Source organism: Cynocephalus volans, chromosome 6, assembly GCF_027409185.1.
Source record: "Cynocephalus volans isolate mCynVol1 chromosome 6, mCynVol1.pri, whole genome shotgun sequence".
NCBI lineage: Eukaryota > Metazoa > Chordata > Mammalia > Dermoptera > Cynocephalidae > Cynocephalus > Cynocephalus volans.
This window is the reverse complement of record NC_084465.1, coordinates 103,172,777-103,244,865: the sequence shown is the minus strand read 5'-3', so window position 1 is coordinate 103,244,865 and position 72,089 is coordinate 103,172,777. Positions and strand designations below refer to the sequence as shown.

The following is a 72,089-nucleotide window of genomic DNA, read 5'->3' as shown; positions in this document are numbered from 1 at the left end:
AGCCGCCGGATATCAGCTCCCCGCTCGGGAGGGTGCTCTGGACTTCCAGGCAATCCCCAGAACATGGGCTCAGGTACAGGAGAGAGTAACGGGCCCCTCAGAGGCAAAGCAGGTTTGGGGAAAGGATGTTCTCAGCAGGTACCCAGCAAGTGCGTGAGGAAGAGGGATGCAGAGAAGGCAACAGAGGAGGGAGGAGAGGGCGCGAGAGACTGAAAGATGGATTCAGAAAAGAGGGGTTTTCAGACAGAAACAGAAAGAAAAGATTAGCACAGAAACAAAGAGAAACAGGGACAGAAAAAAAAAGAAAGAAAGAGGAAAAATAGAACATAGATTTTTAAAAAAAGATGATTTAAGCCCAGCTCGGATTAAGTCAGAAAGATGCGCCACATCATCTTGGACCCTCTGAAGTAGGCTATTTCCCTCCCTTTCCCCTTCCGGGGTCCTCTTCCTAGATTTTTCTTTTAACAGGCTCAGGAGCCCCTGAAGGGACAAGGCAGAGATCCAAGGCTTCGGATTCCTCAGTGGCTTCCCCAGGGCTCTGCTCCTGCAGCAGATCCGGCCACAGCAATGAAGGGGAATCCGAGGGCACCAAGTCATCTCCAAGACCTCTGGGGACAGAGGAGGGACCTGGGGGGATCAATTACTCTAGCCCCTCCCATTATAGCCCAAGCTGGAGTCAATGCCCATCCACCGGGGGTTCCAGAAGAGGAAGTGGGGATGATCACAAGATGGGGAGGAGGAGTGGGGGACACAGAGCTTTTGGTCATGTGCTGCTCATCAGTTGCCATGACGATGGCAAGGGGGTGGGGGCACGGACCGGAGGCTGCAAGAGAGACGTGTCGGTTCTAAATCACCAAGACAGCTCTTCAGTTGAGCTATTACTCTGTTGCCAGGGCAACGAATGGGATCAAATCGCAGAGGAAATCTATAATTATTACAAGCCAGATACCGGCGTACTCAGTGCAGTAATCAGCACATTAGGGCAATTCAACATGAACTCTGGGAGGAAGAAATGTCAGCCCCCAGCCCACAGCCCCCAAATCTGGGGAGAATAAGGCCAGAGCAGACTCTGAGAGGCAGATTTGTTGATACTACAGATTGGAAATGTGGAAGAATCTTTTGGCCAAATGAGAAATAAATATTAGGAGAAACCACCTGAAATTGTCAATATTTACCACTGAAAAACATTACCCATAAATTTATTGTGGAAATTTCCATTGTACAGCAAAGTTGAAAGAATGTTACAGTGAACACCTCTGTACCCACCCCCTAGCTTCCACCATTAAGTTATGGCACTTGCTTTATCACATATCTACCCTTTATCTATCCATCCATACTTTCTATATTTTGATGCATTTCAGAGTAAATTGCATATATCAGTATGCTTCCCCCTAAAATGCTCAGCCTGCATAAAATTAAGTATTTAATCATTTTAAAACAACACAAAAAGGAATTTCATATAGCTCAATCTAAATGGAATGAGATCTAGGTTTTTGTCTTTCTGTCAATCCATCCATCCATCCATTCCTCCCTTCCTCCATCCCTCCACTCATCTACCCATTATCCATCCATCCATCCATCCATCCACCCATCTCTGTGAGATCTCATGCATGCTCATTGTTTCCACAAATGATTCATCATCCCTGAATCTTTCTCCTGGCCCAGTAGTTACCTCTAACAGGATGTCCTGCATCTCAAGCTCAACATGTTTTCAGCTCAAGCCTTTGTCTTCCCTTTACTACACCTGTTCTATTTCCAGTGCTCAGCATCTCAGTAAACAGAACAAACATCTATCCATTTGTTCAAGCCAGAAACTTGGGGAATCCTAAATTCCTCTCACCCATTACCTTCACTCACCACCGCACCTTGGGATCTGACTTCTGCTCTAGCTCTGGCTTCCATCCTCTCCTCTCTTAGGTCAGGTACCCATCATTTCTTTCTTTCTTTCTTTCTTTTTTTTTTTTAAGATGACCAGTAAGGGGATCTTAGCCCGTGACTTGGTGTTGTCAGCACCACACTCTCCCAAGTGAGCCATGGGCCGGCCCTCCTATCATTTCTTAGCTGGACAGCTGCTGTCTCTCTACCTCCTTCTGTTTTCTCCACACTTACTAATATCATGAAGTATCTGGTCACGTTAATGGGGTGGGGGAATTGGCACTTCATACTTCACTGATGGAAGGGTAAATTTATGCAAATGTCTTAGACAGCAATTTATCAAAATCTATAAAATTTTAAACGCACAATCCATTTTCCCCCCCACATAATTCTACCTGAAGAAATTTTTCTCATTGATGTAAATTGAAAATAACCTAAATGTCTATCAGCAGGAACTGGTTAAATAAACGCTGGTATAAGAATAATACAGAATAACATGCATCCAATAAAAAGAATGAGGTAGCGCCTTGTGTACTGATATGGGAAAGTATTTTAATACATTAAGTTAAAACAAGCTGTGAGTATATTGGTGTATGGTCTCCCATGTCCTCAGCAGCTCCTCAAACTTAGGTATCATATTGGTTGAAGTAGGTACCAATGTGTCCAGGGAACCTGGCATTCTAAGCTACCTCTTCCTTGTCCCGTGTGTCAACACTAGCTCTCCAGCAGGTTGGGAGACAAGAGTTGAAGCTCAGGGATATCTTCCCTGCCCTGTGGGTCTCCCTAAATAATACACTGCACTCTGCCTGTAACATAAGGAAGCTTGGCCCTGAAGGCTGAAGGCTGCTGGATTTTTGTAAATGTTGGTCTTCCCTCCTGTTCTGGGACCGCTGTGGAAGCTAGCTAACCAGAGGGTGAAGTCAACACAGAAACACACCTCGGAGGTTAGGAAAGGTTTGAAGGAGTCCAGCAGGATTGAATGAAATTCTGCCATTTGCAGCAACATGAAGGAACTTGGAGAATACTATGTGAAGTGAAATAAGCCAGTCACAGAAAGAGAAATATCGCATGTCCTCACTCATAAGTGGGAGCTAAAGAAAAATAAATAAAAAAGAAAGATACAACAGTCACAATAATATGTTGAACTCTCAAAAGGAGAGAACAGAACTGTGGTTCCAAGAGGTGGGAAAGGGGGAGCGGGAGGGGGCAAATGAGGAATTGGTAAAGGGTCACAAAGAATAATTATATTTTGTAATGATGAATATACTACTTATCTTAATTTGATCATCACATATTGTACATAGGTATTGATCTTTGACTCTGTATCCCACAAATATGTATAATCAATTATGTTTCAATAATAAAAAAGAAAAACAGTGTGCAAAAGTCTGTCTTGCTAAACAAATGAGGGTTTTTGTCATTCATTTATCTTCAGGATTTACTTAGCCCACTTCTGAATACTGAACACTCCTCGCTATAAACTTTGTTGGTGTTTGAACACCTACTTGCCTAGGACTGAGCTAAGCCCTTTACATATACGATCTCTTTTAAGCCTCAAAACAATGTTTTTGTGGTAGGGATTTTATCTCCCATTTTACAGATGTTAGTGGAGGCACACAGTGGTTAAATGACTCCTCTAATAGCATACAGAAAGTCGTGCTACCCAGATAAGCCCCTGCAAAGTCCACGCTTTTCCCATTTCTTAATCATTCCTACTTTGTAAATCATAACTTTAGAACAGTATTATTGAGAGAAATATAAATACAAGTCACACATGCCATTTAAAATTTTCTAGTGGCCACATTAAAAAAGACAGATGAAGTTAATGTTCACTGTATATTCTATTTAACCTGATGTATCCAAAATCTCATCATTTCAACATGTTAATCAATATAAAACTAATTAATGAAATTTTTATGTTCATTTTGTCTTGCTAAGTCTTTGAAATAAGGTGTGTATTTTATGCTTACAGTATACTATTGCTTGAATTTGTCACCCAAAGTTCCTGTGTTGGAAACGTAATCCCCAATGGAATAGTGTTGAGAGGTGGGACCTTTAAGAGGTGATTAGATCATGAGGGCTCTGAGCTCAGGAAATGGATAGATGTCCATTATTACGAGGTGAGTTTGTTACAAAAGCTTGCTCAGTCCTCTCTTGCTCTCTTTTGCCCTGTGATGCCATAGCAGCAAGAAGACCCTCACCAGATGCAGCCCCTCTAACTTGGACTTCCCAGCCTCCAGAACCATAAGCCAAATAAGCTTCTATTGTTAATAATTTATCCAGTCTGTGGCATTTTGTCACAGCAGCACAAAAGGGACTAAGACACAGCATATCTTAATTCAGACTAGCCACATTTCAGCTGCTCAGTAGCTACGTGTCTCAGTAGAGAAAGCAGCTCAGATGGTACTGATATATACCTGGAATGAGTCTAAATCTTAAGTAATGATATTGGCCACTATCTGTTGAGCACCTGCTATTTATTCTGATAACTGTGTGAGGTGCTCTTATGAGCTACAAAGGAGAAAAATGCAGCTCTGGTAGTTTAGGGACATGCCCAAGAACATGGAGCTAATAACCTAAGGACCTGGAGTTTGAATCAAAGTTCATCCCAAAACCTGGCCTCTCGAGTTGTTCCCAACCAGTGCTGAAGATTCTATTAGAGACATAATAGAATGAGTGTGACAAACCCCCAAGAAAAGGATTTGACTACTTGCACTTAATTCTTTAAAAATTATTTTTAGGGCTGGCCCGGGGCTCACTTGGGAGAGCATGGTGCTGACAACACCAAGTCAAGGGTTAAGATCCCCTTACCGGTCATCTTTAAAAAAAAAAAAATTTTATTTTTAATTCGGCACAATACTTGTACATATTTATGGGTTGTATGTGATATTTTGATATTTGTACACAATGCGTAATCATCAAATCAGGGTAATTAGTGTATCCATCTACCTCAAACAACGATCATTTCTTTGTGTTGGGGACATTCAGAATCCTCTCTTCTAGCTATTTGGTAATATGTAATAAATTGTTAACTATAGTCCCCCCACAGTGCTACAGAACACTAGAACTTATTCCTCCTCTCTAGCTGAAATTTTGTATCCCTTAACCAATCTCTCTCTATTCTTCCATCCCCTACCCTCCCCAGCTTCTAGTTACCAATATCCTACTCTCTACTTCTATGAGATCAACTTATTTGTGGCACTTAATTTTAAACAATCTGAGTAATCAATCAATGCAACTAACTCTGAACTTCTTATCAGTGTGAGACCTTAAGAAGTGATATCATGGTTGGTTGTTTAGCTCAGTTGGTAAGAGCACGATGTTATAACACCAAGGCCCAGGGTTCAGATCCCCATACTGACCAGTTGCTAAAACAACAAAAAAACCTTGATAATAAACCAGACAATTAATTCCTCCACTAGTGAGCCTTCTTTTGTCTCAAAGGGACATGAATTAGGGAAAATGATCAAGTTTGGGATTCCACTCCGTCAGAGCAGCTCCCTGCTGGAACACACTGCTGGCTTCATTCTTTCATGGGATCACATTGTGGGAAGGCCAACGGGCTCCGGCTCCAGCTCTCTCCTCCTACTCAGGCCACGTGTGACCACTGATTTCAGTTATAACATACGAGTACTGGCTATATTCTCTTGTGGATGGGGATGGTAGTGATGATTTTATGACTGGTTCTGAGGATGATCTTGGACCAGTTCAAAGCCTGGGTGATACACAACCTGGGGCCGCCAATGTCCCTACCTTCTGGCTAAGATGCATGGGAGATAAGTCCAGCCAGCTTTGGGTTCCACAGCACAGCTGCTGCCTCAGGACTGTAGGCTTCTCTCTTGCCTCTTGCAAACTGGCATAAAAGCAAACCATGCTTTAGCCCTTCATTCTGAACATGAACAGAATTACCTGGTCATCAGCTTGAGGGTGAAACCAGGGAAAGAAGGAAGAAAGGGCACTCTAATTTGCCTCTAAAATGTCTAATTCATCTGCTTCTTTCCCTCATTTCCATTACCTCTTCCAGACCACTCAGCAGCACTACTGCAGGGACAGAGTCATCTTCCTGCTTCCATGCCCTCAGCTTGTCACTCCTTAACTCAAAGTTGGCTCCCAGTCTTTCATGAGGCTTCTGAGAACCTGCCTAAGCCACTCCTGCCTGCCTATCTCTCCTAACTCCTGTCATGCCCCTTTGCCCATTCTGGCCTCTTGATTCCTGGAAAGCAGAGCTCTGTGGCCTCAGGGCCTTTGCACTGGCCATTCTTGCTGCTGGACTGGCCTTCTCACTCCTCTCTGGCTAACTGCTATGCATCCCACAGGTCTCAAACATCCCATGTTGTTGCCTCAGAGAAGCCTCCTTTAACCTCATGGAAATATAGTGTCCCGCTATAATTTCTTACAGCTCCCTGTGTAATTCTTTCCATTCATTAGTTTGCACTTCCACATTTATTTGTGTGCATATCTTTTTAGTGCATGCCTTTCCTGCCAGCTAATCCATTTCCCAGAGATAGGTGCACAGTGCTTGGCACACACAATGGGAACAGTCAATATTTGTTGAGTGAATTCTTACTATTCCTATTTACAGAAGAGGAAGCTGAGGACTCAGAAGAAAAGTAACTTTCCCAAACAAACAACTATTAAAAAAATTATTGAGATCCTGCTGTGTGCAAAGTTCTAACCCAAGGACACAGAGGTTCTGCCAAGACATGTGGGCAAATGCCTCGGACAGTTATACTCAAGCAATATCATTTGCCACAGGGACTATAAAACCTGCGTTTTTTCTTAACTGCTTCATGAAATTGAAGGTGTGTATTAGGTGTGGAGTCAATCTCCTCTCTTTGAAATGATACCTGGAAGAAAAAACCAAACAACGAACCAGCCAACCAACCAACCAACCAACCAGCCAACCAGCCAAACAGCTAATCAACCAATGAACTAACCATTCAGCCAACCAATCAATCAGCCAACCAATTGCCCAAGAGTTATGCTATCTGCATGTCTGATCTTAGGTCTGAGAGTCAGAACATCACCCCTGGTGCCCTCTCTCCAAATAGACCCTGCTGCAGAGTATTTGAGTCCAACCCTTTTGGAAAACAATGTGGCTACAAGGGATAAAGAGATATTAAATACAGTATTTTGACCTCAATCCCAACTCTAGAAATTTAGCTAATGCCAGTAATCCTAAGTAAAGAAATAGCACTATGCTCAGAGATGTTCAAAGCAGTGTAATTTGGACAGCTGAAAACAATGTAATCAACCAGTGGTAGAGGATGGTTCAAATAAGTATGGTACAACAACTTGATTACACTGACATTTACCTAAAACTGTGTAAAAAGACCGAGAAATGATTTTCGAAGCAATGTAATGAGAGACAAAAAGACCATAAAATTTTATATGCAGTCTGGCTATAATTTCAGAGAGGCACAAAAACAAAATCATAAACCAATACATGATAAAGGAAGTCTGGAAAGAAATGTATTTTCTGTCTAACACTGGTTTATTGTAGTATGAGGCTATGGCACTCTACTTTTTTTCTACCTTTTTGTAGCTTCTGATTCTTCACTAATGACCTGTATTATTAATTTTACCAAATGTCTGGAGAAAAGAAGCCTTTCTAGCTTTCTCAGCTAATATACAGAGAGAAACTATAACAGAACATGAGGGTAACTTTAGTTGATGGCAGCCAAATGTGTCTAGACATTTAATTATAGGACAACAACTATTGAATAACTTGACGTGGCATTAACAGAGAGCCCCAGAGGAGCCTGAACATTGATCTTTGTTCAGTTTGGTTTCCTAAGGTGTGGAAAGAGGAGATGAGCTTCCAAATGCACTATAAAAAGGACATTAGTTTTCTGACATTGAACCAGGTCAAATTGGATTCCAATCCCCAGGTAGAAATACTGAAAGTTGAAAGTAGGTCAGCATGATCAGGGAGTTTAGTACATTTGTAGGTGACAAAAGTGAAACTTCTCGACTCATCCCAAGATAGTGCAGGAAAGGGAAGCTCATCGTTAAGAAGTCAAGAATTCCTGGGAGGCCAGGAAAGAGGATGTTTTCGAGGCTATGTTGCTCTGGCATTCAAATTCTAGGCTAGGGCTCTGCAAACTATGGCCATTGGCTTGGTTTTGTAAATAAAGTTTTATTGTAGCACAGCCATGCCCATTCATTTATGGCTACTTTTGCATTTACAAGGGCAGAGTTGAGTAGTTGCGAGAAAAACAGTATAGCCCACAATGCCAAAAATATTTACAATCTGGCCTTTAGAGAAAAAGTCTGCTGGCCCCCTGATCTAGGCAGTCCAAGCCTTCAATCTGCAGGTCAGTCCTATCTTCCTAATAACAAACTAGTGATCCATTTCATGAGTTCAATTTTTAGGGAAAGAACACAGATCCTGGTGTGGTAGAGCCACTTGGTGAATCAGACACTGTCTCCTTTTCCTGCTAACATGTCAAGAACACAAAGTGCTTATTTCTCCCAAGTCATCATTTGCAGTCCACCAACACTGATAAGACTTTTTCTCAAAATTATCTTGCCTTTTTTTTTTGGAATCCCTGACCTTGGTGTTATAACACCTCACCCTAACCAACTGAGTTAACCAGCCAGCCCTATCTTGCTTTTTAAAAGCAATAAATTTAAGTGGAAAATTTTAAATCACTATTTTATCTAGAAAGCTGGTATCATTTCCTATAAAAAGAAGGTGCCCATGAAAACAACACAATGACAATGGAGCTGTGCTCTTCGACTTGACTTGGATCCTGGTACCTGCACGAAGCTCTCTAAGCCACCCCACCCTTCCAGATGTCCTCTCCTGCAACACACCTAATCCATCAGTAAATCCTGTTGGCAGACCCAGAATCTGCCCACTTCTACCACCTCCATCACTACCCTTCAGATCCAAGCCTCAGGGTTTCCACCATGGCCTCCTAACCGTCACCCCCTTTTCTCATTTCCCTGCAGTCTATGCAATCTACAAAGGAGCCAGAGTGGTCCTTTGCAAAAGTTAGGTCAGACCGCATCAGTCCTCCCTCTGGCCAAAGCCCTCCAGTGGTCACCATTGCAGGGTAGAAGCCAAAGCCACCACAGTGGCCTCCAGGGGGCCCTGCATGACCCCCTCACTTCCATCTGTCTGTCCTTGTCCCCTCTTCTCTCCATCCACCCCCTCCCATTCTGTTCCAGCTACACTGGCTTCCTTGTTGCCCTCAAATGTGCCAGGTGAGCCTGATCCAAAAGCTTTGCTCTTGACCTTTCCACCACCTGAAAATCTCTTCCTGAAACCCATGTGGCTCCCTTCCTGTATTCCTTAGATCTCTGTGTCCGATTTTAAATTGCACCCTGTCCTCCCTGTCCCCTCCCCTTTCCCTGCTTAACATATATCACCTGTTTTACCTATGTCTCCACCACATGCCCAGAAGAATGTGAGCTCTGTGACTATTTTGATCATGGAGATATGTGGAATGATGCAGAGACTATTAGTATTTTAATTTTACTAAAGGTGAAATTGAGGCACAGAGAGGCGAAGTCACCTGCCCAGAGTCACATCACATAGTAAGGAGCAGAGGTAAGGTTCAGCTCTATTAGGGACTGTTCCAGAGCCTGTAGCCTCCTGACCATGCAGACGTTATTGCCACATTACATGGGCAGAGCTAGCAAATAGTAGGTGCTTAGTAAGGGTGAGTTCTTCTGCTCCTAGTATTCATATTATTCTCTTCACACCTGGTTATGTCTCACTACTATATGCTCTTGTGACACAGTACACCTTTCCTTCACAGGCCGTACTGCAGTTTTTGTGTTTTTTTTTTTTTCCAAAAGATGACCGGTAAGGGGATCTTAACTCTTGACTTGGTGTTGTCAGCACCACGCTCACCCAAGTGAGCCATGGGCTGGCCCCATACTGCAGTTTTTAATTAAAGAATTCACTGTGGGATTTCACAAACAGCACCAAGGGAGATACCGGACACCAAAGAGTATCGACTGCATGATTCCAGTTCAGAAATAGACAAAGCTAATCTATGGTGATAGACATAAAATAGCAGTTACCCTTTGGGGCATGAAGGAACTTTCTGGGGGCTGGGAATGGTCTATTATCTTGATCTGGGTGCTGTTTACATGGTTGTTTTCATAGGCAAAACTTCATGGGGAGCTATATACTTGTTTAGTGAAATTTGCCATATCAATTTTTAAAAAGGTAAAAGGAGGGAGAAAGATTATCAGAAAATCTCAGTCCCCTTTCACCAAATTTAATTTCATAATTTTAGTTAATGGCTCTTCTCTAAGTGATTGTCAGCTGTGAGAGCAAGTACCACATCTGGATCCCCACACTTGGCACAGTGCCTCTACCGAGTCAGCATCAAGAAATATTCACCGAAAGAATGAATAAATGAATTCATCTCTCCCTTCTGTGACCTTGTCGCCCCCCTATTGAGAAGTGGCATCTGTCTCTGTTGGATCTGGGGAGGCCTTATGACTATTTTGACCAAAATTACATGGCACACTGGGGAAACAGTCTGGCAGTTCCTCAAAAAGTTAGACATAAAATTACCATATGTATTAGTCAGGGTTCTCCATAGACAGAACCAATAGGCTTTGTATATGGATATATGCAAAGGGATGATTAGGGGGATTGGCTCACGTGACTGTGAAGGCCGAGGAATCCCACGATAGGCCATCTGCAAACTGGACGCCAGTAGTGTGGCTCAGTCTGAGTCCAGAAGCCTCAGAACCAGGGAAGCCAATGGCGTGATTTTCAGTTCAAGGCCAAAGGCCCGAGAGCCAGGGGTACCACAAATATAAGTTCTGGAACCCAAAGGCTCAAGAGTCTTGAGCTCTGATGTCCACGGACAGGACAGCAGAATGTATTCCAGCTCCAGAGGATAGAGAAAGTGATTCACCTTTTCCTCTTTTTTTGTCCTCTCTGGGACCCCAGTAGATTAGATGGTGCCCACCTGTACTGAGTGTGGATCTTCCCCACCTAGTCCACTCAGGCTCACATGCTAATCTACTTTGGAAACACCCTCACAAACACACTCCAAAGTAATGCTTTACCAGGTTTCTAGGTATTCCCTTAATCTAGTTAAGTTGACACCTAAAATTAACCATCACACCATGTGACCCAGCAATTCCACTCCCAGATATACATCCCAAAGAATTGAAAGCAGGGACTCAAACAGATACTTGAATGCCAATGTTTGTTGTAGCACTATTCACAATAGCCAAAAGGTAGACACAAACCCAAATGTCCATCAACAGATGAACGGATAAACAAAGTGTGGTATATAACAAAAAGTTTGTGGTATATTTCAAAAGTTTATGGAAAGATTTGTAATATCTTTTGATTCCATTTTTCCACAAACTTTTTGATCACTCCATTTTTTCCACAAACTTTTTAACACTCTGTTGTATATATGAGGGTATATACACTCTGTATATACAACAGAGTGTTATTCAGCCTCAAAAAGGAATAAAATTCTGATAAATTCTATAATGTGGATGAACCTTGAAGACATTATGCTAAGCAAAAAAGGCCAGACACAAAAGGTGAAGTACTGTATGATTCCACTTATATGAAATATCTAGAACAGGCAAGTTCACAGAGACAGAAAATAGATTAGAAGTTACCAGGTGCTGGGGGGAGAAGGAAGGGCGAGTTATTGTTTAATGGTTGCAGAGTTTGTTTGGCGTGATGAGTAGGTTTTGGGAATAGATAGTAGTGATGATCACAGCATTGTGAATGTAATTAATTCCACTTAAAAATGGCTCAAGTGACAAATTTTATGTTGTATATATTTTACCACAATTTTTAAAAATTAACAATGTAAAAAACCACTGAATGTACACTTTCAATGTGTGAACTGTATAGTATGTGAATTATATCTCAATAAAGCTGTTTTTAAAAAACCAGTATGGCAGAACCGATGCTGTGCCAGATCACGGCAAAGCCCTTAACTGGCTCAGCAGTTCTCAATTCCTGCCTCTTGGAAGTCAGACTCCATGCAAAAGGGGGAACTATTCTGAGACTTCTGAGCTGTGAGAAGCCCGAGTCAGGTGGAGGCCTGGGGAATGAGACCCCATGTAGAGAGAGAGGCCAGGAAGCACTGTGGTGCCAGACCTACGGGTGAAGAAGCCACCTTGGACGTCCAGCCCCGCTGAGCCTTCAGATGACTCCAGCCCCGGCTGCAACTGGTCCACACCTGCATGACAGATGCCCAGCTGAGCCCAGTCAACCCACAGCAGTGTGAGAGATGATGACCAATTGTTGCCTTGGTCACCAGGTTTTAGAGGGTTTGTCCATGTCTTGGCACTTGATAGAGGGAGAGTCCCAGTGAGGCAGCTCACATAGGAAGGGCAGTGCACGAGCTCTAGCGTCACCAGTTCAAATGCTGCCTCTTCTGGCCACTGCTGGTAGCTCTGGCTGGTAGCCCAACCTCTCTGAGCCTCACTTCCTTATAACACAGATCATACCCGCTGCTCTATTGGGTAATTCTAAGGAGAGAAGGTACATCACAGGACACTGACCTATTTTGCCCACCTCTCTGTCGGCCCCACACCAGTCTCCTGATCCCTCCACCTCTCCTCTCGCAGACAGCTGTGGTGGGGGTGGCCGTTGGGGGCCATGGGGAGAGAGGGAACAAGGTAATTGCTGGAGGAGAACTATGAGCTCAGCGACTCTCTGTTCTTTCTCTGGCAGCAGACAAGGCTCGAGGCCTAGAGCCTTTAGAAAGCATGGCCCTGCTGACACCTTGATTTTGGATGTCTGACCTCCAGAACTGTAAGAGAATAAAATTCTGTTGTTTTGAGTCACTTAGTTTGTGGTCATTTGTTATGGCACCCCTAGGCAACGAATGCATTATCTCAATGAATATTTGTAGCCAGCAAGTCAGAGATATGATCATCACCACCTCCAATTTACAAATGATCCTCCTGCAATTTAAAGTTTATACCTGAGGGCTGGCCTGTGGCTCACTTGGGAGAGTGTGGTGCTGACAACACCAAGACAAGGGTTAAGATCCCCTTACCGGTCATCTTTTAAAAAAAATTTTTAAAAATAAAATAAAATTTACACCTGAGAAAAGGGAGGCTCAAGATCATTTATCCATCATGCCAGCTTGGATCTGAACCCAGGCACTGACTGCACTTCCTACCTGGGCTTCATTCCAGACATTTCCTTGCCATCCCTTCTTTCCACCTCCACTGAATCTGAGCCACCTCCACTCACACTTGGATGGCTGCAGTGGCCTCCTACATTGTGTCCCTGCTTTCTCTGTGGCCCCCATTCAATCCGCTTTGCATGGGGGAAGATAGAGGCATTATTTCCAAGTGAAACACACCATGCCACTCCCTAGTTAATAACCCACCAAAGGCCTCTGAGTGCAAAGAGAATACAACCCACCCTTCTAACTATAACATCAAGTCTCACAACTTGGGCCCCACCAGGCATGAGCTGTGCCTGCCAGGAATGAGCTTCCCCAGGCTCTGAATGGCTGCCTCCTTCCTCAGCCTCCAGAGGTCTTCCTTGACCCCCAACTCCAACTAGCCCCACTAAATATTACTTCTTTCAAGGCACTTTATCTATCTTTTCTCATTCATTCACTCATTCCCTCCACTAGCACACAAACCCCTCGCCTCTCCTGGCCACCTCTGTTTCAAAGTGGATGCACAATGTAAGTTATGTGCTGAATGTAGGTAAGTTCTTGAGACGTGGATAGGAGCAGGAGGCCAACTTTCCAGGATGGAAAATCTAAAATTAGCACATGATCATTCAACCTGAGGAGCTTCCACTGCAGAAAAGTGGTCAGCTTGGATAGGCCTGTCCAAAACCAGGCTTCCTAGATCTGTCCCCCAGGGCACCTGGCTGCTGTGAACCCTCCCCAGTCACCCCTGCAATGGTCTCATCAGCCAGCCAGCATCTGCAGATATGGAGAAGGGCTGGCCAGGACTCAGGGACTGCAGTCGGATTGCTTATCCCCAAATTTCTGGAGAGCTCCCAGGGAGAGGCAGCCCTCTTCTCCGGGAGTCCCCCTGCACAGTCATACTGGTCCTTCTTTAATCCTGCTGTGTGTCCAGCGCTGTGCAGAGTCCTGGGAGGAATGGAATGCAGCAACAGAAGCCTAGATTACAGAGGTAACTTCGCCCCGGGGTTATGGGAATGAGCTGTGCACTCAGACCTGGGTTTGAGCCCCACGCTCTGCCTTATACAATGGTTGCAAACTTTGATATGTTTTAAAATGGGAGAGAAATACCAGAAGGCATATTTTGGCTCAATAACCAAGAAATCTCCTTGCCTTGGAGTGGAATCAGCTCCAGATGCAGGACACCTTCCTGTCTAGGATGCAGGAGAGAGCCTTCAAGCATCAGGCAAAGGTACTTGGTTTAGGCTCCATCAGTTCAGAGATTCCTCATAGTCCCAGGCTTTAAGATTCTGTGCAGTTTGACGGTCCCCTCCCTTGGGTAAGCTGCTCTGCCCTTAAGAATGGCAGGTAATTGAGTTGGTGTCCCAGGGGCAAACTACTCCATTCAGTTACCACCAGTAACTGCTGTGTCTCTTTATTGACCACAAGAACTATTCGTTTTGAAAGTTAGTGTCACTTTATGACAGGGAAAATGTCTTCCCACTTAGCAGATGAAAAAACTGAGGCCCTTTGGCAGGTCAGGCTTTTTCTACGCTCACTCTGTGCTAACTGATTTCCAGACATCATCAATATTCTTAAATATTGGGCCGGCCCGTGGCTCACTCGGGAGAGTGCGGTGCTGAGAACACCAAGGCCCCGGGTTCGGATCCCATATAGGGATGGCCGGTTCGCTCACTGGGTGAGCGTGGTGCTGACAACACCAAGTCGAGGGTTAAGATCCCCTTACCGGTCATCTTTAAAAAAAAAAAAAAAAAAAATATTCTTAAATATCTTGCAATGCAATAGTGGTGCCATTTTGCAGATGGGGAAACTGAGGCTCAGACAAGTTAAGCAAAACTCAGCCTATTCTTGTAGCAAGTAAGTGGCAGTTGGAATTTGAACCAGGTCTGGCTGCCTAGTTTTGCTGCAGAATCACAAGCACAGTGCCTAGGGGTGATTCTGCAGAGGCAGAGAAATGCAGTCTTCACAAGAATTTATGGAAAATTAAAACTAGAGCAAAGCCACCAGCCTCTTATCACAACCACTATGAGCCATCTGCTTCTCATTCCGGCCTTTTAACAGAAATCTCCAAGGAGTTCTCCTCTCTCTCCCACAATGCCAACCCAAGTGGGGAGATGACTTGTAGACTCAGCAACTCCCCCCCCTCAAACCCTGTGGCTTTGACATGCCACTCTTATTTCCAAAGAACATCCCCAAGCAAAGCTGGGACTCTTCATTTCACAGACTTAAGACCCAGAACAAAGATTTGAGCTGATGTAGACACAGGCACATGTCAGATGAGGATGAATGCCAGTGTCTCCAGGTACCAGCTGGCCCTCAGCTCTCGGGCTCCCTGGCCCAGTAGCTCCAGCTTTCAAGTGAAATATGTCAGAAATGGGGAGGAGGTCAGGGAAGGCAGAGGGTGGGAGGAGGAGGGGCCACAGAGCTGTCCATGTTCCCCAAATTGGAACTCGCCCACTGCAGGGCCCCAAATTGGAGCTCAGGTGTTCAGGTACGGTGGCCTGCTGGGTTTTCTTTTTCCTCTGCTTCCTTCTCTGCCTGTGAACTCTTGTAGATGGAGCCCAGGACAGTTATCCCAAGTTATTCCAGGGATGTCTCAGCCTTGGGAATGTACCCATCACAGCCAACTCCATCATTCTACTGGAACACAAACCCCTCTTTTAGCCAAGTGGTGGTGGCAACTGGAAACCCCAAATCAAAAACTTTCAGAGCTGGACGAAAACCTCTAAGAGATCTTGGCCAACCCTCCGATTTAACAGAGTGAAAAAAGGCTCAGAGAAGGCTCTTGCCAGGGAATAGGGCTGCATTTCCTGAGGGTCTACTACATGCCTTGACAACCAACATTTCACAAGACATTCGGTGAGGTCTGCTCTGTTACCACACCCATTCCCCATTTGAGGAAACTGAAGCTCAGAGTCACGTGACTTGCCTAACACACACACACACACACACACACACACACACACACACACACACACACACACACACACACACACACACACACACACACACACACACACACACACACACACACACACACACAGCATTCACCAAGGCACTCCCAACCCAGGTCTTAAACTGCATTTCCCAAGACATGATACTAGATGTCAGGTCAGTAGACATTTATTTTAATGGTAATATTTTTATTTTAATGTTCATTAAGAAAAAACCCACAGGAAACCTATTAACGCATGGATATAGCTGCTTAGTAGGAAGTTCAGTAAATAAAGCAAATAAAGTTTATATTTAAATACATAATGCCCTGCATCGGCCAGCCACCAAAAAGAAAAAAGAAAAGAAAGAAATAATGGACAATAAGAATCACACCGATCTTCATTGAGCAATTACTGTGCATCAGGCACTCTCGTAAGCACTTCCTCCAGTTCTCACAATGACCTATGAGATAGATACGATTATTCCCCCCATTTTACAGATGAGGCAGAGTGAGGTTAACTAACTTGCCCAGGTGTTCACGGCTGGGAAGTAGCTAAGCTGGAATTCGAACCCATAAGCAAGGCTTTAGGTGATGCTAGGATAAGACAAAACTCTGGAATGTGGATTGAGAAGAACTGAAGCTTTGGAAAGAAAGGAGCTGTGTCATTATCATTAAATTCTCGCAATACAGAGAGGTCCTACACATCACCCTTCTCTGTCTCTCTCACTGAGGCAGTTTTTAGGGGGCTGTCATTACACATCCCCACTCTTTCTCACTCTTTTTGAGTTCCAGATGACGCTTAGGGAATCACTATGCAGGTGCCTGACTTTCCAGCAACCAGGCACCCACAGGGCTGCCCACCTCACCATCCACAGCCTCCATCTCCAATGACTCTTGGATTCGATCTCTGATTCACCCTGAGATGGTGTCACCTTCCAGTTTTAACTGTCAACCTTGTGAGATCGGCAAATTATTGTTTTAAAATGTATAAAGTGAGTGCATGTAAAACTGGGGAAATCTGAATAAGACAGGCAGATCGTATCACTGTCGATTTCCTGGTTGTGATGTTACATGATCTGTAGGTTAGCAAGAGGGGGCCATCAGGGGAAACTGGATGAAAGACACACAGGATCTCTCTATATTATTTCTGACAACTGTGTGTGAATTTACAATGATCTAGGACCTAAACATGAGGGAACTTCAAAAAGTTCAAGGATCCTGCAAGAGAGATGCTGAAAGAGGGAAAAAAAACGTTCATGGAAAGATTCATACTATCTTCACGAACTTTGTGAAGTACCATCATATATACTAAACCTCAAGAACTCCTCTGAAAAAGTTAATCCAAGTAATGTATTCACATATTCATTCAATAAATACTGACATATTCACTTTATGCCAGATCCTGGGACGACGCTAGAGACACAGAAAGGATACAGACACTTGGTCTAGTGACTCATGGTCTAGTGTCAAAGACAATGAAATGAATGGAGAAATACAACAAAGAATGGTAAACCCATGTGAGAAGAGGCCCAGGACAATGACTTCCCCAAAGAGAGGTGGCCTGGGGCATCGGGAATGACAGGGGACCTGCCCCAAACCAGAGGAGGCTGCCTCTCTGGACCAGGGGCCCTTGAGCCACTCTAATCAAATAAGACAGGAATTAACAGCTGCATATAATCTTGGCCAAGTTATTTAACCCCTCTGTGCCTCAGTTTCTTCATTTGTAAAATGTTGATGAGAACAGGACCTACCTTGAGGGTTACTGGGAAGGTTAAACAATAACACACATAAAATGCTCAGAACACAAGCCAGTCGAAGGGTTTCCCGTGCCCTTTTGTTTCCTATTAAATGCAGAGCACTATCCCACCAAGGTCAAGTGTTTGGATCCTCTTACTGGCCAGCCAAACCAAGCCAAAAAAAAAAAGGGGGGGGGGAGTCCTGAGCAGTCTTCACATTATCAGCATTGCTTTCAGGGTCTGCCCAAGTGTGTCAGCTTCCGATGGGCATCCCTGAGCCCTGCAGCTGGCCTCGCTCAACTCAAGTTGGGGGGCAGGATACAGAACAGCCCTCAGCTGAGCCATTGCAGGGACTTCCCCTGCAACCCTTGAAAAGGAGCATGCACCATTTTACAACCTTCTCCAGGTTAAAGATTAACCAGTTTCAGTGAAATTCAGTTACGATGTACTATCTCCTACAAAATATCTTTGGATCCTTCAGAGGTCTGAGCCAAGCAGATCTCTCCTTAAATGTACCAGGGAAAGTTTCCATTAGACTGGGTCAGGCAGCAGAACCCCTGCACAAAGGGTGGGATATCTGCGTGTTTGCTTGTTCCCTCGAGATAGACATGCAGGTAGCTAACCTGGACACGTGCAGTGTCCTTTGGCATACGGTGTGATTTTATGAACACTCTCCATTCCCATAAGAAAGAAAAAAATGTAATATTGACAAATGCTCAGAGTTTCAGGCACCCATGGAGAGGTTTAACTCACAACCCCCTACCAACAGTGTGAATTTCCAATATTGGAAATGTCCCGGAATGCAGCTTCCAAGAGCCAAGCATCACCGGTTTGATGGCCTCCCTCTTACTGATGTCTAAGGCATTTTACTGACTCTAACATAGAACCAAGGTCCTGCCATCCTACTGGAAGAAAAACTCAGAAACCCAGTAACAACCAGTGACAAGGGACAAGGTGTTAAAGGGAAGTGTGGTCCCAGAGAGAAACTTCCTCTAAAAACACTAGAAAAGGGTATCGAAAAGATGTGCTCTTGGCCGGCCCGTGGCTCACTCGGGAGAGTGCGGTGCTGTTAACACCAAGGCCCCGGGTTCGGATCCCATATACGGATGGCCGGTTCGCTCACTGGCTGAGCGTGGTGCTGACAACACCAAGTCAAGGGTTAAGATCCCCTTACCGGTCATCTTTTAAAAAAAAAAAAAAGAAAGAAAAGATGTGCTCTTGGGCCAGCCTGTTAGCTCAGTTGGTTAGATGGTGGTGCTGATAACACCGAAGTCCAGGGTTTGATCCCTGTACTGGCCAGCCACCAAAAACAAGCAAACAAAAGGTGTGCTCTCTTCAGCAGGGTTTCTCAACCTAAACATGATGGACTTTTGGGGACAGATAATTATTTGTTGATTGAGAGGGTCTGGGATGTTTAGCAGTATCCCTGACCTCTACCCACTAGATGCCAGTAGTATCCTCCTCTGCTCCACCAGTTGTAACAACCCAAAATATCTCTAGACCTCACCAAATGTCCCCTGGGGAGCGCAATCCCACCGTAGAGAACCCCTGTTCTTAAGGAACAATGGCAGGTTATCTGCCCCAAGGTGATGGAGATGCAAGATACAGGTGAAGCAGTTCAAATTCCAGCTCCTTTGCTCAGTTTCTGCAGACCTGCTGCAAGTTTTGCAATAGCTTCTCATCTGTAAAATGGGTCTGAAATCCCATCACAGGTTGTTATGGGGTTCTCAAAGAGGGTTCTCACAGCACCCAGCCACTTGGCCCATTGCTAAGCACCGAGAAGATAACTCAGTAAACAGAAGAGGTGTGGTTATAGTAACAAGCTGTGTGCCAGTACAGGAGGCGTGGTTTGACAAAGGAAGGGACTAAGTCAAATCTGCATTCTTTTTTTTTTTTCCTGACATAGCCCACTGCAGAATAAGTCCAGTCCTTATTCTAAAACTACACCATTTCCCCGAGCTCTGAAATCTCCCTGAAGAGGGCTGCTCCCGGCTTCTTCATTCCTTTGCCAACAAATTCCTGCCTTGAAAATCCACAAAGAACACAACAGCTGCCTGGATTCATGAAAATGACATCAATTCTGTCCATTGTGTGGGGATCTCCTGTCCTGGAACAGGGATGAACCCGTTTAATGAGATTTTGAGTATTGGTGTGTATAGAAGCCCCCTCCCCACAATTCTGCAAAAACCCAGCAGACATATATCTTGATTAAAACCTTCTCCATTATCCTACTTGGGGAAGAAAAAAACAAAACCCCATGCTGGCTGCTGATTCAAAAAGACAGTGCCAAGATCAGGATGCTGGCTCTTAGACCTAAGTGATTGTTGGATCGGCTCAGGGTACACACAGATCGGGAACATTTTAGAATCCTGACTGAAAAAATGTTACAACTATGCAGGTGAAATTGCTGATTAGTCTTATTTACTCTTTATTTTGAAAAGGAAAAAACGTACCACTCGAGTTTAGAAAATGAAATTTGTAGAGTTGGAGACTGATAGGTTTGCCCCTTGGAAGCTGTGTGGTCTTAGGGAAGTGTCTTAAGCTCTCTGAGCTTCTGTTTTCTCATCTGTGGAGTGAGAATAGCAGTGCCTCTGTGGGGTGAGGAATAGAGCTGACGATGAATGAGGAGGGAGGGTTCAAGTCCACAGTGCCATGGCTGGCACCAGGCCCATCCTGGGAACACCTCAGCAGGCAAGACAAACTCTTTAGGCTGGGGAGGAAACAGCTCCAGACTTGAGGTGGTGCCAGGCAGATGCTGCTGCCTGCAGAACTTGGCTCTGACCGCACCATAAAACTGTGGCTTCCACTGCTAGCAAAATGGAATCACTCAGTGCCAGGAGCTGGGGATGAAGCTAAACAGGACGGACGTGTTACTCTAGGGGTTGCCACACATGTTTCTCCTGCAAGGAAGTAACCCTAGGTGTGCTGAAAGGCTCTTGGAATCACCCTTAATCTGGAAAAGTCAAGGTAACTCCTATGATTGTTCTTTGGGTAGTTGTTCTTGGTATAAAAACCAGTCCTTGAATGTAGTTTGAAGGCCTTGAGGTCTGGTCCCACTTGTCTTTCCAATCTCAGCAAATCACCTTCCCTTTCAGCCACAAGGATTTATCTACCGTGTCTGTCCCATGTAAGATTATACTCAGAGAATTTGCAGATGCTGTTCCCACTGCCCAAAATGCTTTTTCCTTGCTTCTCTCCTGAATTCCTACTAACCCTTTTGATTTCAACTCATGACTCACCTTTTCAGTGCAGCCCTCCCTGAACCTTTCTCACTAGTTCAAATCCCCCTCTTAGCATACCTTGAAACCACAGCCTCCCTTCTGTGGTCCCATCACATTTACATATTACCTCTGTTTGTACAATTATTTGGTTCATGTCTGGTCACTTAGAAGACTGTAAATCTCTTTAAGATAGGAGCAGTGTGTATGCTTGAAATTGTATCCCCATCATTTTACCATCTGGCACTATATTGAGTGCTCAATACATTTTTCTTGAATTGTTAGTAGGAGTGTTGACTGGTGTGGGCTCTTTAATGGACAATCTGACAAAGTCTATCATACTCTAAGGGTACAGTAGTTAAGACAAGGTGGTGCAGGGACAGAGATAAACCCACAAATTAACAGAACTGAACAGAGAATAGAAAAACTCATGAACACACGGAAACTTGATTTTCCACAAAAGTGGCAGTGATCTTGGATTACCCATATGGAAAAAGAATTAGTCATAATCCTACCTAATACAATACATGAAAATCAATCTCAGGTGGATTGTAAAGAAAAATATTAAAAGCAAAACATGACAGTTTTTAGAAGATAGAAAAAACAATACGAATGACTTTGGATTTATTAAACAGTAGACCAAAAGCATTAGCCATAAAAAAAAAAGAGTAATAGTATGCATTATATAAAAGTTAGAAATTCTAATCACCAAAAGTCACTATTGAAAATGAATATCACACCACAGGGTAGGAGAAGAGACGTGCACTCATACAGCTGCAAAGAGATCCTTATCCAGTATGATAAAAACTGCTAAAACCATTAAGAAAAAGACCACTCAAAAAAAAAAAAAAAATGGACAAGAGATTTGAACAGGCACTTCATGAAAAAGGAAATCCAAATGGCCAATAAACATATAAATTCGCTTTGTAAATAATTTAAATAAGCCATTATGAATACCAGAATGGCTAAAATTTAAAAATACAACAGCAAGCCAAGATACTAGAGCAACTGGAACTCTTGAGCACTGGCAGGAGTCTAAACTAGACAAGCAGTTTGGAAAACTGGTTAGCATCATCCCCTAAAGCGGAATGTAGACGTACTCCTTGGGTTGGCAATTCCATTGCTAAGCATATACCCAGCCAAAAATGTGTTCAAGTGTTCATCAGGACGTGTTCTAGAATGTTCATGGTACAATGACTCATAATAGCCCCGAACTGCAAAAACTCAAATGTCCATCAGCAGTAGAATGGATAAATTGTGGCACATTCATACAATGGACTACCACACAACAATGAAAATGAATAAGAGCTACAGGCAGCAACACTGATACATCTCACAAATGTTATGGTGTACAAAAGAAGCCAGGTGCAAAAGAACACAGTTAAAAAACCAAGCAAAACCTCTAATGTTGAAGGATGCTAGGTGGGTACAACTATAGCTATAAAGAAAAGCAAGGAAGGAATCTCCATGAAAAACAGGACAGGGGTTATCCAAGGATGGGTGATGATTTTAAGAGCATGAAGAAGCCTGCTATTTCTGGCTGTCAGTGGCCCCCTTCTTGGCCTGGTTGGTGTGATATGACTGTTAGCTTCATGAAAAAAATCACTGAGCTCTTCTTTTTGGTTTTGAATATGTTTCCAGATGCTTGTTAAATTTCATAAGAAGGGCCGAGCCCGTGGCGCACTTGGGAGAGTGTGGCGCTGGGAGCGCGGCGACGCTCCCACCGCGGGTTTGGATCCTATATAGGAATGGCCGGTGCACTCACTGGCTGAGTGCCGGTCACGAAAAAACGAAAAAAAAAAAAAATTTCATAAGAAAAAGGTTTATAAAAGATATTTTTAAAAAATACACACATGCCTTTTGATATAAGAATTCCATGTTTAGGAATTTGTCCTACAAAAATATTTGCACGTGTGAAATGACTATGTATATAATTGTCTCTGTGGCTTCTTTGGTAATGGCAAAATATTAGAAACCATCTAGAGGCCCATCAATAAGAGATTAAGGATAAATCAAGTCCCCTACATCATGGATGACTTAGCAGCCACTCAAAGGGATGAGAAAAGATCTCTGTGATATATTAAGGATAAAAAGCAAAGTGCCAAATGGTGACTATTTTAAAAATAAAGAGCTGCCTCTAATGAGAGAAAGAGGGCCGAAGAGAAAGGAATGAAGGAGGAAAATTTACATTTTTGTATATATCGAGTTGCACTGTTTCAGTGTTTTATCATGTACCACATTGCTTATTAAGAAAATAAATTAATTAACATTAAAAAGCAGAGTAGGAACTGAAAGACTGGATGAATGAAGGCATAGAAAAGGAAGGAAGAGGGATTCTGACTTTCTGGCAGGAGGTACTCTGTGAACCCCATGTTTGAACACTTGGGTTTTGGAGCCAGGCAGATCCAAGTTGAAGTCCTGTTTGTGGCTCTTGCAACATCTGTGACCTTGGCCAAGAAGCTTAAAACTCTCTGATTCTGTGTCCTCATCCACAAAAGAAGACCTTCCCAGCTGGGTTATTGAGAGCTTTAAATGAAATAATCCGAGTAGAGCCCAGTGTCTGGCAGATAGAAAGCATTCATCCATGCTCATTATCATCCAGTCTAATAACCACCAATGTGATGTTTCAAAAGTTAGTCTTGTTGTTGCCATTTTATAGGTGTAGAAACTGAGGTCCAGAGAGAAGTCACTGGTTCCCTAGCACTCATGGAGCAAGCAGAACAGCTGCCTTCCAACACAGGACTTTTTCCTTGACCCCAGAGGTCTAAGAAACAAAGCCCACCCCACGCCCATGGCTGGCCTTCTGGGGGTTGCACAGAGTTGGATCTGAGACCACAAATGGTTGGAGTTGCTGGTAGGTGACTGCCACTGGAAGGGAGCACTCAGTCCAAACAAAGGGCAGGCTGCTCACCTTCTGAAGAAGCTGGGAGAACAGGATGCTGGAGCACTCACTCCGCGGGTGGGTGGATAGCCAAGGACTCTCTGCAAACACTGCATCCACCTGCCTGTCCCCACATCAGGGTCACCTTTTCCCACTCTCTCCTGTGGCACCCTGCCTAATACTCTCAAGGGAGAAAAACAGACCGGACCAAACCCAGCTTGCCTGTGGGCCAGGGGGGTGGATTGGTGAGCTGCAGCATGCCCGCCGCCCCCATTCACCCTTCCCCAAGTCACTCTGCATTCCCAAACCCTGGGCAGGAAGCAAGTACCCATGTCCCTGAAAGACCCTGAGTACCAGGTGGGCCTTACACCTCACACCCTGTCTCTGGGGGCTCTGGGGACCACTTTTAGACTTTCTCCATATACTGCCAGTTTTATCCAGCATTTTTGACTTTTTGACCCTACTTTCCCTCTTGCCGTGGCAGCTGGTCCTTCCGAACCCTGCTGTGATCATCAAGTGAAAAGACATTGCTCTCATTGACTGATGAGTAAACTGAGGCCAGAGTGAGCAGTGGGCACATCAAGGCATCCATTTGGCTTCGTGCTGAACAGCAGGGCTGCAGAGTCTCTACGCCCAGGTTTCTACCTAGAAATGCTACTTTAACTCTGAGACCCTGGGCGAGTCAGCCATCCTTCCTGAGCCTCCGTTTCCTGTCTCTGAATCTGATCGGTCTTTCTCATGGGGTTGTGTGAGCAATGAGATACACATCAAGCCCTTAAAACAACCACCCTGAAAGCTCAGCAAATAGGAGCTGCCACTATTTGAGGGTCATTGTCATTATGATGGGCAGAGCTTGGGTTGAAACCCAGTCCAGGGTCCTCTGAATGTTTCATCTTGTTTCTTGATAGAGTTTGGATGTGTTGTCCCCACCAAAACTCATGTGGAAATCTGATCCCCAGGGCCGAGCCCGTGGCGCACTTGGTAGAGTGCTGCGCTGGCAGCGCGGCGAAGCTCCCGCCGCGGGTTCGGATCCTATATAGGACTGACCGGTGTACTCACTGGCTGAGTGCCGGTCACGAAAAAACGACAAAAAAAAAAAAAAAAAAAAAAAAAGAAATCTGATCCCCAATGTGGCAGTGCTGGAAGCTGTTTGAGTCATGGGGGTGGATCCCTTGTGAATGGATTAATGCTCTCCCTGGGTAGGGGGATTAATGAGTGACTTCTCATTCTATTAGTTCCTGCAAGAGCTGGTTGTTTAAAAGAACCTGGCACCTCCTCTCTCTCTCTCTCTCTCTCTCTCTCTCTCTCCTCCCTCGCCATGTGATCTGCTTGTACCCACTGGGTGCCTGCTGCTTTCCACCATGAGTAGAAGCAGCCTGAGGCCCGTGCCATATGCAGCTGTCCCAGAATCGTGAGCCAGATAAACCTCTGTTCTTTATAAATTACACAGTCTCAGGTATTCTGTCATAGTAACACAAATGGACTAATACATTCCTCCACTTAGCATTACCCTGCCTGCCAGCTCTGAGTCCCCTCAGAGCCTGTCCTCATGGTCTTCTGTGTGTGGCTCTTTGAGCCCTGTCTCCAGCCCCTTGGAGGACTGTGCATGCAGGGCTGGGGTAGGATGCCAGGCATGCAAATCCACATGCACGCAGACATCTGCACAAATGCTCCTTGGTATGTTCATTTCCAGTCTGTCCCCAGAACAGTGCTCAGCCTGCAAAGCCACCAGAGAGCTATTTACAGCTCTGGGCAAGGAGAGAGGAGGCAGGCTTTTTGTTCCCCTGAAGTAACAGCCCTGCAGAGGTGGTGCCTTCCTCTTTTGACTAGTGTTCGGCCAACTGTGCCCTGAAGGAGCTTCAAGGTCCCAAAAGCTTTTGCTAAAAAGCTAGTTATCTTGCATAGAAATTGGGTGGTTTCCCTCTTGGAACTTGGGTGCAACAGCAGGTGGGAGAAAGTGTCTGTTCACTCCTCCCAGCTTCTGGAAGGACCTTTCTCAGGTGCTAATAAAATCACATCACTGCTCTGCCTAAGACCCTTCATGGGTGTATTAGTCCATTTCTGTTGCTTATAACAGAATACCTGGAACTGGGTGATTTGTAAGAAAACAATTTATCACTTAGTTTTGGAAGCTGGGAAGTCCAAAGTCCAGGGAACACATCTGGTGAGGGTCTTCTTTGGTGGTGGCTTTACTGCAATGCAGGGGTCTCACATGGCAGAAAGTGGTGGAGCAGAGAAAGAGAGACTCTCACATGCTCTCCTTTTAAAGCCCTCAGAACCACGCCCCTGACCACCGTTATTAATCCATTCACTACATCAGAGTCCTACAGTCTAATCACCTCTTCAAGGCCCCACCTTTCATTACCATAATAAGATTTCCCACTCTCAGCAGTTACAGTGGGGACTAAACTTCAGTGAGGTTGGGGGGCATCCAGTCTACAGCAATGAGTCTCTGGGTCACATCCAAATCATTGTCAGGGTCACCTGCAGGGACATGATCCAGCCTTCCTGCAGCCTCCCCTCTCCAGTCTTCCCCCACCCCGTGCTCCACCAAAGGCCTCCCCCTCTTCTGAACGCTGGTTTTATAGAAAGAAAAAAGTTGCATGCCAATGGAAAATGTCTACATACAACACACGCTTTGGGTTATCTGATGCTAGCCCCGGTCATTATATTCAAGCCATATTTTTCAATTCCTTTGTAAGCTGGAGGAAACTGGTAGAGAAGCAACTTCTGTCTTATCCAACCACTGCAGCCTCCATTTGCAATTTACTCCAACCTTCCTTCACTCCATACATACTTATGCTTATTTGACATTTCCTTTGAACCAGTTCTAGCATCTGCCTGGTTCCCTCATTGAATGAGCTTAAAGAAATTGTCAACAAGTGTTTGTTGTATATCTGTATGAGTCATGATTTTATACTTTTTTTTTCTTTTCTCGATTTTCTATGAACTCTCGGGGCCTGTTCATGATGTTCTCTCTGCCCAGAATATCCTTCTCCTCTTTCCTGCCTTTTCCTCCTGAAATTTCTTCCCCAGAATCCCCAGGAACAGGGACAGGTAACCTCTTTCTACTTTGAGCTTGAACCTCTATCTACTCTCACCTTTGCCGACACATGTTTATGAGATTGTCACCACATGGGTAGTCCAGAACATGCTCTGGTGTAGCAGCTGAGTCTTTTCCCCGTCACTCTCTCTCTCTCTCTCTCTCTCTCTCTCTCACACACACACACACACACACACACACACACACACACCCTTAGCTCTGCACATGGCACATGCAAATCATGCAATAAATGAACATGCTCATTAACAAATAAATGGATATCAGATGGCTACATCTCCCCACCTATACACAAGCCACCAAGAGGGAGACCTTGTTTTCCTTGTTCAACACCTATGCCAGATAACCACGTCTGGCATCTAGTAAGCACGCAATAAATACTTGTTGAATGAAAGAATACGACTTATGTGCTGGCCGGTTAGCTCAGTTGGTTAGAGCAAGGTGTTAGAACACCAAGGCAAGGGGGTTTGGATCCCCACAGGGGCCAGCTGCCAAACAAAAAAACAACTTAGGTTCTTGTTCTTAGCCTTCTACATCTTTTTTGTTTGTTTGTTTGCTTTGGCAGTTGGCTGGTACAGGGATTGCAGCTTGAACCTTTGTTTTATCAGCTCCACACTCCCAACGGAGCTAACCAGCCAGCCCATAGGTTCTTGTTCTTGGACCACTTTTAAGTCATTCCCCATTTCTCCACTTTAGAGAACAAACCTAGCAGCTTCAGAATGCTACCCTCCCCCTCCATATGTTCATGTATCTCTGTGATGACATTTCAACCCCTCTGATCCTACTCTCCTTGAGGGAGTGGATGGCAATTTCTGCTTCATGGTTCTTGTGTGACTTTGAGCGAGGCACTTCCCCTCTTGGGCCTTTCTTTTCCCATTGGTAAAGCAAGGTCAGAGATAAAGTACACAGACAAAGACTGTGATGGCCAATCATGCCTTAATGATGCTCCAGTCCACACACCATTACATTGTAACAGATGCTGTCAATGGAACTCATCTGCCGAGCTACACAAGGCTTAGCTATGAGTGTGAGGGTTGTAGGGATATCCTAGCACAGGCATCGCCATCGCCCCAAGTGTGAATCTGCATTGTAATGCAGATTCACATTCTGTAGGCCTGGGTGGGGCCCGAGACTCTGCATTTCTATTCAGCACCTAGATGATGGGATGCTGCTGGTTATTGGACCACACTTTGAGTAGCAAAGTACTAGAACACAGTGGGTCCCAGATTTGAAGGAATTCTCAGTGCGGCCGAGAGACAGATTTCTAGCATGTTGCCAATTGTCCAAGCCAATAGATGTTAGCACCTAAATGGGAGAGGCTGGTAGTTAAGGCTGTGGGACCTCTGAGAATGGACAGGTTGGTGGAGGTGGGGATGGGGGATGGTCCAGGGTTCCCAAAGAACATGGAAATCGAGTTCGGAGTATTCTGCCAGGCTGGCGATTCTATCAAATCATACATTCTGGTGGGCAGACCCATCAATCTTTTGTTTTAACAAGCCCTCCAGGGGATTTTGGTGCTAAAACTTGAGAACTATTGTGCTGGGCAGAGAAAGGGATAGAATATTCCAGTTGGAAGAATAGTGTTTTGTTTTCTCACATAGAGTTTCAGGCACATGTCCAGACCTTGTAGATTGCATTCATTTATTCGTTCATCCATTCACACATTCATCCATCAATCTATCCAACTAACAAAGGGGTTGTGTCCATCCATCCACTCACCCAACATCCAGCAACCATGTCCTGAATGCATACTGCGTACCCTGTTAGGCACAAGAGATCTGTCTGAAATTACAGATATGCACACCTGTTTTAGCTTCTGAACCAGTGATTATCAACCAGGTGCAATTTTGCCCCCAAGGGACATTTGGCAATGTTGGAGACATTTTTGGTTGTCACAACTCGGGGGGAGGTGTGCTATTGGCATCTAGTGGGTGGCGGCCAGGGAAGCTGCTAAACCTTAACACTGTCAGTAGTGTTGAGGTTGAAAAACTTTGCTCTAGACTGTGAGTTCCTGGTGGGCAGGAACTGTATCCCTAGGTCACCTTGGTATCCCTAGATCACAAGACAATGCCTGACCGAGGGGAGCTGAGCAAATGTTTAAGTGGATGGGGAAATTGGTGACACAAAAATACACTTGTGTATATAAAGAACTCTTACAACTCGGCAACAAAAAGACAAACAATCCAAGTCAAAAGTGGGCAAAAGACTTGAATAGACATTTCTCCAGTGAAGATACACCAATGGCCAACAAGCACATGAGAAGATGCTCAATATCGTTAGTCCTTAGGGAAATGCAAATCTAAACCACAATAAGTGAGATGCCACTTCACACTTGCTAGAATGGCAATAATAATAATAAAAACAGAAAAGAACAAATGTTGGTAAGGATATGAAGAAATTGGAACCCTCACACATCGCTGGTGGGAATGTGAAATGGTATAGCTGCTGTGGAAAACATTCTGGCAGTTCCTCAAAAGGTTAAAAAGAGTTACCATATGGCCCATCAGACTCCTCCTATGCATATACCCAAAAGGACTTAAAATAGATCTGCAAACCAAAATTTGTACATGCACGTTCATGGTAGCTAGAAGTGGGAAACTACTCAAATGCCCATCAGTGGGCAGATGAATAAACAAACTGTGGTCTATCCATATGACAGAATATTATGCAGCCATGAAAAGGAATGAAGTACTGATCCATGTGACAACATGGAAAAGCCAGACAAAATAGGTCACAGACTGTGTAATTCTGTTTATATGAAATATTCATAATAGACACAGAGACAGAAGGCCAAACTGGTTGCCTAGGCCTGGGGAAATGGGGAATGGCTGCTTAATGGGTACAGGGTTTCTGTTTAGGGTGATAAAAAGGTTTTGGAACATGATGGTGGTGATGGTTGCACAACACTATGAATGTTTAAAGTCACTGAACTGTACACTTTAAGATGGTTAAACTGGTCAACTCTATGTTATGTGTGTTTTACCACAACTAAAGAAAATACATCTGTGCGTTCAATGAATGCTCCTAGAGTATCCGCTGTGTGCTGGGAGCTGTGCTATGCATTTGGGACACAAGGACAAAGGAGGCAGGTATGATGGCTACCCGCCAGGGAACTACGGAGGGGAGAAAACCCAGGAGACACTGATGGAGCCAGGGAAGCCTGGGACGTGGGTGGCAGGAGTGAATTGGGAGGAGGAGAAATGGTTTTCCTGGAAGTGGGGGAGGGTCAGGGAAGGCTTCCTATAAAAGATGGGATGTTAGATGGCTTTTGGAGGAGGAAGAAAATTTGCCTTTGGAGAGTCAATCTCACTATTGTTGTATAATTTGAGGTTGCATCAGGCCATGCTGTCCCTGTGACCATCCCTGCGATGGGTAAGACAGTTTAATACACGGAGTGTCTAGAGACAGCAAGGACAGTTAGACATGAGGGAGGACAAGCTAGATAGAGCACAGAACTCTCCCCTAGGCTTTCTGCCGAAACCTCCTGCAAGGGAGTCGCAGTGGGGGGCACAATGGAGACATGGAGGCTGTAGATTCAGCCTCAGGCACTCCAACTATCACTTATAAGGCTTTTGTTCTCTGCCTCGTGGAAGGGGGCAGGTGGGAGAAAGAGAGAGGCCAGGGCTCATGTTAATTAAGCACCTCTACGTACCAGGGATTTGAACACATGGATTCATTTAATCTTCACAGTAACTCAATGAGGTAGCTTCTATCACTGCCCTGCCTCATCCCCCACTACTACTGGTTTTTTGTTTGGTTGTGTTGTTTAATTAGTATTCCCCCCCACCTTTTTTCGGCAGCTGGCCAGTACTGGGATTGAACCCTGTACCTTGGTGTTATCAGCACAGCGCTCAAACCAACTGAGCTAACCAGCCAGGCTCTATTATGATCCCCCCCCTTTTTTAAGATGACTGGTGAGGGGATCTTAACCCTTGACTTGGTGTTGTCAGCACCATGCTCTTCCAAGTGAGCCACAGGCCAGCCCATGATTCCCTTTTTAAAAATGGGGAAAGGAGGCTCTGAGAGGCAAAGTAGCTGGCTTCAGGTCATTGCACTGGTGGAAGTCCAGTTTGGCTCAGGTCAGTCTGACAGCAAGACCCACAGAGATGCTGGTTGAAGGAATCCCCCATAGCAAGGAAGGAGGCTCAGCCTGTACAGATGAGATCTCCGATTCCTGTCTCTCGGGCCCCAAACTCTCAGGAAGCGCAAAGCTGAGTTGCCGCCACTGGCAACTTCTAGTGTGAGCAAGTCTCTCAAGCTCTGCAGGTTGGGCTTTGCTTATTCTTAGTGCACAGGAAACTGGCAGCGGATGCCTTTTCTTTTTCTTCCCCTGCAAATACATTCAGATCCATGTCACTTTCATGCCCTCCCACCTCCCTGTCCATTTTTATATGTATTTACATATATCTTTTTTTTCCAAAATGGGATCATACTATGTACGTGGATCCTGTGACTTTATCATTTTCACTAAATAATATGCCTCAGGGACCTTTCCAGGTCAAGAATGCAGATATACCTCATTCTTTTAGAAAGACTGCTCATTTCCGCAATGAATGCACCTTAACGTAAACCCTTCCTACACTGGAATTACAAAGCCCTGCAGTGAACATTCTTATGGTATCTGAGCACACATGTGGATGTTTCATAAGAGATTCCTCAAAGTAGGAACAAAGTACATGCAGTTTAAATTGTGAAAGTGGGGCTGGCCAGTTAGCTCCGTTGGTTAGAGCGTGGTGCTGACAACGCCAAGGTTCAGGGTTTGATCCCTGTGCCAAATAATCTGAAGAAGTCTCCAAAACTAGGCTGTTTCTAAAACTATTTCTGACATGAATGTTTATTTGACCTCTAATAGGGAAGGAGGTGATACTCTTAGACAAGTCTTTTAACCTTTGTGATCCTTAGTTTGCTGAAACTTTTTTGTCTGAAAATTGGAAACCTAGTGTAATGGACATAGGGTCCTTCAGAGATGGCAAAGTCCTGTTTCCATGTGAGGAATTAGGGCTGGCCGGTTGCTCAGTTGGTTAGAGTGCCCCCTTGTAACTCCAAGGTCAAGGGTTCAGATCCCTCTATTGGCCAGCTGCCAACCAAAAACCAAAAAAAAAAAAATGTCTGGGGTTAAGATTGTCATTAACATTGGGAAACTCAGCTGCTGGAGAACCCTCCTACCCCCAGCCCATGCAGAAAGCAAAACAAGGAGCCTGGGCAAGTAGAAGCTGTCTTACATCAAGCATCGACTATGTCCAAGGCTGGTGGTTCTAAACGGAGGAAGGGGAGGACAATTTTGCTCCCCAGGGGACATGTGGCAGTGTCTGGAGACACTGTCTATCAACTGAGGGGATGCTCCTGGCATCCAGTGGATAAATGGCAGGGATAATGCTGCATCTCACAGTGCACAGGACGGCCTCCCACAACAAAGAATGATCTGACTGAAAATGTCAACAGTGCCAATCATGAGAACCCTTGATCTAGACTGATCTCTTATCTGATGCCCACCCCCAACAAACCTCATTCAAAGACGCAGAACTGAGGCTCAGACAGGGGAATGACTTGCCTACGGTTCCCAAGGCAGGTGCAGCCAGTGGGCAGCTCTCAGCTCCATCTGACCTTAGGGTCTGTGGCCCATTCTGCACACCGCACTGTCTTTCTGGGAAGACATCACCTTCTCTCCAAGGACTGCCAACTGTTCATGGCCTTAGCCCCAGCAGATTATCTACAGCACAGGTTTCAAGTTTTGCCTAAAATCATAAGGCCCCCCACTGCTCCTCAGTTTTCGAGGTTTTATGACTTTGCACTTGTCATCGTAATCACTGCTTCCACTTATTTGCTGTGCGCTACACACTTGATGAGGATTAACTCATTCTACCCCAAGGACAAGTCACAGAGAGATTAATAATTTCCCTAAGATTACACACTGTGACAGATATGGCCCCAGAGATCGACCTCTTAACCCCTCTATTACGGTTCCCCTCATGCTCCGAACTTTCACCTCGGCACTCCACTCTAAGTTCGAGCACAACAGCTAATCCTTTAGCTGGGAACTGGGTGGATGTGGGAGGAGGGAGAACCCCTACTGCAGTCTCCCCATTTGTAGAGATCCGGCCTTGGCTGCCTAGTTGGGTGGTCCTAGAGAATCCATAGCCAGATGCCTCAAGAAAAGAAGTAGGGCTCTGAGCAGGGATGAGAGACTGCTGCAAGGAACTCAGAGCCAGAGAGAATGGGCAGGGACCTAGAGGGAAGGGTCTCTGGAGGGAAGAGATGCGACTTACTCAGGACCTGTCCAAAGTTCTCGAAGCAAACCCAGCTATGCAACCGAGGTTCCTGCAGCAGTCTCCACTCCAGCATATTGCAACTGATCTTACTTGCTATTCTGGGTCAATCTGAATTTTGGCAAGCCTGCATTTGGCAGTGGGGTCAATAAAAATGTTGCCTGGGGCTAGCAGGGTAGTGCAAACACCCAGGAATGAATTCCTCCAGGCGGCCTGCTGGGGGGGCAGTGCTGTGTTCCAGCTCTGCAAGCCCCCAGCTGCATGACCTTCGCAGAGCCTCCAGTGCTTCCTCTGATAAGTGGGGATACAGTGCTCGGCAGTCTCCATTGTAAATGTGAAGACTGGAGCTAGTGTCCAGGATCCCTGGCACCCCGTGGATCCTGAAGGAACTGAGGCCAGCTTTGTCACCCCTTGGCTGGGTGACCTTGAGCATGTCTCTTCCCCTCTTTGTGCCTCTGTTTGTTCAATTGATGAACGGGCAAGGCCCAGAAGTCTCTAAGTCTTAGGACACCAGACCGGGCCATTTACCTCTACCCAGGGCTGACCTCTTCGGGCCTCCAGGAAACACATTTCTCCATACTCCATGCCATGGCACCCAGCTCAAAAGAACAAGGCAAAGCTCACTGCTTTCCTCTCCTCAGTCCGCTCCCCTGCAACCTAACCCACCAGAGAAGAGCTGCCCCCACCCCCCCAGACACCAACATCCTGTCCCTTAGTCCAGCTTTATCAAAGCAGCAAAGCCAACACTGTCCCCAGCCCAACGGATGGGCCCAGTAGCACCCACCTCTGTTGGCTGAGCGCCCAGGGAATTCCACCAGGCAATGCCCACACAGCTGCGGGGGGTGAGGTGGGGAGCAGACCCAGGGAGCAAACCAGGGCCTTCCTGGAAGAGGGCCAGCAGCCCCTCTCTCTGCAATGACACCCCCTTCTCCAGGAGGGGGAATGAACTGCCTCAGGGAAGGATACACTGAACACAGCCCTTTGTGTGTGTGCTGGAGGGAGGGGGAGCAACTAGAGGGGGTACCCGCAGGTCCTGCTGCCTCAGAGGCCAGCTCTGCTGTCAGAGTTTGGAGATCTTAGAAGGGTCTCTAGGTCCAGGATTCCAGTTCAAAGTGCTTCAGTCCTACTAAATCTTACTAAGCTTCCTCTGGTCTTACCTCTGGCCAGGGTGGGTGAAAAAATGTGAGATGGAAAGGTGTGTAAAAGGAGGGGATTGGGAGAGGTGGGAGGGATGGGTGTGAAGTGTTGGCAGGGTGGGATTTGGGTGAAAGGGTTAGAGATGGGTGGAGGAAGGGGGAAGTTGGTCAGGGATGGGTGGCCAGACCCTTGAACCCTATTCCTGAGTATGAAGGCCCCTCTTTCTACATCTTTATTGGAGGAAGAGGAGAAATCCCCAAAATACGTTCGGTTTGGTGGTGTCACAGGCAACCTTGACTCTCTATGGGCAGGTAAGGGTCTCCAGCAGGGGTACGAGGGGGAATCGCCCAACTCCAGAGTCCAGTTTCTGAGTTGGGGATTCAGGAAAAGTCCGCATGAGGTCGGAGGGTGACTTGCAGAGTCTGCCCCAGGATTTCCTTGTCTTTTGAAGGGGCTTATTTCCCAGGACCTCCATTTTCCATTGTGGGGAGGTCACTTATCTATGATCAGAGAAGACCTCCATCATTCTGAAGGAGGAGGGGGGAGAAGGAAGAGATCCAAACTTAATTTTTTAGGGATGGGGAAGAGGCATCAACCTCTAAAGAGATGAGGGGGCTCTAGACGCCTGAGGAGGCTGGACCCCACTTTTCGGGGCCACATTCTATTCCAAGGGCTAAATTCCGGAGGGGAATCCTATCTCTAGAGCCAGGAGGAAGGGCTCATTTCTGAAGAGAAAACGAAGCTATTTTGCTCTCGGGGGGTGGGAAGAGACACTCTCTTCGGGCGAGAGGAACCATGTCTTAGGATGAAGAGGGCCCCGTTTCTGGGAGAAGATGCCCTGTTTTTGCTCCCTGGGGGCAGGGTAGAAGGTCCCCCATCTCGGTTCCCTTTTTGAAGGGCCCACCCCACGCGGCCGCAGCATCGTGCTTACCTCCAGGACCCAGCTCAGATGTGCGGGCTCCGATCCGCCGGGCTCCGACTCTGGGGACCCGTGCCCTGCGCTCCGGCTGCGCCCGGGGTCTGCTCGGCTTCCCCCAGCGACTCGCCGGACTCCCTGGCTCCGCCCAGCCGCCTCGACCAATCAGCCCCGCCGGTCCCCGCCCTCGATCGTGCCGCACCCAATGGGAGCTTCCGCCACGGGCCACCGCCCCCGGGGGAGGGAGGGGGAGGCAGGGGAGGGCGGGGCGGGGGCAGAGTCCGGCCTGGGGCTGGGGCGGGAAGGACCGGGGGTCCTGGAGGAGGGGCCGCGAGGGCCGGGAGCGAGGACGGGGGCTGTGGAAGAGACGGCCGGGGAGCCCCGTCAAGTTTGGTGGAGGGTGGAGATCGCGTCCCTAAAAGGAAGGGGGTGAGGGCGGCCGTGTAGGCTTATTTAAGCTGGATCTTAATTAACCCACTCCCCCCGCATCCCCTCTTTAGACCCTCCGGGCTGCAGGCGAGTGTACCCACCCCGCCCCCACCCCGCACCTCGGATCCCCCCACCCCGCACCTCGGATCCGGTCCCTGGAACCCTAGAGCAGAGTCAGAAAGGTTCCGTATGAAAGAGAGCGGGAAGGAGCGTCGCGCCCTCCCCCCAGGGCCGGCGCGCAGGCCCCTCTCCCCGCGCTCCCGTCTACCATTCAGCTCCGGAGGACGAGTATCTTGTGCCTGGCGGGGCGGCGCAGAGAGCACTGGACTAGGAGTCGGGCCATGGTTTCTTCCGCACGACCTAGGACAGGTCATGAGCCTTTGTGATTGTGCCTCCTTCATGAGTGTAAATGAGACCCTAGATGGGATCAAGGTGCTTGTATACATTTAAAATGCTGTGTGAAAACTAGTTAATACTAAGTGGGATTGATTGATAGCCCCGTAGCTTTCTAAAGGTACAGTATTTGGAAAGAGCATGCATTCATTCAGTGGTAAGATCAAAGACACAAAAAACTACCCATCAGAACAACATGAGATCACCAAGTGCTCATAATCAATGGATGAAGGAGGATCCCAGACCTTGGAAGGCAAACAAAGAATAGGCTTGGTTCTGCCCACTCACCCTGGTTACAGGAAACTATTTCCTTGGTCTGCTGAAATCTAGTAGAACACTGAGGTCACTCCTTCTTGCTGCCCAGGAATCCAGGCTGCCATACCTCCAATTAGATAAGGATTGTTGTCCTTGGAATTAAGGAATTAAGATAAAGTCAACAAAGAGGTAAATAAAATACTGCAAAGCAAATCACCCACCTCCTAGTGTGATCTGTGACTGTAGGGACCCAAAAGAAACAATAAGAATATTTCAAAGGAACAGATAGAAAGTATAATTGATCCACGGTCCTGCTGAAGCTGAGAGCTTTGCCAGTGTCTTTGGTATATTAATCGTGTTGCCTTCCTTAAAGAACTTTATGGAGCCTGTGTTGCAAACCTAGCGCAATTTTTCCTTAAAACCTAAGGTATGTAAATAATCCCCTTTACTGCTCAAGACTTGCCCAAATAAATAAAATGGTCAATAAACATAGAAGGAAATACTTTGTCAAAAAGAGGCAAGTTTTTAAAAAAAGGCAAGTTAAAACAAAGAGATGGAAAAGAACAACAACAAGATCCCCAAAACAAAAACCCAACCAAACACAAAAAAGAAACAAAAAACAGATGGAAAAATTTCACCTACCAAAATGGCCTTGTTTTTATTATAATTATTATTATTTGCGGAGGTTTCAAGGAAGTGTGCGATTTTATGAATTGCTGATAGGAATATGATCACAACCTTTTCAAAGAGAAATTGGGTGTTCCTATACAAAAATCTTAAAAGTAAGTTTACCCTTTGACCTAGCAATTCAACCTCTATGAACTTATCTTGAAGCAGTAAAGGGTGCGAAGGTTTAATGATAAAGTAGTTAATTATCCTTTTGTTTATCAAAATGGAAAACTACAAACAATTTAAATGTACAACAGGGACTCAGAAGGAAAATTTGTTGCATGAAATTGAACAGTGAACATTTGTGTCAAATATTGAGTGGTACAGAAATGTCATCTCAAAATGTTAAGTAAACAGAGATATTCATAAAAACAGTATACAGTAGTCTTTTCTTATGGATATGTTCCAAGAGCTACAATGGATTCTTGAAAATGATTAGAGTATTGAGCCCTACATATACTATGTTTTTTTCAGTCTGATAACTGAGAAGGCTACTAAGTGACTACTGTTGTTTGAACATGTCCTTTAAATTTCATATTTTGGAAACTTAATCCCCAAACTCATATGTCAATGGCATTTGAAGTTGGGGCCTTTGGGAAGTAATTAAGATCAGACAAGGTTGAAAAAAAATCCAAAGAATAATAATATTTTGAGACACATGAAAATTACATAAGATTCAAACTTCAGTGTGTATAAATACAGTTTTATAGGAACTCAGCCATGCTCATTCATTTTTGCATCATATATTGCTCTATAATGGTAGAACTGAGTAGTGGCAACAGGCCCTTTTCAGAAAAAGTTTGCCATGTCCTAGTTCAAGGCAATCGAGAGAAATGAAGTATGTGAAGTCATTTCATTCATCTGTTCATTCATTCAGCTCTGTACTGAGCACCCACTGTGGGTCAGGTCCTGGCACTGGGCACTGCTACCAGAGTGGAGGAGCTTCTTTGCTTGTGGTTAAGGAGGGGTAAGAGAGGGCTATTTAGAGCCAGGTACTTTGCAAGTTGATTCTCAAATAGCTTCATTGTGACACTTGTGAAGAAAACTGTCAGCAGGGGGAGAAAGCCCTTTTCACATTAGCAGGCTTACATTTCTTCGATTCTGCAGTTTTCCTGCTCTGGGCTGCAAGTGTCTTCCAGGGGATGGTGGAAATGTTTTCCAGAGGTTGGCTGAGGCCTGGGATGAGGACTCACACACACTCTGTGCCTATACAGGAGCTCCTTTCAGAAGAGTGGCTCTGGCTGGGAGGGCTCCCACTGCACTGCCCAAGAGGAGAAATAAAGATGTAATCATTCATGAGGCTCGACAGGCACCCGTGGTGTGAACTTGCAGATCCACTCTTTTAGATATTAGCAATTAACACCTAAAAGAACTCAAAACAGATGTTTAAACAGAAACTCCTACATGAATATTCATAGCAGCACTATGTATAATAGCCATAATGTGGAAACAAACCAAATGTCCATTAACTAGTGAAAGGATAAACAAATTGTGGTATATCCATACAGTAGAATATTACTCAACCATGAAAAGGAATGAAGTACATGCTGCAACATGGATGAATCTTGAAAACAAAAGACCACATACTCCATTGATATGAAATATCAAGAATAGGAAAATCCATAGAAACAGAAAGCAGGTTAGTGGTTGCCAGGAAATGAGGGTGACAAGTAATGGGAGTGATTGCTGAATGGGTACAAGTTTCCTTTTGGGATGATGAAAAGTTTCTGGAGCTAGATAGTGATGATGGTTGTACAACACTGTGAATGCACTTAATACCACTGAATTGTACACTTTAAAATGGTTAAAATGGTAAATTTTGTTTTATATGTACTTTACCACAACACAGAAAATTATCTACCATACTGGGTCGTTGGTTGGGTAAGTGAGTGAGGTTTGTTCCTGGCCCCTGGTGGGTGTCCATGCATTGGGAGCTGTTGCTATTACTAGTTTCACCAAGTTACCCGATTGTGAGAGGCTGATCAGAGCTTATTTTCATTCATTCATTCACTTATTCACTCATTCAGTTAGTCAACATATATGCATTTAGCACCTACTATGTGCCAGGTGCTGAGATGTTCTAGGCATCAGGGATTCGAGATCACGCCCCCATGGAGCTTCCATTCTGGTACTGGGAGACAGTGTATAAAAAGGCAAACATGTAAATAGGGAAGTTAATTTCTGATAATAAGTGCTCTGAAGGAATAAAAAAAAAATAGGGTGATATGCCCAGAGCCAGGACAAGTACATCAGTCGTGGTGGTCAGTGGGTCTTCCAGAAGGATGTGACATTTATGCTGAGGCCTGAATGCTAAGAAGGAGACTTATAGGGGATTACCTTGTGCATTTTATCCCTTAAGCTCCCTAGAAGGCTTAGGGGTTACTTCCAGCTTTCTTTATCTACACGACTCCGATAAGATGGGACAGATAGGTAAGTGAGCCACGCCAAACAGAAGCAACTGCTGTGGCTGACACGTCACAGGCACATCACAGCTTTATTCAGCTGTTATCCTGAGGACTTGGACTTTCAGAGCAGCCAGTCCGAAAGAGACACAACAGTACAGCCCCCCTCCTTGCTCAGGACACATTGAAATGACAGGGGAATTGTATCATCCCCTACTGCCACCCCCATCCCCTGCAGGGCTTCCTAGGGGCAGAAAATGCACAGGGCTTCCCCTGACAACAAACTATCATCCAGCTCAAAATATCAATAGAGCCAAGGCAGAGAAACTCTGCATTCAGTTGATATGAATGTAGTTCCAAGAATATGGAAGGAGCTTACTACATCCTGGTCCCTTCTTCCCGTGGCTGGAGATGCCTTGTGTACTCACCCCAGTTCTTGCTGCTATGTGCCTAGGGTGTCTCAGGACATCAGTTGGAGCGTGGGTCCCTCTTATTTGCACTGCTGGAGAAAGTAGCTAACCATGCATGTCTTTTCTGAGATCTTCGAGGACTTTGTTTCTGACAGTGCTTGGTGTGCACTGCGTGAGAATACTTATCAATTTCACTGCATGAAAAATACAGTGTGGGGCAGGAAGCTGAGGGAGGGCACTGACACGTCTCACCCATTCCTTGGGGAGCTCTTGGCCCTGCGGAGCTGTCCAGCAATTCTCTCCTGAAATTCACTGAGGAATAGAAAAATCCAAACTGAGATCGAACCCTTCCCCCCGGGGCCAGCAAATCCAAACGTTCTTCCTCTCATCCTTATCTCTCCTCTCTATAGACAATGGAAGATGAAAACCAGCAGACAGAATGGTAGAACAGTTGTATCTTCAAACTACAGTTACAGAGATCTGGGTTCATATTCTAGATGTGACAATTAAGACTTGTATGACTGCACAGATTACGAAAGCTCTCTGAGCCTCAGTTCCTCATCTGTAAAATGGGGAGGATGATAATGCCTGCATCCCAAGGCTCTCAGGGGTGTTAAGTGACAGAAATGCCTTAGAGCGTGTAGCATGTAGTGGAGTGGTTGGAATATAGTAAGCACTCAACAAATATTAGCTGTTTTTATAAACATTATCATAATCGTTACTCTTGTAGTTCAGATTTCTCAAGAAACAGACCCTGAGACACGTATTTGAGTGCTTTATTTGGGAGGTGACAGCAGGAGATACCAGTGGGTAGATGATAAAGGATGGGTTACCTAGCAAATGCTCACCATGGGCAACTACTGCTTGCTCAGGGTGTCAGCTCCTCAGTACATTTGGCCTGCCCCTTTCAGGTTGAGCATGCTCAGGTGGTCAAAGAGAACTCTCAGGTTGAGTCTCAGATGGTGATAGTTGGAAGACAGGTGAGCATGCGAAGAAACAGGAAATGCTAGGCAAGTACTGGCTTCTCCTACTCCCCCATTGTCATCACTTTTGACCACTGCTAAGGTTTTAAATGCCTCTCTGCTGGGATTTCATAGTCTATTCATACCTCAATTCTATCATAAACACCATAATGTCATTCATTCAGCCATTGAAGCATTAATTCACTAGCTGATTCAAGTCCTCATGTATTCATCCACTTACTCAATCTTCCACACTTCACAGAACTGCTGACCATCTGCTATGTGCAGGCACCAGGCCATCAAATGATCTATTCCAGAGGTGTCACCACCTGGTCAGGCACCTCCTTGGGGACAGTCCTGAGGTCCAACTCATCTTCCCGTGCCTGGTATTTAGCGCAGCACCAGGTGCACAGCAGGGTTCAGGATGTGTTTAACTGAGCTGAAGCAAATTAGAGAAAAGAGTAGTTTTTTTTTTCTTTTTCTTTTCTGTACTGAGCATGCCCTGAATATCCAGGCTTTGTGGAAACTGGACACTTGCTTAGCTGATGTTTCAAATGCCTTTCCTGTGGGAAAAGACTTTGTGAAAATGAATCTTGGGAGTTTTCAGGCATGAAGTATATACCAATGCTCGCTCTCCTGCTGAATTCAGAGGCAGAAGACGGGGGAACTATGCCTGGAAGGTTCCAGGCCTCATGCTGGCTTCAGAGGCAGCTCCTGAGTTGGAATCACTGGGGTTCCAGGAGCAGACCCACCATTGCTTCCCGGCTATTTGACTCTCTCTGAGCCTCAGCTTTCTAAACAGGGATGGTAGTTTCTCCTTGCTGGCTGCAGAGAGGATTAAATGGTAACTTGTACACATAGCTTGGCAAATCAATGCTTGCTCCACGTGAGGCCCCTGTCCTCCTTAGGAGGACGAGGACCACCAAGTCAAGGCTGCTTCTATTGAAATGTCTTCCACACTCCTCTGTAAGCATAGGAAAGAGACAACGTCCCTCCCTCTACATCACTTTCCTATGTGTCCCCCAGGTACTCTTGGGCTGACATCTGCCATGCTGGGTTCTGAGCTGGGGTGCCCATGACTATAGGCTGTGACTTGGCCCCTACTCAAGTCTGTGCTTGATCACAATAAGCTGAATGGGATCATATTGCATGGACAAATGGAGACCTTTTGCATCTGATTTGGGATAGGAGTCCTCCTTCAAGGCCACAGTGGAAACCACTGGCCTAGAGATAGGCCCATCTAGTTCCCAACCAGCTTCACCACTCACAGGCTGTGGCACCCCTGTTCCTTGCCCGTAAAACAGCGTGATACTGTGGGACGTGTCTGCCAAGCAGGGGAGACAGTTGAGTATCATGTTGATTTATTGAGCTCCTGACTCAGGTGCTGGGCTAGCCCCAGGGCCCTGGATGAGGATCCTTGGCATGAAAGACCTCAGAGTCACATGACCACACACATATCACATGAAACAGGTCCCATGAAAGAGCTTTATAAACATAGAGTGCTGTACGCATGCAAGGAAAGAAAGGAATGATTATTACCTAACCCAGTGGTTATCAACTGGGGACATCTGGCCATGTCTGGAGACAATTTTGGTTGTCACAACTATGGTGGTGGTGGAGGGAGGGGAAGGTGCTCTTGCATCTAGTGGGTAGAGGCCCGGGATGCTGCTAAGCATCCTACAGTGCACAGGACAGCCCCCCACCACATAGAATGATCCAGCCCAAAATGTCAACAGTGCTGAGGTTTGGAAACACTGCTCTAGCATACCTCCTCTAGTTTGACAAAGGAAACCCCAAAAGGCCCAAAGTCACCCAGTATGTGATTAGCAGACTGACCTTGGGCAAGTTTTAACCTCTCTGAGCCTCAGTTTCTTCACCTGTAAAATGGGGGTAAGAATAATTGTACCTACCCCATAGAGCTGTGGTGAGGTTTAAAAGAGATAAAGCATCTTGCATCTTACCTAGGGTTAGAACAGAGTTAGGGCTGTGCGAACACAGCAAGAAAAATAGGAGGAGTGGGAGGACCTCTCCCAACCCCCATGTCTTGATTTTAGATCAGAGCTCTTCCCCATGTGGCCGCCCTTCCCCGGGAACATCCAGGTGTGCGTTGTCATAGAAACCTTTCAGGGATGGTGCCCTCAAGAGCTTGACTGATTTTTTTTTCTCCCCAAAATAACCCTCCCTGTCAGTCAAGTAACATTTAGGCAAAGTGATTAGACAAGGGAGATTGTTTTACCATCATTAACCACTGAGCAAGGCACCTACTTGGGGAGTTCGCATGCCCCCGAGACAGGCAGTTAATAGAAATACAACAGTGAATGATAATAATAGTGAGGATGATGATGATGGCTACATTTATTGAACCTTTCCCATAGGTCAGATTATATGCTAGGAGCTTTGTATGGACAACCTTGAGAAGTAAGTACTAGCAGCATGCCCATTTTACAGACCAGGATTCTGAGGCTCAGAGAGGTGAGTGTTGAGGCCGGTTTGAGTTCAGATGCCAGGTGCCATGTTCTGACCATCAAGCTTTATTACCTCTAAGGAACTTCCAATGGAAGGGGGTGTGGGGAGAAGGCTCGGTTCCTTTTGTCCCTGGTCCCAGCATCCAAGCCATCACCTTCAGGCTCTGGTCTTGGTGAGCGCTGAAGCTGGAAACTACCACCTGCCTATGGAGCTCATTTCAGAGTTTGGCTTCTTCCTGGTCCAGACATTCCTGTCCCAAAGAAATGCTTCCACATGGTTCCAATGTCCATTGCTCTCTGAAGCCTGAGGAAGGCAGAATAAGGCTGTGACCATGTCTCAGCCCTGGCACATCAAACCCTTCTATCCATCCCAGGACAATGGCACAGCAGAGTCTCTGATCCTTTCAGATCTTCAGACAAATATCTATCCTGGGCAGGAGGTAATTGAAAGAACACTGGGTTTCCAACGGAAACATGGACCTGGGTTTAGACCCCATCCTTGCTAGCTACTTCTGAGCCTTTTGATCTTGGATAGCTTGATCAAACCACCAAGTCTTAGCTTACTCACCTCTGAAATGGGTACAGGGTTGTACAGATAAATGAGATCCAGGATAACTGCTTAATAAACATGGGTTTGATCTGAGTTAGGTTACGAGGCTAGTTGGATGCCAGCGGCTCTCAGAACAAATGTTTTCACTGTATAATGTATAACAGGTTAGACAGGGTCTCCCAAGAATCAAAGGGGACCCACACTTTGTAGTGGCTGCTAGTGGCCAAGGGGACTGAAGGCTATGCCTGGATTCCTACCTGGCACGTCCGCTGTCGATTCATGGGGCTGGGGCACCACCTCGTGGTGACATTCCTCCTGGGAATGAGCAGGGACAGAAGGAGCCGGATGTGGGCGCTGCTCTCTTTAAGCCTTGGGAGCTGGGGGAGGAGAAAATGACTCCGGGCTCCTTGGGAGAAGTGAACTCAAGAACAAGTTCCGCACCTGTCTTGATCATTGGTTGGGCTGGCGTGAGGAGCCCTGATACTCTGGATGTCCATTCATTCTGCACAGCTGGCTCCCCCTTGATTTCCAGGACTTGCTCCATGCACCTGCTCAATACCTTCCCAAAGTAGCTACCAGGCTCACCTATGGCTTTGTTTCTTTTCCTAGCACTTGTCAACACCACCAGGTTATAATGCTCAAACTATTAAAGCATATTTCTCTTAAAATCAACAGTGAACATGTGTCAAAAGTCTTATTTACTTCACTAATAAGGGACTAGGCAGGATGACATAGCTCCTTCAAAAGAGAATATGAAAACAGGGATTTCTACAGGAAGTGGGGAAAATGAGATAAAATTGCCTTATTAGACATAAATTTGGCTAATGCACTACAGGGCAAAAAAATCCATGGTAGTCCTTGGGATTATCGTCCTATTGGACAGAAAAGAAAATCATTGCATGGTTTCAGTTTTATAAAATTGTAAAATGCTTGCACCCTAATCAATTGTGTACACTCATTTTCCCACCTTACCTCTAGTTCTTGGATCATTGCTCTCTACACCATCTGACGCTATGGTGCGTATTTACGTTCATTGCCTGTCGCCTCTTCTAGAACGTAGGCTCCATGAAGGCAGGAACGTGGAACATCTTGCCCCCTGCTGCCTCCCCAGTCCCTTGTAAATATCAGGCTCATGGAAAGTGCTGGATAAATATTGCAGAATGACGGGGCATGTCTGGCTGGCAATGTTGTCAAGGAACTCACTGTCCGGTGAGGGGGACAGACAATTATCACAACACGTTTTAAAAGGGTTGTGTCACACAGAGCTCAGAGGCTGTGGACACCAAGGAAGGCTTTGTGGAAGAAGGGGCAGAGGAGAGGGGCCGTGTGGATGGTTTCGGTGGAGGGGAGTCATCCAGGCTCATAGCTAAGAGAGTGGTGCATTCCAGGCACAGGAGGGAATTCAATATGGTGGATGCTATGAGGCTGGAAAGAGAGGCGGGGGCCAGATCTCCGAGGGCCCCCTGCAAAGGTGTTTGGGTTTTATGCAATGACCTCTCCTGACCATGTCTACAGTAGGGCCTTGACATTCACTACTGAAATATCTGGCCTGAAAAGCCAAGTCCCCATGTTCACAAAGGTGGAGTTATGTTCATAGCAGGAAGATCTTCCATATTCTCTACGTGCTGAAGAGTAAATATGCTTGAAATTCTCACATCTACTCCTGATATGCTCCTAACCAACACTCGGAGAATTGACACATATCAGTTTACCCAGCTGAGGTACTACTGGGCTAGAGCCCAGCTCTTGGAGGCCAAACCCGGAGATGTCCTCCACTTCCTGTCACACTCAGCTTTGCAATGACTTGCAGTGTTTCTCCACAATTTCAAGTACATTTCTGAGTATATGAGCTTTGGGTTCCGTATGAGTTTCCTATCACTGCTGTAACAGATTACCACAAACTGGGAAGCTTAACACAACAGAAATTTATTCTCTCACAGTTCTAGAAGCCAGAAGTCCAAAATCAAGGTGACAGCAGGTTCCTGCTGCCTCTGAAGGCTCTAGGGGTCCTTCCCTGCCTCTCCCAGTTTCTGGTTTTTGTGGGTGCTCCTTTGCTTGGCAGCATCACTCCATCTCTGCCTCTGCCTTCACGTGGACTTTTCCCTGTGTGTCTCAAATCTCCCTCTCCTTTCTTTCTCCCATTTTTTTTTTGTAGCCGGCTGGTATGGGAATCTGAACCCATGACCTGGCATTACCAGCATCATGCTGTCCTAAGTGAGCTAACCAGCCAACCACTCTCCTTTCTCTTATAAGGACATCAGTCATTGGATTTAGGGCCCACCCTAAATCCAGGATGACTTTATGTCAAGATCCTTAAGTTAATTACACCTGCAAAAATCCTTTTCCCAAATAAGGTCACATTCACATCTTCCAGGGGTTAGGATGTGGATGTAGACTTTTTGGGGCCACCACTCAACCCACTACAGTTTCAAAAAGGTGGAAAACACCATTTGCTTTCTGTTTTTTGGGAACAATTTAAATTGTCTTGAGCTCTAAATCACAGAAGAAAAGGAACCTGAGTGTCATTGGGGACATGTCTTCCTGCTTTTAGTCAAAGAGGGACAGGAGAAAGGCTGAGACCATGGGCAAAGCTATTGTTAGTGTTTGTCAAACTTCCCTGATGTCACCACGTTCATGATACTCGCTACACCTGCTTCCCATTCACATTATTATTTACTTAACATTGTATCTAGAAAGTCATTAAAAATTATTAATTTAGCCTCAAACAACAAATACTATCCTCCATGTTTCTGGTTTGCAACTACTAGTTACATTTTCTCCCCCCAGTTACACAAAACAGGGCTCGGTGGTGAATTCAACCACTGCACCAGCCTCAAAGGTGACTTCCAACAGGTTTTGTGGGGACTTGTAAGGACATCGATCCTCCCGGAAGTGGAGCCTTCCTCCCTTGTCCTGCTGTGGGAAGGGCTCTGCTATGGTTTGAATGTTTGCCCCCTCCCAGACTCATGCTGAAATTCAATCGCCATTGTAACCACATTAAGGAATGGGACTTTGAAGAGTTGATTAGGCCATGATGTCTCTGTCGTCATGAACGGATTAATGCTGTTATTGTGGGAGTGGGTTTTTTTTATAAAAGGACGAGTTCAGCCCCCTTTGTCTCTCTCATGCCCTCTCTTTTCCTTCTGCCATGGGATGCCTCCTCCATTCTCCTCTCCCATCTCTCCAGCCCCCAGAGCTGTTTTCTCAGCAGCAGAGAATCTTACTCTGCAAGTTCACGCCTGAATCCTTCTGTCCTGCATATGGCCAGTGGCTGTGCTGGAGCCTAATCTTTGCAGTCCCAGTGGTTGGTTCTGCAGTTGGTGCCTGGGGTCTGCCCTTGCAGGCCTTGGGGGAGGGGGAGAAAGGCCCTCAGGGTACAAATAAAAGAATTTAGGGAGCTGGGGTGAAGGAGAAAATAAATCCTTGGACAACAGCACCCTGCTACATACATATCAAGAGGATAAACTTTAAGAATTTTTCACTTAAAACCTCCCAGGTACCACTGGGATCACAACCTGCCATGCTTTGAGAAACACTGTTAAAGTGAAGACAGTCATTAGAATTCATCTGGGAGGAGTGGGGATGGAGGTGGGCCTTCATAAGCTACATCTTGCCGGAAGACACAGTCACCCAGGGGAGAAAGCGAGGCAGCTGGCCAGTAAGGGGATCTGAGCCCTTGACCTTGGTGTTACCATCTCCATGCTCTAACCAAGTGGCTAACCGGCCAGTGAGCCCTATTTATTGGCTTTGACTCATCTTTCCTGTGCAGGCTAGAGCTGAACTACCAGTCCCCTCCTCAGGCTGTATATTTCTCTGAAAATGTTAGAATGTGTCAAAAAAAAAAAAAAAAAAAAAAAAAGAGTACAATGGCCTGGGTTAATTACCTACCAGAATTATCTCCATGGTGTGATGATTCTGAAATATTGCTGCCAAACAAGGACTCACAGTGGCTCAAGCAAGGCCATAAACCATAGTGGGAAACGTGCACTTCAAGTGTGAGAAATGAGAACCTGGTGATACTTGAAATACAGTGGATCGAGATTAATTCTGGGCACCACTTAGAGGAAGCTTTCAGGTCAAGTGGCTCAGACATAAAAGTGGTTCACCCTAATGTGCCAGGTGAAAGCTGTGACAACTCTATTGCTTGGTGCCAATTACATTTATGAGCTTGTCCCCAGGAGTGCTAGGAATATGTCACCATTAGTGCTGATGTATTGCAAGCTGGGGGCTCTGTTTAGTGGGGTTCTGTTTTGAAGACTCATTATTAATATATCCCGTCGTGACCTGCAATGCTGTTCTATTCTAACAGTGAGCCTATCAGGGATGGTTTTTGTGTAGGAATCTTAAAAAATAGGAATAGGTCAAAGCCTATGCTGTAGCTCCTGGTGCTTCTCAAAGTATTGTGCACACAGATCACTCGGGGTCTTGTCAAAATACAGATTCTGACTCTGGTCCTGGGTTGGGCCTGATGCTGTTTTTTTTTTTTTTAAAAGATGACCAGTAAGGAGATCTTAATCCTTGACTTGGTGTTATCAGCACCACGCTCTCCCAAGTGAGCTACGGGCTAGCCCACTGTTGCTGTTTCTAACAAGTGTGCAGGTGATACCACAGAAGCTGCTGCTGGACTGGGGACTACGTGAGAATGTAGGAAGAGCACAGGCCCGGGAGTCAGACGGATGTGGACTCCATGCCTGGCTCTGCCCTTGGCAGCTGCGTGATGCTGGGAAAGTTGCTTAACCTCTCTGAATCTCAGGTTTCTCATATGTAAAATAGGGATCACTTTGGCCATTTAGGGTCTTTATGATTTAGAGATAATATATGTGTGTAGGCTTTTTTCCCACTCCCTGAGGGGCAAGGTGAGCCTCATTTTCCTGCATCCTCTGCACTTGGGGTTCAGCTGAGACCCATTTTTCTTTCTTGAAGTACTTGGTTCTCTTCTTCCAAGTCAGGATTTCTCTACCTCGGCACCATTGACATTTTGGGCTGGATCGTTCTGTGTTGTGGGGGCTGTCCTGTGCATTATAGGATGCTTTAGCACCCCTGGCCTCAGCCCCTAGATACAGGTTAACACCCTTGTCTACCCTACTCGTGGCAACCAAAAATGTCTCCAGACATTGCCAAATGCCCCTGGAGGCAAAAATCACCCACAATTAGTAAGCACCTTTCTAATCAGTAATTTATCTTAATAATTCATTTAACAACATATATTGAGGTCTACTCTGTGCCAGACCATATGCCAGCAATAGTGATGTTTAAGAGAAGGTCTCTGACCTCAGGGAGATCTTTTTTCTTTTTGAGCCTCAGTCTTCTCAACTGTAGAGTGGGTATAACTAGGCTGCTGACCCCCTAGATTTGTTGGGAGGATGAAATGAGTTTAGACTTGCAAATGCCTGGCCCTTGGTGCCAGGATAAGCCAGTCTGGGGTATGATGGGCCTGGGAATCAGACCTGGGCGCCTGGGGAGAAGGGAGTATGGGTAGGGACAGCTGGACTCGAGAGGCCAGGAGGAGATACAAACTATGAGGGACAGATGGGGTGGGGGCCACACGGGGTCCTGGTACAGAGTGCACAGTGGTAGTTAACACAGGAGGAGAGGGCTACAGGGAGGGCCAGGAGTAGCAGGAAGATGGGACCCAAACTGGAGAGAAGCAGAGAGAGAAGGAGCAAGAGACAGCGGGAGAGGGACACAGAGAGCGACAGGAAGGGGGAGATGGGAGGAGAGAGGCACAGATAGAAAAGTAGAAAACCAGACAGACACACACACTCGTGATGCACAATGGAGACCGAGGGGAGGAGGAAACAAGCTGAGGCTGAAGAGGGGAAACACCTACAATGCAGATCACTGCATGGGACCCTGGGTCAGCTACATGTGACCCAAGAGGGCGGCTACTGTGTTTGCTTTAAGCGTACTCGACCTTGGCTATAAAGGGTTAAAATGAAAAACAAAGGCCGCCTGCCAGTGCAGTCCACTCCTCCACACGGGCCCCACTGGAGGGACGGGACAGAGCACTCGCAGCCTTGGAGGAAAATGAGGCTTTTGTGCCGGGTCACGTTATTAGACAATTGTGGAAACGATATGAAAAGCATTTGTAAACACTGGCAGGGGGGAGCAGAAAAACTAGCTGCACAGCCTCGGCTCCCGGCCCGAGCCCCAAGTGAGTACATAGCTAGAGTAGCTGACCTGAGAGGAACCAAGTTGAGAGCATCTGCGCAATTTGACCAAGCGGCTCTGGAAACACCCAGCACAAGCACTGGAAGCTTGAGAAACATAGGCGACTAATTGCGTCCCAGCCCAGAGTGATAACGATGTCACTGCTGCTGGGAGGCGGCCACAGACCCCAGAACACCAGCCTGCGTCACATAAAGTACATGAACTGTATTTTTATTTTTTTATTATGAATATTCATGAAATACATAGCTAATTGTCACCCTTCGTGCCCATGATGTGAGGGCCAGATTCATACTGAGGGCATATCCATTACCAGAAATTACTTTTGGGGCCGAGCCCGTGGCTCACTTGGTAGAGTGCTGCGCTGCCAGCGCGGCGACACTCCCGCCGCGGGTTCGGATCCTATATAGGACTGACCGGTGCACTCACTGGCTGAGTGCCGGTCACGAAAAAAGGACAAAAAAAAAAAAAAAAAAAAAAAAAAAGAAATTACTTTTGTACCCCATGTCCCCACCCAACTATCCCCCCACCTCTCTACCCCCCCAACTCCGCTTTGTAGCCCTAGGAATATTCCCTCCCTCTGTAAGACCACGGCACTACTGTGGTCTTTCTTTCCTTCCTCCCTTTCTCTCTTAGCTCACACATATGAGTGAGCACATGCGGTATTTATCCCTCTGTGCTTTGCTTATTTCACTCAACGTAAGTTTCTCCAGGTTCATTCATATTGTTGCAAATGGGAGAATTTCATTCTTTTCTATGGCAGAGTAGTATTCCATAGTGTGTATATACCACAGTTTCCTTATCCAATCATCCATCAATGGACATTTAGGTTGGATAAACTATATTTTTAAAACGAAAAAGTTTCGAATGTGTTACTTTGGTAAGCTTTTGATTTTATTAGAAATATATTGCAATAACTGTCCAGATGTCATGCCTCATCGACGTGACGGGTCATATTATTGGTTCTGCAACAATCTTCCAGAGCTCCTGCAGCAAACAGAGAAAGGAGGGTCCCTGAAGTACGCAAACAGGACAATCACAATTTCACATAGGAAAGTAATTAGCCAAAGAGAGTGGTCAAGTGATATGCAAACCACGGCAGCACCCAAGCTGGCATAGGCGCGGGAACTACCTCCTATTTCTTTGTTGCTCTGGGCTGTTCTTTCCGTCTTACTGTGGCAGAGAAGCTGGACGGACCAAGTTCCAGCATCAGATGTCACACATCAAAAGGGACCAGGAGAACGGCAGCAGGTCGCCACAACCTCTCCACTTTGCGGGGGGGTCTTAAGCACCATGTCCCATGGCTGTTGAACTTTGTAGAGAGCTGGTTTTCTTGGTTATGGGATGGTACCTTTAGCACTGGCCGGAGGAGAATGTACAACAGGCCAAGTTCTTAGTGGCAACCTTGTGTCCTCACTGGCAGGAGCAGCCTCTGCTTGCCAACTGCTTGGAGACAGGCTGAGCTCACAGGCAGGGAGGCGTTCAGAGCGGGTGCAGCAATGACCGAAAGGTCCTCCTGGCACAGGGGACCCACACAAATTGTGCGCTGCGCATGCTTGGGAAATGGGATGGGAGGTGAGAGTGCTACTTGTTACCCCCTCAGCCTCCCCAATTCCTCCTCGGAACAAGGCGGGGTTGCCACAAACCCAGAGAAAGGGAGGCCACAGCCAGAAGACACAGAGAATGAGAGAAGTTAGTTCTGTCTGTGGACTTCTATGAATCTAGCTCCTGATAATTTTAAGGGATTTTCAAGGGTAATTTTGACTTTTCAGATTTTCCCAATGCTGGGTTTAAATGCTGTAATAGGAAGTGATGTGTAGGATGAAGTCTCAGCTCTGCCTTTTCCTAAGGGACTCACCCTGTCTCGGCTGCTGTTGTGACATTAACTGAGACAGCGGATGAGAGGTGCTTAGACAGCACCTGGAGAGTGTTACCTCTCACTGTTAGAATGATTGCCTTGAGGCCTGATATAACGGGGTCTCACTGTGCCTGGGTCACAAGGGCCAGCAGAAATGAGACAAGCCTGTTCAGTCTGAGAGGCCAGGATATTTCCACAGTGAAGACGCAACCATCAGCCGCCACACTGGGGCCACTGCATCCAGATCTGCACCCACCAAGTCCCCTTCCTGACTTCTTGCTCCCCAAAAAACCTCTGGCCATTGGTGCTGCTTCCTTTGGAGTTCGAACTGTTTCCCACAGGGAGAGAATGTGCTATCAAGTTGAAGGTAATGGATTGCCTGTGGGCCGCCTCTGGACATTGTGACTACTAAGAACGGGCTGTAGATCCCCCCACAAATTTCACTAATAAAGCACCAAGACTGCAGCCCTGGCTTCTGCAGAAGCATGGAGTGGGGCTCTGTGTTTGCAGGGCTGGGTTCATCCCCTCCTTGGCCTGGGCTCAGCAGCTTCAGGCCAAAGCAATCGTAGGCCCCTCACGCTGGCCAGACCTACCAGCTGCTGGACGCGCTCGTACACGAAGAGTTGCGGGAACGAGGCCTCCACGGGCTCCACCACGAAGTGCAGCTTGCCCTCGGCCAGCTTCTCCAGTGCGTGCAGGGAGGAGCGGAAGTGATCGTAGGCTTCACACGTGACGTCTAAGTGTCTCAGTGTGAAGTTGAGCCTGCAAACCAAGCATCCCACGCATGCTGCTGTCATTACCTGGAAGAGTTCTGTGCTTCCCATTGCCTCCCTGATGTCATTTCCCATCGGGGAACTGTGGCTGAGTCCCTATTGCATGCTCAGCACTGGGGGGCAGGGCCTTCCCCAGTCTGCACCACATTCTTGTTACCACCTCCATTACAGATGTGGAAAGTGAGGCTCAGAAAGCTGAAGTCATGTGCCCACGATGACACTGCTAGAAAGAAAAGGATAGTCCCTGCCTCTGGGGAGCTATGAACTGGTGCAAGAGACAGACTCAGATCAATACTTGAGGACGAGCCTCCCTGGGCTTCTGCTGCCTGTCCTGCCTGTGCTCTGCATGGAATCTGCATATGAAGTTGCCCCATCACCATCCGTAGAATGAATGAATGGCAGGCAATGGCAGAGGGAGGTGCGGAAGACTGAGCGCACAGAGGATGGAGATAACACTGTCAGAAGTCAGTGGAGTTGGGGAGATTCGAGGGAGAGAGAGAGAAAGAGAGGGAGAGAGACACAGAGGGACAGAGAGGGGGGAGAGAGGAGAGAGGAGAGAGGAGAGAGAGGGAGGGGGAGAGGGATAGGGAGAGAGGGGAGGGGGAAAGGGGAAGGGATGGAGGAAGACAGAGAGAGGGAGGAAGTCTTTAGCACTATTGGTATAAATAACGCGGCAAGGCACATGCAAATATACATGGCTTTGTACACAGCCATGAGCGTTTCCACATGGTGCGTTTCTGATGTTGAACTTCTGGGTCAAGAAGTGTGTTCAGTTTTCCAGTTTTTGCTGTGTATTCCATTCTGCCCTCAGAAAACTTGGACACTATCATAAGTATTAGAGAAAAGTGTATTTACAATGTCTACCTCTATAGCTATAACAAGGGGGACACTCAATCAAAGAAGCCATATATTTGAGGATATTTAAGTGGAAACATCCCAGAGAGGCTGTCAAGTGAGGAGGCTCTGCCTGCACTGGGGAGATGAAAGAGACCTGGGGGAGCAGAGGGGACAGATGCCACCCCAGAGAGAATGTTCAGGAAGAGGAAAGGCTCTCCACAGAGCATGCTGGCCAAATGTTGTGGCTCTGGCACGCAGTCTGCACTCAAGGCTCCGTCTGTCACTAACTTGCTGTGGCTGGGACAAGCCCTTGATGTCTCTTAGCCCTCCTCTCTTCATCAGTAAAATGGGGCCAGGAGCGCCTGCTCACTGGGTTAGTGTGTGGATTAGCACAGGCATGGCACACAGTAGGTGCTCAGTAAGTGATAACAATGATGATGCTGATAACGACGCATTTAGAAGGTGAGAGTCTGGCTACTATTCAGCATGCCAGCACACCTCCCAGGAGCCGAGCTCACCTCCTCTCCACCGACAGGATGGCCGTGCAGGCATTTTTCAGTCTGAGAGCGAGTCGGGAGAGCGTTTTAAACAGTGCATTGGTTAAGTCCTCGTCATAAAACACTGCAGGAAGAGAAAAGGCTTAGGGGAGAGCATGCAAGTATCAGAGAAATCTGCTTCTCAGAGGGACCCACACAGACACTACAGGGAGGATCCTTATTACCACGGAACAGCAACAGTTCGCAGAATTGAAACTGCATGTAAATGTGGTACAATGTTCTAGAAAGATGCTTCCAAAGTGCAGAGAACTCAGTCGAGGCGAAAGGATGCTGCACATGACTACATATAATGACAAAGGCACGTATGAGGAAGAATTTTCTTACCTTCGGCTGCAAACACTACGGTGGTGTGATCATACAAGTCAGAAATCTCCTCTTCTGACCAACTGAAGGGGACCTCAGGATCTAAGAAAGAAAGAGAAAGATGTTTTGTGCTCTTTGGCCACCAGCTCTTACCAAGACTGACTGAAAGAAGCTTCAGGAGAAGAAATAGGGCTGGGGGTAACAAAGGGTACTGCCAGGTAGACCTGAATCCCAGTGCCCCAGCTTCCGGGCCACGGCCACCCATGTGGAGAGTCACAGTATAAGAGATGCCCTTTCTGCCAGGGGTCTGCCCTGGCTGGTGAAGGGCAGGCAAACCTCAGCCATGCCCGCTGCCTAGGCCAGCAGCCCCAACAGAATGTGATCTGCACCGCCGTCCAGGGCACTCCTGACCCATTTACATGCTGTGTGATCCCAGCAAAGTTGCTTCACCTCTCTGGGGTGCAGTTTTCACACTTATAGAGAGGGCATAATACTTCCATCATAGGATTGGTTGGAAGCCTAACGGACCTACAGTATGCAAAGTGCTTGGCAGGTGACAGGTACTCAAGGAATGATTTTCCTCACCTGCCAGTCTGACACCTGATAGGAAGAAGAAAAAAAGTTTTTAAGCAAAGAAAGAGAAAGCATCCAGGTCTGAAGTAGTTTGTATACGAAATTCAGAAAACTGTCCCACCCCATGGGCTTCCTGGCACCACCATTTGCAGGAAGTGGTCTATGCACCCGAGTCCGACAGATTTGGGTTCACATCCTGACTCTGCCATGTACCAGCTATGTGACCCTGGGCAGGCACTTAACCTGAGTGCCAGTCTCCACTCATAATCCAGGGATCATCACACCCACCACACAGTGACACCGTGAGGTCTGAATAACAAAATGAACGTGAAGTGCCCAGCACGCAGCAGTGGGTGCTTGGGGAACGAAGCTGTCGCTTATCGGCCAGCAAAGAGAACTTGCCATGAGCCTGGCAGCAGCCGGGACCCTGCTGCTCAGTTGAGGCCACAGAGCCGAGGGCCTTGAGGAATGACAGAGGAACCAGACATCAGAGGAAGACACACACCTGTGCAGAGGTCGTCCTTCAGCCAGTCAAGTTCTTTGACCTTAAGTACACCACCTGTAAAAACAAAAACAAACAGAACTCTTCAAACTTTTGCCATAATGAGGAAGACACTTTTACACTATACAACAAGATCCACCCATCCTACAGCCCCCTTCTGTTCTCCTCCCTCTCTCCCTCCTTCCCATCTATCCTTCCCACCCATCCATCCACCTACCCACCGGCCCTCCTTCTGCCCTTCCCATCCCTCATTCATCCATCCTTCCAGCACTTTTTGAGTGCTGAGTGTCAGCGACAGTGCCAGACACAGGGAATATAAAGATTTGTTGGACACAGTCCCCATCCTTGGGGGCCAGCTGCCCCAGGAGAGACTGGTGGTTTAATAGACAACTGCAAGACTGTGGTTATGGTAACATCACAAGGATGAGCCAAAGGCACAGGAGAACAGAACTCTTATGTCAGAGAAGGCTTCAAACAGCAGGCTCGCACCTTCCTTCCAATTTTTGGTGACTGCCAGCTGTATGCTGGGCATTCAACAAACACTGTGACAGTGGTGATCAAACCCAGACAGCGTCCCTGCCTCCGTAGAGCTTGTAATCTCGTGGGGACAACAGACACCAGTCACCAAGTCACACAGGCAGATGTGCAAATGCAATGGTTCAAGGTGTCACTAGTGTCTGTCTGGAGCTTGGGGAGGGACGAGGGCTGGTGAGGAGGAAGAAGGGGCAGAGCACTCCTGGCAGAGGGAAGAGCAAGGGGAGGGGCTTCAAAGAAGGCCAGGCTGGGCCGAGCCCGTGGCGCACTTGGTAGAGTGCGGCGCTGGGAGCGCTGCGACGCTCCCGCCGCGGGTTCGGATCCTATATAGGACTGGCCGGTGCACTCACTGGCTGAGTGCTGGTCACGAAAAGGACAAAAAAAAAAAAAAAAAAAAAAAAAAAAGAAGGCCAGGCTGGGGCTGGATGGAGCCGGGCAGTGGATGAGGAGGGGGCATGTGCTGCAGAAGATGGGATGAGCAGAGGAGTCTGGATCTTATGCCAGGAGCAGTGGGAAGCCTCTGAAGGGTCTGCAGCCAGTGGGGCCGAGTGATCCGAGTCTAGAAAAGCCCCCTCAGGCTGCTCAGGGTCTGGACAGACAGTCCTGTTAGGAGACCACTGCTGTCATCTATCACGTAAGCTCATTCCTGCAGGCCGTACAGAGATCCGATGATCAGGCAGATGTGGGTGAGGCACATCCCGGGCAGAGGGAAGTCTGTGAAATGAGTCCTTGGCTCAATGGATGCAGGGCTGGCCAGCGGGACTGTCAGGGGCCAGGGCAGGGAGGTCTGGGGACTCAAGGAGGAGCCCAGGCTTTACCCTGCAGGTATGGAGCCCCTGGAAGGTTTTCAGAAGGGAGTGAAGAGGTCAAGCCTGCATCTTAGAAAGGTCAAACAAGGAGCAGGGGAGACCGGGAGGGGTGCCACTGCCAATGTGCCAGCGAGAGGGAGCTGAATCAGGAAGTGGTGGCAGACATGGGAAGGAGGAGGCGACCCAAGGACATATTGCCCTTACACAAGAGGCTATGTAAAGGCAGACAATGTAAAGGTTGAGCTCCCCATTCACCCTGTGCACAGGGAAGCAGGTGGCACCCACCTCCCAATGTCACCAGTCGAACAGGGAAACCTCCCTCCCGGGTAGAAGGCCCTTTGAGCCTCACCTCCAGCAGCAGCCAGGTGGCTGTTGAGGGCAACGTTTCGCTGGCACATGGCCAGGAGATCTGCACCAACATCTGCAATGACAGAAGGGCAGGCCATAAAGCGCAGACCGTGACGACACGTTCACCTCCCTGTTTTTGCCTGGAGAGAGCAGATATCAACGGCACAGCTGCAGAAACGAAAGAAAGGCTTCTCCTGTGTGTTTTACTGCATAGATTAAATATGTTCACCTTAAGGCTCTATTTAATGATTTTTTCCCCCTAAATAAGAGATTCACATTCTGGTGGGGACAGACTCTGTGAAAAGCAGAGGGAAGGGGTGAGAGCTCCCAACATTGCCTGAGTTTATAAAAAACGCATGTAGCTCACCCTTTCAATGTTTGTAACAACCCCAGCGACCGATATCCCCATTTCACAGATTAAGTGACTTGAGCAAAGTCACATAACAAGTAAGATCAAGAGCTGGGATGTGAGTCCAGGTTTTTCTAACTTCAAATCTAGGCTTGCTCTTTGACACCCTGGGAAAGCCAACTGGGGTCAAGTGCTGCAACATGATTAATGGGGCTGCAGAGCAGATTCAATCAGGCCAGGCAAGCTGTCCCAGGCATGATTCACTGTCCACTGCCACCAGCATCTCCCTCTAAGCCGCCTGGCTGCCCTCGTGAGGTGGGATTTCTCATCATTTCAGCAGACAGTGAGTCCTCACTGGGGGTGGCAGTGCTGCGCCCAAAATTAATTTTCCACTAGGAGAATGTATGTGTGTAAGGTACAGAATGTTGTGGATGACATTTGTTTGGCCCACTGAAGGTGCGGACATCTCTACCTCACCCATTGCAAACTCCTGAGGACTAGACCATCTGTACCCCAAGGATGTTCGCTAAAGGGTCTGACCTATCCCTTCTCTTGGAAAACCAGGTAAAGAGAATATTGATGATGTATGTCTGATAGCACATGACTGGTTCAGCAGTTTTTAAGCCATTATGACAGTTTTTGTCAAGAGACCTTATGTGAGTGTCTAATGTATAAAACAGGTAAGAGAGTCTAATGTATAAAACTGGCTGAGTAGTGAACTCAGAGCCCTGGGGGCTGCTGTGCCCATTGTCCCTTTACTGGCCCCCGACAGAGCTCATGGAACTCTGCTCCGTGGGATGTGCTGTGATCTGAAAACCACTCACATGATGAAGGTGCGCCACACTACAAACCAGGAGGTCTGGGTCAAGGGTTTCGGTTCACATCAGTGCTGTGTGTATGACCTTGGGCTAGCCATTTAAACGTAGCATCAGTCTGCCCATTTGGATAAAAAGGATGGTAACAGGTTACCTGGCTAGCGTCCAGGGTCACTGTGAGGTTACAACCAGGTGCTGATGAACGTGAAAAGGTATTTGCTGACTGTAACATGCCATCTAAATAAATGCAAGCTCTCTTCTCCATGCTGGTAAATTTCTCTAAGGATAAGACAGCTTGATTATATCCTACTACTAGGCAGTAGGCACTGAGCAAAGCTCTTGGGTGTTTTGTTATGGCTTGACTCTGAGAAGTGCTTACTGGCAATTTACATGCAATTGTTAAGGAGCAGCAAACAGGATGGCCGCGCTGCAGACTTCTGACCCGTGGTTCACTCGGCATATTTGTAAACTATAACCAAATGACAGGTGATCCTGGGATTCCTCTATCCTGTTTCAGAAGCAAAAATCTGTGCCATGAAAACATCTACTAGGGAGCAAGAAAATGCAAACCACATCAGCAGATACCTCTTTATGTCTAGCAGATATTAAAGATTTAAAATATAATAACAATGCTCATTTTTTGAGACTATTACTCTCTCATAAACTGTATTCATGTCAATTGGCTGTTTTCTTTTTTTTTTTTTTAGAAAAGATGACTGGGAAGGGGATCTTAACGCTTGGCTTGGTGTTATCAGCACCAAGCTCAGCCAGTGAGCGAACCGGCCATCCCTATATAGGATCCGAACCCATGGCCTTGGTGTTATCAGCACCGCACTCTCCCGAGTGAGCCACGGGCCGGCCCTCAATTGGCTGGTTTTGATCACTGGGGGAAGCTGGATGAAGGGCATATTGCACTTTCTGGATTACTTTAGCAACTTCTTTGTGAGTCCAGAATTATTTCAAATTCAAAAATTTAAAAAGAAATCAGTTGGCAATATGCATCAAAAGTTTAAGAAAAGTCACCCACTTCTCGGAATCTAGTCTAAGGATCATCAATGACGTATGAAGTTGTTCATCACAGTGTAACTGACAAATGCAAAATACTCATGGGAACAAGCAAAATGCCCAGCAATAGGAGGAGGGTTTAAAATGAAGATGAAAATACCCTAGTCATTATAAGCCATATTTATAATAATTTTTAATGACACAAACAAATGCTCTTAAAAAAAATATTTTTCAACATTTTTGGCAGGATGCAGCACTGCATATATAGTTTGCTTTCAGCTATTGTTTGGGAGTATGTACACACAAAAGAAAAGGAAAAAGATTGTTTAACAAAAGAACGATATGAGCAGTTAAAATAGAGATTCTAAAACATAAGCACCCTGAAGGCAGTGACTTGGTCTGTTTTACTTGCTGCTGGATATCCCATATCTAAAACTGTGTCCTGCACATAGTAGGTGCTCAATAAACTGCATACTGTTGAATGCATCTAGGTATTGTAAAATATGAGTAATTTTTATTTGCAGTTTTACAAATCTTCCACGAAGAGTAGAAGACTGCTATCATCAGGAAATGACTTGTTTTCAAAGCCTTTTGAAAGGGCACATTCCTCATAGTTTTCTGAGATGTTTGCTCTTTCTTAGGGGTGTGAGCAGAGATTCTAGCAGAGGCGCCAAACACCTTCTGAAGCTCAATGAACTTTTACCTGTGGTCGATGCTGGGTCATTCTGAGGTTACTGAGGAAAAAAATGGAAGGTTGAGAAGACCAGGGGGGAGCAGGATAGCAAAATCAACAACAGCCAACGTCCAATTTCCAGTGTCTATATGGTCAGCACATGCTCTGTGAAGGTAACTGACTATCGCCCTCAGCCTGAGATGTCACACTGTTACCTGTACAGTAAACAGTCCGTGCCATGGTGGCTGCAACAATGCTGGTGAGTCCCGTGCCCGCCCCGAGCTCCAGTGCAGTGCACCCTTGGAAGAGGTCCCGTCGGAAGAGGATGTAGTCCGCCAAGAGCAGGGCGCCCCGCCACACCTGGAGGGGAGATGACAAGAAACAGCAGGTGATATGAGGCTCCGCAGAGACCCTTCAAGACCACGGGAAGTGGATGAGAACTACCCACCTGCTTGCCAACATCCTCCAGGGGTGTGGCCATGGTGTGCTCTGGACAGGATGGAAACCAAAAGAGAAATACCCACTGTGAAGATGGGGATGGACAGAAAACCACAAGACAAGACAGGGGGTATGTGGCAACCTGCCATCCTGTCGCATGGGCGCTGGAGTTAGGCGTTCTGAAAGGAAGCAGAAATGCAGGCCATGCTGCCAGTTGGGAAGGGGGCTCTGAGCAACACTCAGAGACCAGCCACAGTGGCTCACTCTCTTTCAGATAACTGGATATTGCTGCTCCCCAGCTCGAACACTGGGTCACATCGGGTCCCAATCCAACCTAATTTAAACACATGTGCATAACACTAAACATTTTTGTGTTCACTGACTACAACTTTACCATCATAATATATTTATATTCTAATAATCATCACAGCTCATTCCAAAATATTTTCTTACACTTAGAACCACACTAGAAGTTAACAAATTAAGTTTGAATTTATAATCTTTTTAAAAGGCTAAAGAGGGACTGGCTGGGTAGCTCACTTGGTTAGAGTGTGGTGCTGATAACATTAAGGTCAAGGGTTCAGATCCCTATACCTGCTAGCTTGCAAAAAAAAAAGGTAAAGTATGATAAGTATTCTCAAGCACAAGATATACTTGTATTAGGATAAAACACTGGTGATTGGGGGGAAGGGAATGGAAATATGAAAGAGAAAAAGGAATAGTACAAAACATTTTTGCTGTTAAATAGCACTTGCTCTAGTATTTTTAAGTGAGATGGTAACAGCTGTCAAAGGAACACACACACATACACACACAGTAGGGCAGCTTCACATGCTTATCAAACTCGCACAATTCAAACCACATGTTCACACACAGAAAAAAAGGAGAAAAGCGGCAGGGATGGGGGACCAAGGGAGGGCAGAGGTTGGAGGATGACAGGGTTGTGAGTGGTATGGGTGATCTACCCCATGGCCCCTCCCTGAGGTCTGCCCCAGGAGGTGGGTGGGGCAGCCAGTACTTTCCTAGTTTCTTTTTGGTTCCTGTGAGCTCTCAGAGCATGAGCATCTCATTGTGCCGGGGGAGCTGCCATGTTTAAAGATTTATGCTACTCATACAACAGGGGTCCAGAACATGAGCCAACTGCTCTGTCTGTCCCCAAGCCAGGAGAGAAACTGGCTATGTGTGATCCTACTGGGGACCTGGGCCACTGCTCTGAGGGTTTCTCCAGGATAAATTTGACCAAAGATTTTTGTCCTATGTGCAGACTGAGAATCTGAGCCCTGAATAAAAACGTGACTAAGGCACTGCCCACCAGCATCTTTGGTGGATTTGATACTGCGGTTTGGAAGTCACTTTCAATAAGATATGCTCCTTTCAAAAGAACTTCGGATTGTTATGGCCTAACATGTAGTTGCCTGGTTTGAAACTGGAACGGAAATATCCACCAAACCACCCAATGGCTGAGTTCCTTCACTGAATGAACATTTACTGGATGGACACCTTCTAAGCCAGGCCCAGGGCTGGGTGCCATTGAGACCTTACTCGATCTGGATCATCCCCATGTTACAGATGAAGACACTGAGGCTCAGCATTACCATTTGTAAAAGTTAATGTAAAAAATGCACCTTTACCATGCCAAGCACTGTGCTAAATACTTTCTCATTCGAAACCTCTCAGTGACACAAGTTCAAGAATTATCTGATAGATGAGGGAAATGAGGCTGGGAGAGGGACAGCAGGCTCTGCAGGTCATGGAACTAGAAAGTGGCAGGTGTAGGGTTCCCTGTAAGGTCATCTGCTGTTTATGTGACAGTTCCTCAGTGGCCCCATCCCAAAGGGAGATGTTCCTCAAGTGGGGCAGAACCCAAAAGGGTGCCCAGGGACACTGTTTAAAAAGCTTGGGGCAGAGGCTCCCAGGCTGAAGGCTTGGTGCATGCTTGGAGGGAAGGTGGGGGTGAAGAGTCCTCCTGGAGCTTTGCGTCCGCAGCCCTGCTCTTGATTCTGCTGCTGAGTATCTGTTGAAACTCCTTTCCTGCCCCACTTTTCCTGCCACTTCCCTATCTCCCCTTTCCCACCTGGCCTCTAGCTCCCAGCTCCCAGCCCGTCTGATTAGCTCACAACCCTCTCCCAGATTAAGTTTGCACCTATATCATTCTCCATCTGCCAAGCTGCAGCTCTGGAGTCTCCCATGGCTCCCTGTTGCCAGCCCAGCTCGGCCAAGTCTTCCACAAATTCTACCCTGATCTGCACCCCCAGCCACCAAGTTAGAGCAGAACAGGGATGCAGAGGCAGCAGCAGAAAGGCTTCCTGGTGATGGCTAAGCTTGGACTTGTACGACAATCAGGAACGTGCTAAGAAAGCAGAGGCTGGGGGCACTCCAGGAAGGAGGCACAGCATGAGAGAGGCCAACAGATGAGAAAGCACATGATAAAGGGTGTGAGGGTTGGTGATGGTGTGAGCTGAGGCAGGAGAGGAGAGCGGAAGCCTTGTCACACAGGGCTTTGTAAGCTGAGTCACTAGGACTCAATCCTGAGGGCAATGGGGAGCCTACTGAGGAGTCCTGAGCAGGAGAATGACTATGTCTTTTGAAAGCTCTTCCTGCTGGTGGTGGCACCACTTGCTCCTAGCTTTGCCCGAGCTGGTTCTGATAACCTATCTTGCCTGTAATACCTGGCTTGGGCCGGAACACAGAGCCAACGCTCAGAACATTCTTGTGCCCTGATTGATACTGTGGAACTGCCTCGGTGGCAGATGAGCCAGACCTTTATTTACCTATTTTGATGACATCGTGGGGGCTGCTGTCTTGTGCTTCATCTCCCATGATGTCTTCTTCCTGTGTTAGAATCATGGGATGTACCTTGTCTCTTGGAGGACTCGCTGGGTTGGGATAAGAGGTGGCCTGTGGTCTTCTCACCACATCCAGATCCCCATCTTCATCCAGCTGAGTTCCTGCCTCTTCCTGGCCAGCAGTGTCAGCCCCGGCCTGGAGGGAGGAACCCTCATCACTGTGGCCACTTCTTGGAGGTAATTCTCTGCTGCCTGTCCTGGTGGGAAGAGTCTCCTCTGTGTGAACATCTTTGTGATCGCCACTCTCAGCCCCCGAGTCTGTCCAAGATTCCTGGCTCCACAGAAGCTTGAATTGGGACAGGAAAACTGAGAGGCAAGACAAGTCACAAAGTGAGAGTATTTCCAAGGTGTCTGTTCTTTTTTTCTTCCTCTTTTTTGAGAAAATTTGATACCAACTGAAAAGACTTTTAAAGGCCCGGTGGAGATATACTAACAGCAGCAGAAAAGGCCCACTTGATTCAGCTGTGACCACCAGCTAGGTGGCTGGGGCCACCAAAGCAGCAACCACCACCACCAAGAGCAGCCACCATTTTGCGAGCATCTATGATGTAGGCACTTGGCCAGTGTCATCTCATTTAATCCTCACAATTGCTATGAAGACAGTATTATCAACTCCATCTTACAGACATGGAAACTGACGCTTAGCGAGGTTAAGTGAACTGACCAAGGCCACACAGCCTTGTATGTGGCTAGGCTGAGGTAGTATTCAAACTCAGTCTGCTCGACTCCTAAGCTGATGCCCTTCTCACTACACTGTTCCACCTCTTAAGGTCTGGAGGACAGGACAAGGACATGAAGTGTCCCTTGCCATTTGGTGGCCAGAAAGTCACTGGGACAGGTTTCAATAAGTGTGTGCCAGGAGAGGTGAGCCAGAGGTAGCAGGTGGAAAAACCTCAGTGAATAGCCCGGTCCTTGAGCCCTTCATCTACCCCCCAGTTGTCTGACCCCAGGCAAGCCACTTATCTGCTTTGAACTTCAGTTTCCTCATTTGCAGAACTAGCTCAGAATTGGTACCCAATACCTACGTTTCCAGTCCTTTCTCTTCCCTTCTGTTCCCTTCACCCCTACTTTGCATGAGGTGGGGCTCACTGTTCTCCACTTTCTCCAAGTGAAAATGGAACTGTGAACACTATGGATAGGGCCTCGACAGGAAGGGCCTGACTACAGCGCCTGCCTCCAGGCCTCTGCACAGGCTGTTCCTTCTGCCTGGGATGCCTTTCTTTTCCCTTCTTTGCATGGAGGCTTCTCAGTTTTTAGGACTGAGCTCAGGTGTCTTCTCCAAGGCTGGATTTGGTGCCTCTCCTCTAGGCTCCTAGAGCATCCTGGGATTAACACAACTTTTGGGGCACTTCACTCATTTATTCAACAATCAATCATTGAAAATAGGCTGTGTGCTGAGTACCATGCTAGGTGCTGGGGATACAAAGCAGAATGTGAAATCTTTACAGGTTGGGAGGAGCAAACATTAAACAAGTAAACAAGATAATTACAATTCATGTGTTAACTGCTATAAATACAGTAAAACTATTATATTCTGTGTGACACAGACATGGCAACCATAGCATACAGGGGTCCACACACTTCTTCTGTAAACAGGTTATACAGCAAATATTTTAACTTTTGTGGGCAATGAGATTTCTGTTGCAACTATTTAACTCAGCCATGGCAGCACAAAAGCTGCTGCAAAAACATACAAATGAATGGGCATGGCTGTGTTTCCATAAAACTTTATTTACAAAATAAAGCTGCAGGCCAGATGTGGCCCCACAGGCTGTAGTTTACAGACCCCTAATGTATTGTACTATTTAAATTGGAACAGGAGGAAAAGGGGGTTATAAATAATCACACCAGAACAACAAACTAATCCAGAGTAATCAGAGTTAGGGACAGTGGCCAGAGAGAGCCTGTCTGAGGAGATGACACTTGAGGAGCCAGGGCGTGGAAGGAAGAATGTTCTGGGTGCTCAGGGAGAGAAGCACGTATAGTGTTTGAGGGACAAAAAGGGGTTGAAAGTGGCCATAGAGGAGTGAGGAAGAGGGAAAGTGACATTAAGGGTAAACACACAGGCAGAGGCCGGGTTGGGTGGAACCTTGGAGGCCAAGGTGAGGAGTCCGGGTATTACTCTGAGAGCAGTGGGAAGCCACTGGAGGGTCTAAACCAGGGGAGTGCTGTGATTTGATCTACATTTCCAAAAGACCCCCTTGGCTGCCAGAGAGATGAGGAGGGGAGGGTGTGCAGGAGAGACAAGTCAGGGAGCCCCAGTGGGAGGAGAGAGGCAGCCAGGCAAGTGATGACAGTGGCTGACTGGGGTAGGGGCCGTGGGGATGGACAGCCATGGAGAGAGGGAGCCCCAGTCCTGTCTCCCCTCTGGACTGTGGGCTTGCTGCGGGCAGAGCTTGGCTTATTCACTTCAGTGGTCCCAGCATTGGGTCCTGGGCCTGGCACACAGTAGGTGCTCAGGAAAGCACAGGAGTCTGCTCAGTGAAAGAAGGGCACTTAAGTGGTGTGAGAACAGTTAAATAATCCAGTCTTTTCTGCAAAAAGATGAATACAGTAAGAAAAAGCAGAAAACGAAATGGGATCTGCAGGGTACTGGGCAGCTCCGCCCAGGCCCAGGACCTTACCGGGCTGCCCCACACCATTCAGCCGCACCATGAGGTGTCTCTGGTTCGGGGTGTAAAGGTGCACATCCGACAGCACGGTGTCGCTTCTGAAAGTGACCTCATTCATGGCTGGGGCAGAAGCCAACTGTACCATGGTCCAGGTTCCACATTAATTCTGGGACAGGAGCACCTGAGAGGCAATAACATGTTTTCAGGATGGCAGCTCCCAGAGGGGAACAGTGTAGCCACACCCCACCAGGTGGTCAATAGCTTTGCACCACCTGGGAGAAAGTGCTTCCCTTTTTCAATTCCCTCTTGATTTTTCCTAAGGAGAAAGTCTCAGAGCCTTAGCAAGGGAAAACAATCCAGTTAGAATTTAATTGTTCTTTTGTCTGTACTGTATTCATTTTCATAGTAAACTTTTATTTACAGCAAGGGATCTGAATTCCCACTTACAGTGATAAATAAAATTTCCTTCCTCTTTTTATTTATTCCATATTTTTATTATAAAAATTTCTCAACAGACAAGAGGGTGAATAGCGTAATAAACAGCCATATACCTACTGCTTAGATTCAATGACCATCAACATTTTGCCTTATGTACTCACCCTATCTATCTACCAACTACCCATCTATCTGGTTTTTTCCCCTTTGACCCCTCTGAGAGTACACTGCAGACATCCCACTTTACCCCTAAATTCTTCTTTAGTGTCTGTCTCCTAAGAACATTTTCCTATATACCCACGTGAACTTTGGCAGTCCTAAGATAATCAATGATTCTCTAATATCAGCTAAACCCCAGTCTATAGTCAATTTTCTCCATCTGTCTCCCAACTGTCTTTCATAACTATTTTTTCCCAAACCAGAATCCAATCACAATTTATGCTTTGCATTTAGTTGCTATGGCCCTTTAGTCTTTTCAATTTTTTCTTTTTTTGGTGGCTGGTACAGGGATTGAACCCTGGGCCTTGGTGTTATCAGTACCACACTCTAACCAACTAAGCTAACCAGCCAGCCTCCTTTAGTATTTTTTATTCTAGAAACTGACACCATCTACCCACATATCATTTCCTGTTTTAAAGCTTTCAAACTAAATTTTAAAAGTGAGTGGATTTAAAGGAAAAACAATTAAGAGGATCACTGTGCAGGAGATATACAGATATGGAAAAATTATGAAGGTGACACAGCAATAACTAAAATTTAGAAAATCACGTCTGAGGCAAAGTGGTCAAAAACAGGAAGAATCTCCCTCCAACCAAATGTTCCACTGCATCAAAAAGCATCAAACGGCAGCAGTCTGATGGGCTTTGAAGCTGGGCAGACCAAGGGTCAACCCCAGTCACCCACCTCTTAGCTATGTGACCTTGGGAAAATCACTTCACCTCTCAGGGCCTGTGTGAGGAGTAAATGCGACAACGTTCACTTTCAGGGCTCAGGACACAGTAAACGTTCAATCGGTAACAAGTATTAACATTATAACAACATAATTACTATTACTAAGAGAATGCTGGGAAGACAGAAAAAGGCAATGGTCAGTTTCTCCAGTTAAAAATAGCTGTCTCAGAGTCTCCGTCTGGGAATGCTGGGGCTGGATGGGCTTCCGGCTCCTCTCCTCACTGGGCAGAGATGAGGAAGGAGACCACACTGCAGATGGGACCTTACCACCCACCCCACTTAAGGCTGCAGGTTCATTCCTGCAGCAAGAGCTGACAGGCGGTCTTGGCTCTTCTAAGGCTGTGGGGGCCAGATTCACACGCTGTCCTCCTTCCTCTCCTATAGGTTCCCAGTCAGGGTTTCCCTAAAAGCAGTTTACTGGGATCAGGGAATTGGAATAATTCCCCTTGTTGAAGTCTTGCTCTCTGCTAGGCGTCACTAATTCAACTGGGAAGCTGCAGGAACCAAGGTCCGGGGATATGGGGAAAAGTCGGAGTGAGGGGCCACCTGCCTGACTTCACTCAGGGTTAAGTACTGCCTCTCAAAAGGGAGTCACAGCTCGGACATGGCCCTCCTTTCCTAATCCGAAGGTGAGGAGGCTGCCTGGATCCCGTACGGAAACGCAGGTGAGGGCATGAACTTCCCCCAAAACCCTTGTTTAGAAGGGGAAACTGAGTATGAGAGTGCGGTCGGGCCTTAGGGGCTTGGGCTTCAGGTCCGTGGGAGTACGACTTTCAAAGCCAGGCGTCCCCCTGACCATACCCCGTCCCGCCGCCTCTCCCAGGGACTTACCCGCCGCGGGCCTCAGCCGGGAGTCTCACCCGACGACTTTACCACGGGACTCCGGCGACCGCCATAACAGGCAGTCTGCGCAGGCGCAGCCACGCCCCCCGCACGCGTCCGCCTGCCCACATTACTCCGTGGCCACGCCTATCTGCCTGGTCCGCGCATGCGTGCGGGGCCGCTGGCGGACACGTGCTGCCCTCGATCTGGGAGCTCGGGGGTGGGACAGCAGGAAGAAGCCGCGCAGCTCTCGCCTGTTACAGTTTGCTGGGGTCAGCGGCCTGGGTGTGGACGTGTCTGCACGTGGGTGGCCGAACTCACTCCTCTAAAGGAGTTAACTCGCTCAAAGTCACCCGGCTACTAAGTGGTAAGGGCTGGATTCGAACGTGGGATGCAGGGCTCCGAAGCCTGGGTGTTAACTAGCATGCCAGCTATTTATTATCGCTGTTATCGTTATTCTTGCTGTAAGTACTTGTTATTATTAATAGCTGATACTAATTCATCCACTCATCAGGTCCCCAACACCCTGGCTATTCAGAATCTCAGTCTTTCTGGCAAACGGGCAAGCAGTTTTCTTAAGTGCCCAAAGCTGCCTTGCCCCAAAGCTTACAAAAGCTTCTTTTTCCTTTGCTGATTTCCCTGCTGTCTGTTCTATACCCCAGTAGACAAACACATACATACCAGACATGCCAGAGGCATATTAAGACACACACAAACTCAGGCAGACACCCTGACACACAGATGGATAGACATGGACAGATGCATACAAATGTGCACATGCAGACCTGGAAACACCGCAGGTTTCGGTGAGAGATATTTGTTCTTTCACTTAACAAATATCTGTTAGGAGCCCACTGTGTATCAGACAATATTGGGGTGGGGGTGCGGGGCAAGAGGCTAAATCAAGGAATGAGACAAGGTTCCTGCCCTCATGGAACTCACATTCTGTTGGGGCAGGGGCAGATAAAAAAACAAATATGTAAACACAAATAGGGTGTGCCAGGTGGCCATGAGTGTTTTAGAGAATGGGGTTGGGGGGTGGAGAGTGATCAAGTGACCTGGGAAGGCCAGGATGCTATGTCAAGATGTGAGCAGAGGCTGAGTGAAGAGATGAATAGACCGTGCAGGCATCTGGGGAAGAGCATTTCACGTAGAGGGAGCAGCCATTGCAAAGGCCCTGGGGCAGGACTGTGCTAAGTGTACTTCATTGACAGCATGGGAGTCAGCCTGGCTGGAATGGAGCCTGGGGGTGGGTGGTAGAAAACAAGGATGCAAAGGTAGCCAGGGTTGGAACTTTGGGGCCCTTATAAGAATTCTGGACTTCATTGTATGCAAGATGGGGAGCTATACACCACACTGATGTGTTCACAGACATGTAGACACACACACAGCTGTGTACACCCACAGACCACAGGCCAACGACTATGCAAATAGAAATGCAGAGGCGTACAGGGTCACAGATGCGTGTGCCTGTGTGTATGTGTACACACACACACACACACCCCTTACCTCTTTTCCAAACAGAAGCGAGTCAACATCAATTTCATGGTTATTGTTGGTAAAACACGGGGAGACACACACAGATAAGAAACAAAATTTTTTTTTTAAGGAAACAGAATGTGTTTTCTGAAGTCCCTCAGGACAGTACACAGGGAGCCACCCGGGCGTCTCCGGACCAGATTCTAGTCCTGGTTCTCTCTCTCTCGTTCACTGAGGGCTCTCTCAGTTACCCCCAGGGGATGTTGGGCTGGTGGGGAGGGCACGAGGAAGGTGGTTGCGTTGACACACCTGGAGGTTTTGTCTTCACACTACGAGAAGAAAGGCGAGTGATCTTTTAAAAACAAAGTCAGATCACATCCCTCCTCTAATCAAACCCTTTGAGTCTCCTCATCTTGGACAGAAAGAGAAGCCAATCTTCTCATAATCATCCCCTCCCCCTCTCATCTCCTACTTTCCCCCCTCCAGGCTCACTGAGCTAATCCTACCCCCCCTCCCCCCCTCACTCCCCATCCCCCACCATGATCCCCATCAAGTCCTTTGCACTGGCTGTTCCATTGGCCTGAGAGGCTTCAGCCCTGGACATCCAGCTGCCCTGCTAGATTCCCTCACGTCCTTCAGGGCTTTACTCAAGTGAGACCCAGACCTCTCCTGATCAGCCTATTTAATTTTTTTTTTCTTTTTGGCGTCTGGCCAGTAGGGGGATCTGAACCCTTGACCTTGGTGCCTTGTTATCAGCACTGTGCTCTAACCAAGTGAGCTAACCAGCCAGCCTGACATTTAAAGTAACAATCTCTCCCCACTGCCTGTTCCTCTCCCCTTTATTTTTCTCCATAGCACTTCTCATCTTCTGGCAGACTTGATATTTTAGTTTATGTGCTTAATTATCTGTCTGTCCCAACCAGAATGTAAGCTCCAGCGGGCAGGAAGTCTTGTCTGTTTTGCTGACTGTTCTATCCCCAGGGCCTAGCTTGATGCCTGGCACATAGGAGCTGTTCAGCAGAAATTTGTTGAATGAATGAATGAAGGAAAGAGGGAAGTGTGCTCCTGGGTGTGCAGAGAGGGTGGATGACAGCAGACTCGATGTCACTGGCCATCTCTGTGTTACCTATATGTGCTAAGGAGCTGAGCAGAGCGCATCTGGGGGTCTGGTCAGCTTGTCACTGTGATGTTGTGATGATTCATGTCCTATCATCTTCAAGGTCAGGTTCAAATTCTCCATCTGAGATCTGCTAAACGTTCCAGCCTCACCTTGTCCTGCTTCCTCCATGAGGCATGGATAGTATTCATTCTCTTTTTCTCCCATAGTTGTTTAATATTTTTGATGGGCCCATGCCTCCCCAGAATTAAAAACTGCATTTCCCAGCCTCCCTTGCAACTAGCATGGCCCTTGGCTAACAGGATGTGGGTGGGAGTGTCATGAAGCAGTTCTGGGGATGTTTCCTTAAGAGGAGATGGCCAGCACTTGGTCACGACTTCTTTGTCCCTTCCACCATTCATCCTGTGGCCTGAAACTTGGATCCACCTTGTGGGCCATAAAGGCCCTACCTTGGGGATAGCAGAGTAGTGAGCTGGAAGGTTGCTGAGGACTTTCCCCAGCAGTCTTCATACTGCACACCTGGACTCCCCACCCCCAGCCCTTTCAGTAAGATGGGAATAAACATCCCTTTTGTATAAATCACAGTTAAAGCTTTTCTGTTACTTAAAATCAAACCTAGTCTTAACTAATTCAGCCCGTTTTGTGACCAACAGAGGGAAGGGAAGTGTGAGCTAGAGGAATATAAGGCCTTGTGCTGAGGCCCAAGCAGCCAGCATTATCTATCACTCATGGATGTGTATACCTAAGCTTGTTTTTCAGGATCCAGGGAGAGCATCATGCTCCAAAAAGCGACAATGGAACTCCTGACCACGGACAAGTTCTGAGGGCTCCTTTCTGGGCCCAAATGCAAACTAGTCTTCAGGAACTGACCAATGAACCATGTTTCATAATCATCCAACCCAAACTGAACAAGTTTGCATCCTTCATTTGCATAAAAGCACCTAAATGGGGTCCTGGGTGGGGAATTGTCTGGGAACTTAGTCTTCAAAGGATACCCCCTTTTCTTTGTTCAGGGAGACACTGCTTTGGGAATTATCCTCAGTGTACTCCATTACTTATTACAAGTAATAAACCTTCCTATCCAGACTTCTGGTTGCATGTATTGGCTACACTCACTGGGAGATGAACCCCTTGAGTCTGGCAACACTTTCATGTAAACTGGACATCTAGCTCTTCTGATCCCTGATTCTAATTCATTGCCTAACCAGCTCCATAATTGATTGATTGATAGAGCCATTCACCCAATCCTTGATTCTTTACTGAATACTTACTTCAAGGCATTGTGTTATGTGCTGGAAATGCAGTGCTGGGTGAAATAGACAGGAAGCCTGTCCTCATGGAACAAAGAGGGAGACACATATGAATCAACTAGTCTTGCTCATACAAGTACAATTACAATGGAGATCACAAAGGTGAAGAACTGTATGGCATTTACTAGGTGCCAGGCACCATTGAAAGTGCTTGATATCTACGAATTCATGGAATTCTCAGAATAATCTGATCAGGTAAGTACTGATATTAACATCTCTGCAGATGAGGAAACAGGTGCAGAGAGGTTAAATAACTTTCCCGAGGGTCCATAGCTCTTGAGTGCTGGTC

General features: G+C 46.7%; 1 protein-coding gene across 1 annotated transcript; it reads right to left on the bottom strand.

Moving 5' to 3' along the window:
* Positions 1–50,459: 50,459 nt before the first annotated feature.
* On the bottom strand, positions 50,460–67,982 carry METTL22 (methyltransferase 22, Kin17 lysine). The gene is made up of 11 exons (XM_063100163.1): positions 67,904–67,982; positions 65,699–65,867; positions 63,000–63,380; positions 60,239–60,279; positions 60,006–60,150; positions 56,950–57,021; positions 55,261–55,314; positions 54,204–54,284; positions 53,841–53,943; positions 52,306–52,474; positions 50,460–50,841 (listed from the first exon to the last, which is right to left on the bottom strand). The coding sequence occupies exons 2-11, from the start codon at positions 65,829–65,831 to the stop codon at positions 50,806–50,808; spliced, it is 1,215 nt and encodes a 404-aa protein (XP_062956233.1). The 5' UTR covers positions 65,832–65,867; positions 67,904–67,982; the 3' UTR covers positions 50,460–50,805.
* Positions 67,983–72,089: the final 4,107 nt, after the last annotated feature.

Excerpts from the sequence above, each read along its gene's own strand:
- METTL22 (XM_063100163.1), bottom strand. The coding sequence starts at position 65,831 with ATGGTACAGTTGGCTTCTGCCCCAGCCATGAATGAGGTCACTTTCAGA. Across the intron at positions 60,151-60,238 it reads TGGAGGATGTTGGCAAGCAG|GTGTGGCGGGGCGCCCTGCT; the intron begins GTGGGTAGTTCT and ends TCTCCCCTCCAG. Across the intron at positions 57,022-60,005 it reads ACGGACTGTTTACTGTACAG|ATGTTGGTGCAGATCTCCTG; the intron begins GTAACAGTGTGA and ends CTGTCATTGCAG.